The 72,089-nt window shown below is 35.4% G+C and overlaps 2 protein-coding genes across 4 annotated transcripts; one reads left to right on the top strand and one right to left on the bottom strand.

Moving 5' to 3' along the window:
* Positions 1-30,162: 30,162 nt before the first annotated feature.
* On the bottom strand, positions 30,163-36,282 carry LOC140894783 (protein DA1-like). 2 transcript variants are annotated; one of them, XM_073303407.1, is made up of 12 exons: positions 35,841-36,282; positions 34,601-34,718; positions 33,646-33,730; positions 33,272-33,455; positions 33,062-33,182; positions 32,463-32,546; positions 31,664-31,783; positions 31,355-31,567; positions 31,162-31,224; positions 30,943-31,061; positions 30,785-30,843; positions 30,163-30,688 (listed from the first exon to the last, which is right to left on the bottom strand). In XM_073303407.1, exons 2-12 carry the CDS (start codon positions 34,709-34,711, stop codon positions 30,396-30,398), a joined length of 1,452 nt encoding a protein of 483 aa, XP_073159508.1. In that variant the 5' UTR covers positions 34,712-34,718; positions 35,841-36,282; the 3' UTR covers positions 30,163-30,395. The 2 variants fall into 2 exon arrangements, with proteins under 2 accessions (XP_073159508.1, XP_073159507.1); XM_073303406.1 differs by having other exon boundaries at positions 35,752-36,282.
* Positions 36,283-48,313: 12,031 nt separating this feature from the next.
* LOC140863205 (BEL1-like homeodomain protein 2) lies at positions 48,314-55,148 on the top strand. Of its 2 annotated transcripts, none has more exons than XM_073266458.1 (6): positions 48,314-48,712; positions 48,834-49,242; positions 49,412-50,047; positions 50,998-51,386; positions 52,244-52,304; positions 54,566-55,148. In XM_073266458.1, exons 2-6 carry the CDS (start codon positions 48,982-48,984, stop codon positions 54,989-54,991), a joined length of 1,773 nt encoding a protein of 590 aa, XP_073122559.1. In that variant the 5' UTR covers positions 48,314-48,712; positions 48,834-48,981; the 3' UTR covers positions 54,992-55,148. The 2 variants fall into 2 exon arrangements, with proteins under 2 accessions (XP_073122559.1, XP_073122560.1); XM_073266459.1 differs by having other exon boundaries at positions 48,314-48,690.
* The last annotated feature ends 16,941 nt before the right edge of the window (positions 55,149-72,089 follow it).

Raw genomic sequence — 72,089 nt, forward strand, 5'->3', positions numbered from 1 at the left:
TAATTACTCATAAATCGTTAATTCTGGATACGGGTTACTACATTCTCTCCCATTTAAGATATTTCGTCCTCAAAATCCGATCTTAAGTACCGAATGTAAAACAACAATCCAAAACATTCTTTATTCAATCAAACGTTTACAGAGTTTACATCTGAATACAAATCGAAAATGATATCAAAATAACTCAGGATGTTCTGCACGCATCATGTCCTCAAGTTCCCAAGTAGCTTTCTCAGTGCCTCGGCGCTGCCACTGAACTAAAACCAAAGGAATGACTTTGTTTTGCAAGACATTATTCTTATGATCCAGGATACGAATAGGTCTTTCAAAATAGGTCAAATCCTTATCCACTTGAACTTCAAACCGCTCCAGAATATGAGACGGATCTGCCATATATCGTCGCAACAGAGATACGTGGAACACGTTGTGAATACTGGACAGATACGGTGGCAAAGCCAAATGATAAGCCAAATCTTCAATGCTCTCCAAGATCTCACACGGACCGATAAATCTGGGAGACAACTTGCCCTTAAGACCAAATCTGAGAATCCTGCGGAAAGGTGACACCCTCAGAAACACTTTCTCCCCAACATCAAACTGCAAAGGCCTACGCTTAGTGTTAGAATAGCTGGCCTGATGATCCTGTGCAGTCTTAATCCATTTCTTGATCTGATCAACAATATCTACTACCTGCTGGATAAACTCCGGTCCCTCAGCCTGTCTCTCCCCCACTTCTTCCCAGAAGAGTGGAGTAAGACAACGTCGCCCGTACAATGCCTCAAAAGGTGCCATCCCAATGCTAGTATGATAGCTGTTGTTGTACGCGAACTCGATCAATGGCAAATGATCCTGCCAGGCTGAACCAAAATCCATAACGCACGCTCGAAGCATATCCTCCAAAGTACAGATAGTGCGCTCTGACTAACCATCTGTCTCCGGATGATAGGTAGTACTCAGACTGAGAGTAGTACTCATCGCACGCTGAACACTCCCCCAGAACCTAGAAGTGAACCTGGGGTCTCGATCGCTGACAATACTCACAGGCACTCCATGAAGTCGAACGATCTCCTGAACATACAACTGTGCCATGCGATCCACAGAGTACTCTCGACTATAGGCAATGAAATGCGCAGACTTGGTGAGTCGGTCCACCACAACCCAGATAGCATCACAATTCCTCAAGGACATCGGCAAATGGGTCACAAAATCCATCGTGATAAACTCCCATTTCCACTCAGGAATAGGCAGACTGTGAAGCAAACCTCCAGGTCGTCGGTGTTCTGCCTTGACTTGTTGACACACCAAACATCTTGAAACATACTGATACATGCTGCGTTTCATCCCCTTCTACCAAAACCGAGTATGTAGATCCTTGTACATCTTGTTGCTTCCCGGATGAATACTCAACTTGGTGCGATGTGCCTGAGACAAGATCTCCTCTCGCAACTCTTCATCCTGCGGAATCACAAGTCTACCAGACAAACACAGAAAACCATCTGACTGATAGTGAAATCCAGACGAGCTACCCTCGTTAGCTAGGCGAGCTAAACGTTGGGTCTTTGAGTCAGACATCTGAGCATCTCGAATCCGCGAATACAAAGCTGGCTCAGATAATATCGCAAACATCTGGATACTCTGCATACCTTTCTTATGCTTGAAGGTATACCCCGAAGTAAAACAGTCACTGATCGCACTGGACATCGAATAAGTCTGCAGTGCGGATAGTCGCACCTTGCGACTCAAAGCATCAGCGGTGAGATTAGCAGCTCCCGGATGGTACTTAATCTCGCAATCATAGTCCTTAAGCAAATCCATCCAACGCCTCTGACTCATGTTCAATTCCGCCTGAGTGAACAAATATTTGAGACTCTTGTGGTCGGTGAAGATCTCAAATTTCTCGCCATACAGATAATGACGCCAGATCTTCAAAGAGAACACAATGGCTGCCAATTCCAAATCATGAACTGGATAGTTGTCCTCGTGAAGCTTCAGCTGTCTAGAAGCGTATGCAATCACATGCCCATTCTGAGTTAGGACACAACCTAACCCCTGAAGAAAAGCATCAGTGTATACCACATACCCTCCAGATCCTGATGGTAATGCCAACACCGGCGCAGAAGTCAACTGTCGTCGAAGCTCACAGAAATTCTCCTCACACTTGGAGGACCACTCGAATTCAACTCCCTTGAGGGTAAGCTGCGTCAACGGTCGAGCTAGCTGAGAGAAGTTTAGAATAAAGCGTCGATAATATCCTGCTAGACCCAGAAAACTACGGATCTCAGCAACCGTCGTTGGACGCGACCAATTCAGCACAACCTCAATCTTGCTCGGATCAACAGAAATCCCCTCCCTGGATATGATATGGCCAAGAAAGACCACTCGATCCATCCAGAACTCACACTTTCTCAGTTTGGCGTACAACTGCTCGTCCCGAAGAGTTTGCAGTACCACTCGTAAGTGAGAAACATGCTCTTCCGCATTATGCGAATACACCAAGATGTCGTCAATGAAGACCACGACAAACTTGTCTAAATACTCCCTGAAGACACGGTTCATCAGATCCATAAATATAGCCGGCGCATTAGTCAATCCAAATGGCATCACTAGAAACTCGTAAAGCCCATAGCGAGTACGGAATGCAGTCTTGGCTATATCCTGATCTCGGACTCTCAACTGATAATACCAAGATCTCAAGTCAATCTTGGAGTAAACCGAAGTACCCTGTAGCTAATCAAACAAGTCATCAATGCGAGGTAACGAATACTTGTTCTTCACAGTAACTCGATTCAGCTGCCGATAGTCAATGCACAACCGCATAGACTCATCCTTCTTCTTTACAAAAAGAACAGGGGCTCCCCAAGGAGATACACTAGGACTAATGTATACCTTGTCCAAAAGATCATGTAACTGATTCTTTAACTCATGCATCTCTGACGGAGCCAGACGATACGGTGCTCGAGAAATAGGCGAAGTACCCGGCATCAACTCTATGCCAAACTCGACTTCTCTAGCAGGAGGAAAACTCGGAATCTCATCTGAAAATACATCTGGGAATTCATCCACAACAGGAATACTCTCTAACCCAATACTCTCAGCGGACAAATCAACTGCATAGATAAGGTAGCCTTTCCCGCCAGACTCTAGAGCTCGACAGGCTCTCAAAGCTGATACCAAAGGCATTGGGGGTCGCGCTCCCTTACCATAGAAAAACCAGCCATCACTCCCATCCGGATGAAAGCGTACTAATCTCTGATAGCAGTCCACTGAAGCTCGATAGGTAGTCAATATGTCTATCCCCAGAATACAATCAAAGTCGTCCATCGCAAGGACCATGAGATTCGCTACCAGAATATTCCCTTCGAACTCTAAAGGGCAACCCATCACTAGACGCTTGGCCAAAGAAGATTGACCCGTCGGAGTAGAAACAGACACTACTACGTCTAGTGCAATGCATGGTAACTTATGTCTCTTAACAAAACGTGTAGAAATGAAGGAATGAGATGCAACAGTGTCAATAAGTACAATAGCAGGTATACCATAAAGTAGAAATGTACCTGCGATGACCTTCTCATTCTCCTCCACAGCCTGATCATGCCTCAAGGCAAACACCTGACCAGAAGCCCGCGGCCTCAAATGAGAACTCCCAGCAGGCTGTCCCTGCGACCTCTGCTAAACGGTGGCCTGAGAACCTGATCCTGAACCAGAACCGCCTCCCCCAGATAAAGGATAATCCCTCCGGATATGACCAACCTCTCCACATCGAAAACAAGCTCCAGAAGCTCTATGGCACTTGTCTGACTAATGGTTCTTCCCGCAATGGTCGCACTTGTCCTTCTTCCCAAAGCGAACAACACCTCCAGAACCAGAGGAAGAAGTAGATCCGGAATTCTTGAAAGATTGGGCACGGGGATCCAAAGAACTAGCAGGCCTCGACTGAGAGAAAGACTTGTTCCGTCGAATGATGTCCTCTGCCTGGTGACAACGGCTCACCAAACCCTTGTAGGACATTTCATCACCGACCGCCACACGGTCATGGATCTCAGGGTTAAGGCCCTGAAGGAACAGATTATACTTCATCTCAGAGCTGTCAGCAATCTCCGGGAAATAGGATAGCAGATCAAAGAACTTCTGCTGATACTCGTCAATAGACATGGCTCCCTGTCGAAGACTCAGTAGCTCGCCCGCCTTCGACTGGCGGAGTGCAGGAGGAAAATACAGCTTCTAAAAAGCTGTGCAGAACTCGGCCCAGGTGGCCACTCCTCTCACCGTAACAAAGGGTGCAGAAGTAAACCTCCACCACCTACGAGCTCGCCCATCCAGAAGATAGCCAAGGGTCTCCATCTTTTGCTCCTCTGTGCAGTGAAAAGTATGAAAAGTCGTTTCCATGCGGTCTAACCAGTTCTCCACATCCTCTGAAAACTCACCTCCAACTAAGGGCTTAGGACCCATCTGCAAGAATCGGCGCACGCTAAAACGGTCCTCATCACAATGACGATGATGACGGTCCCGACGACGCTCACGATCGTCATCTCCCCAGCGTCCACCTCCACTACCATGGCTACTCTGGTCATCGTAGTTCGCCATCTACAAAAGTACCTCACGGTTATCTTATGCAGAATCTAAATCCCAAGAATAATATGCATGCTCTGATACCATAAATGTAGTGACCCTTACCCGGATCACCTACTAAACAAAACTTAGGCATGCAATTAACTTAATTAAACAGAAATCAAAATTCAACTGCAAAAACCATAACATTTATAAAATCCCAAGAAAAGCAATCTGTAAATATCCAAAAATAATATACAACCAAATCGAATAGCTGTATAAACCCAAAACAATAGAATAAAAACCTAAACGAAGCTCTAGCTGATCAACCACTGCTTAGCCCCTCTTGGATCCACCCGCCTCGTCCAATCGCAAACCTGCCCCATGGAATAGGGTGTCCAGAAACACAGAGTACGAGACGTGAGCATAAAACGCTCAGCACGAGAGTATGAGTATACATGCATGCAAAGTGAACTCCCTATAAACTCGAGGTCAAGGATCAGATAACAAAGACAGACCGGGCCCTGGTATATAGCACGTTGTGCCATCGCTTTAGGAGGTGGCTCCCATACCAAAATACCAGTGGATATGCCCCAAATCGATGGAAGTCCAACCACTAATAGGATAGGGTAAAACCCTACTATAGATATCTCGAACGAGATAGCTCAATATGCAAATGCATGCAGCATAAATCAATGACATATAAATCATGCAGTCACATAATACATGCATACTCAGTCAGGATATCTCGAACAGTACTTTCGTACCTCAAATACTAGGCAAGTGCTATCAGCCCTAGGTCCACGCCTATAATCCGTGCTACACTGCCAAATGATACTACTATCATTATAGCATTCTAAAAGCCTTAACTAAACTAAAGCATACTCCTAAATATTTTTAGGAAGCAAAAGCTATACCTTCGTCCGTCGTTAGCCCTTTGCTGTCGATTGCCGCAAAACTAGGCCACAGCTCCGCTACGACGCCTGGACTGCTATGCCACTTCCGGATTCCCAACGGGACGCCTAGAATTCCCTAGATCTGAGTTAGAAGGCTAAGGAATCGAGAGAGAAGAGGGGAATTGGTGCACTCAAATGTGAGCTCGGCACCCCTTATTTATAGACAGAGTTCGGGCCCTCTGAACTGACTTCGGAGCCTCCGAACACGTTCAGATCGTCCGAACTGGACTTTGGATCGTCTGAACCTAATATTACGTCATTGCTTACGTCAGCATAATGACGTCATCCATGACGACTGTCGGCAGCACGTTCGGAGCGTCCGAACCACTCTTCGGATCGTCCGAACCCTGACTTCGGACCGTCCGAACTCACCAACGGAGCCTCCGAACCCGACGACCCTCTAACCATTTTCGAGCGTTCTGAATACATTTCCGAACTCTGTTAATCCATCTGGGACTCCCTTAATCATGTTTTATTACATCTAAACATGATCGTATTATTAATTACTCATAAATCGTTAATTCTGGATACGGGTTACTACATGTATGGTGTATGTGCCTATTGCACCACCTCAACGATAAAAAATGAGTCCTCAAAGAAAAATCGATATTTATATCGGTTATGATAACCCATCAATCATTCGATATCTTGAACGTCAAACAGGCGATGTGTTTACAGCATGCTTTGCTGATTGTCATTTTAATGAAGAAATCTTCCCAATGTTAGGGGGAGAAAAGAAACACATCGAAAAAGAAATCACATGGTATGTACCATCATTGTTACATTTGGATCCAAGGACCAAACAATGTGAGAAAGATGTACAGCAAATTGTGCACTTGCAAAAAATTGCAAATCAAATGCCAGATGCATTTGCAGACACAAAAGGGGTAACGAAATCATATATACATGTTGTAAATGCCCCTTCTCGAATTGAAATTCCAAAGAAACAAATTGAAGACACTCATGATGTCTAAAACGCTTGAAGCGTGGAAGGCCAGTCGGTTCCAAGGATAAAAATCCTCGGAAAAGAAAAGGCATAAAGAAGCACGATGATCATAAAATAGAAAATAGTGTTCCAGAAGAAACACCTGATGATGAAAATGTTCTGTCAGAACCACAAACTGACGAGAATCGTGAAATCTCTATCAATTATATTAATACTTGTTAGAACCTAATGAGGGGGATTTAGGTTATATTGGCAACTTTAGCAATTTAAAGCGATTATGCAAGTATGCAAGCGGAAGACTTAAGCAATCAAATAATAAGTGCGGTAAATAAATGCGTAATGTAAATAAAGCAGTAAAAGGGATAAGAGATGTTTATGGAAGTTCGACGATAAATCGTCTACGTCTCCCCTTCTTGGTTAAGTCGATTAACCAAGGATCCACTAGCACTTAGAACGTCTTGGCCTTGATGGCTCCAAGGATAGCCTTACAACTTGACACGATCACCGCGCCAATACAACTCAACACTCTTGGCCTTAAGGGCTCCAAGGATAGCCTCAATACTCGTAAAATACACTTGGCTTCACACACAAGTGTTTACAAAACCGAACAACCAACTCACAAACTAACAACCCTCGATTTTACAACCCCGTATACAACTCGATATGTGAATATATTTTGAACACTCAAAAGGGGCTACAAATTGCTCAACAAATGGCTTGAATAATTCTTGAGAGGATTGAGAGACTTGAAGATGTTGGGATGGATTGAATGGCCTCGGAATGCCTCCTTTTATAGCTGAAATTTTTGCATCGATCGGAACTTCCGATCCCTGCATCGGAGCTTCCAAAATTTGAATTCTGAGACACGCGGGTGTACTGGATCGGAACGTCCGATCCACTTCGGAGCTTCCGATCGGCGCAATAAATGTGGTGTCGGGCAAAAGTCTTCCGAACAAGATTATCAGGCGGCCGTTCAGGATCGGAACGTCCGATCACGTTCGATGCTTCCGATCTGCTTCACTTCGTTGCCTCTGATCTGCTTCCGAACAATATAATATTCCTTATAAAATGATCGGACCTTCCGATCATAGATCGGAACTTCCGATCTACCCTTAGCTTCCGAAGATGCTTCTGGTCATGATCGGAGGTTCCGATCTCCAATCAGAGCTTCCGATCCCGTAGCATTAAACTTCTTCGAATTTTGTTTCTGATCTTGAGTATGAATTTAGTCTTAATTCATCTTGAAAATTTTAACTCTGTAATAAGCTCAATGTAAATATTAGTAACATTTTAACCTAGTTTTGTTAATCATCAAAACATAGAGAAATAAGACTTGTTAATGCATTAAAAACATTAATCTCATAATTCGAGATTTATATGCGTTTAAGGCGTAACAATCTCCCCATTTTTGATGATCACAAAACTTGGTTAAAAACAGGAGATAAAATATACGATAATCATAAACAATTTTTATAAGCAACAGAGTTTAACGGATAAACAAATTTTTATCAGATAAACAAATTTTGTCCCAATTGATATTTTAACCATTAATTCTCCCCCTTTGTGATAAGCAAAAAGTAATGAAACATAGAATTAAAAATACGCAACAATTTCATTTACAATAATAAATTTTTTAATACAACGCAAGAAAAAAAATACAAATAAAAAATAAAATAAAAATCTAAGAGTCATCATCATGCTGCGGAGGAGGGTAGCGAGCGGCGAAGTCATCAAATCGAGTCTCCAGAGAGGCAACTCTAGCAGTCAACTCGGTAAAATGAGTGTGCATACTCGTCTCAATGCGATGAAGAGTCTCGAAGAGTTGGTCACTAGGAAATTGGTTTATTGGTGTAGGAGGAACCTCAAGAGCCTGGAAAGGAAGATCACCAATGGTAGACGCAAAGGCCTCAAAACTGGAAGAGGATGGAATATCAGTGTTGGGCGGACCAGTCGGAAAACCTTTGGTTTGGATAGAGTGAGGAAGAGAGGAAAAGTCTCGATGAAAATCAGAAATAGGAGAAAATCTAGAAAACGCTCGACTAGGATCATCAACCCATCGAGAATACACAGGATTCCAAGATAAATCCATCCTGATAATAGACTGATGGTTGATGATATGACTCGACTGGATTTCAAGAGAAGGGATCCCCTCAAAATCAATATCAAAGCGACTCAAAATCCGGTTAATAAACCGGGCAAAAGGAAAGGAAACCTTTTTAGCCGTCGTTGCCGTGTGATGCATAGTCTGCATAACAAGGCGCAGAAGGTTAAAAGGTCGAGAGGAGATGATATGAAAAAGAATATACAAATCCAGATATTTGCAAGTGGAGAGGTCTCCACTGCGGGGAACTATGGATGTGGTGATGAGTTTTTGAATGATTTGGAAATCAGGACAAAGACTCTTGAGATGGATTCGATCGTCAGCAGCAGTGGCTTGACGACCGAGAATAGTAGTAAGAAAGATATCACGATCAAAGTTTGGATCATTTTGTGGCCAAGTTTGGGAAAAGTATTCACTGGGTCCATTCCTGGGAAGATAAAACCAGGAGGACAGATCAGCAGAAGAAAAAATGATATGCCTACCTTGAACGATGGTGGCAATGGTGATATCACCATGCCCTAATTCGAGTTCAAGGTTTGCATAGAACTCGTGAATCAGTGGAGGAAAGATTCGGTCGGGGACAGATGGCTGAAAAAAGGATTCCCAATGTTGAGCATTGATTAAGTTCAACAGTAGGAGATGGGATTGGGCCAAGTAGGTAGTATCTAAGATACGACCCGGATGAATCTGACGATGCAAATAATCATCAGGAATGGGCCTAGAAACAGCTGGTTGGGTAGGATCACGGATAATAATAGGGAGACTAGAACTCGCCTGATCGTGACGGCGTTTGACATGAATTTTTATAGGTTGGAATCGGATGAAATAGAGAAAAGAGAAGAAATTTAGGTGCAAGAAATCGGACTGAGCGATCTGATATTTATAGGGGTTGGAACGATCGGAAGCTCCGATCTGGATCGGTCGTTCCGATCGTGCGGTCCACTGAGGTAAGGCCACGTGTCGATCGGAAGCTCCGAACAGGCTTCGGACGTTCCGATCCTGAGGCGGTAATTAAAGATAAGGCGATGAAAAGTAATTTGAAAAGTCGGATCAGATGGGGATCGGACGTTCCGATCGTGATCGGTGGTTCCGATCCGCATCTTGGAGGGAAAATTTACCGCGCAAGATGAAAAGTGGCGGGATACAGATCGGAAGTTCCGAACCGGATCGGTGGTTCCGGTCTGGATCGGTGGTTCCGATCTGCCTTAGGAAGAATGCATGATTTCGACTCTTTAAAATTTTATTTTATTTAACATTTAAGCAAATAATTCACATAAAAATGTGAGCTTCTTAATTTTGAATAAATACAATTGATTTGTATTATCCAAAATTAATTTGCTCGAATTTAATATTAAGCTCCCCCTTAATATGACATTAAATTTAATTTATGCCTACAAGTGATTACAACTCAATCATGCCAAGTTCACCACGCAAACGAATAAAAGTATTTTCATCTAGTGGTTTTGTAAAAATATCAGCGATTTGATTAGTCGTGTCAACATATTGAAGTTCAACTTCATTTCGTTCGATGTGGTCATGAATAAAATGATGACGAATGTCAATATGTTTGGTGCGCGAATGTTGAATCGGATTCTTTGTTAGACATATGGCACTAGTGTTGTCACAGAAAATAGGAATTTTTGAAAAAGAGACGCCATAGTCGAGCAATTGATGCTTCATCCAAAGAATTTGCGCACAACAACTATCGGCAGCCATATATTCGGCTTCGGTCGTTGATAACGCAACACAGTTTTGCTTTTTGGAAAACCAAGAAACTAAACAGTTTCCTAAAAAGAAACAAGTTCCACTAGTGCTTTTTCGGTCCACCTTATATCCACCAAAGTCGGCATCACAGTAAGCTTTTAAATCAAAGAAAGAATTTTTCGAATACCACAAGCCGAGATTTGGAGTATTTGAAAGATATTTGAAAATGCGTTTTAAGGCGAACAAGTGTGATTCCTTTGGACATGATTGAAATCGTGCACACAAACAAACACTAAACATAATGTCCGGCCTACTAGCAGTAGCATAAAGTAAGGAGCCAATCATACTACGAAAGGAAGATTGATCTACAGATTTACCATTTTCATCCTTGTCGAGTCTGATTGTTGTGCTCATCGGTGTGGATGATGATTTTGTGTTCTCCATCCCAAACTTCTTTAGAATCTCCTTGATGTATTTGCTTTGGTTCACAAAGAACCCATCTTTGCACTGCTTGATTTGCAATCCGAGGAAATAAATAAGTTCCCTCATCATGCTCATCTCGAAGTGTTCCTGCATCAACTTAGAGAATTCTTGACAAAGAGTTTCGTTAGTAGAACCAAAAATTATGTCATCAACATAAATTTGCACAATTAATAAATCATCTTTTTCATTCTTTGTAAACAAGGTAATATCAATTTTACCTCTACAAAAAACATGTGAAATAAGAAAAGTAGACAATTTATCATACCAAGCTCGATGAGCTTGTTTCAAACCATACAATGCTTTGTTTAGTCTAAACACATGATCAGGCAAAGAAAGATCAACAAAGCCATCAGGTTGCTCAATATAAACCTCTTCTTTCAATTCACCGTTAAGAAAGACACTTTTGACATCCATTTGAAATAACTTAAAATTTCTAGAGCAAGCAAAAGCAAGTAGCATGCGAATGGATTCTAGTCTAGCAACAGGCGCATAAGTTTCATCATAATCTATGCCTTCTTCTTGACTATATCCTTTAGCAACAAGCCTAGCTTTATTTCTAGTGATAGTGTCATGCTCATCAAGTTTATTCCTAAACACCCATTTAGTTCCAATGATAGATCTATCATGCGGCCTAGGAACAAGAATCCAAACATCATTGCGTTTAAACTCATTCAACTCATCTTGCATTGCAATTATCCATGCATCATCTAACAAAGCATCATCTATGCATTTAGGTTCAACATGCGAAACAAAGGCAAGATGATTACAAATATTATTAAGAGAAGAACGAGTGGCTACTCCCTTCGAAGGACTTCCGATGATAAGATCCATTGGGTGATCTTTGTGAAGCATCCAATCCTTCGGAAGTGGTGTTTCCTCAACGGAAACATCTATATCATTTAGGCTTGAGGAAGCCAACTCTTCTTCGAGTAATTCTACATCATCAATGTTAGTGCGAACAATAGTAGACATAGATTCATCAAAAATAACATGCATAGATTCTTCAACAAGTAAAGTGCGTTTATTAAAAACTCTAAAGGCCTTACTTGAGGTAGAATATCCGAGAAAGATACCTTTGTCGGATTTGGCATCAAATTTGCCAAGGTTGTCCTTACCATTGTTATGTATGTAGCATTTGGAACCGAAAGCTCGAAAGTAAGAAATGTTAGGCTTTCTCCCTCTCCATAATTCATATGGAGTTTTCTTGAGAATTGGCCTTATTGATACACAATTGATAATGTAACAGGCAGTGTTCATTGCTTCAGCCCAAAAATATTTTGGTAGAGAGTGCTCACATATCATGGTCCTCGCAATCTCCACAAGTGTCCTATTTTTCCTCTCAACGACCCCGTTTTGTTGAGGAGTCCTAGGACAAGAAAAATTATGACCGATGCCTTTCTCTTCACAAAAGTTTGAAAAACTCTCATTTTGAAATTCAGTTCCGTGGTCACTACGGATCTGCTTTATTGAAAGATTTTTCTCATTCTCAACTCGTTTGACAAATGTTTTAAAATAATCAAAGGCATCATTTTTGTGGGCTAAAAACAATGTCCACGTGTAACGTGAAAAATCATCCACAATGACAAATGCATAAAGCTTTTCTCCTAGGCTAGAGTTCCTCGATGGAACACATAGATCTAGGTGAAGAAGTTCAAGGGGCATAGAAGTAGATATAAAATTTTTGCTTTTAAAAAATTCCCTTGTATGTTTGCCAAGTTGACATGCATCACAAATAGAATCTAATTTTAAATTGAGTTTTGGCATAACAACAACTAAATCAAGTTTAAAAAGTTTTTTTATGGTACTAGGACCAACATGACCTAGTCGTCTATGCCAAAGAATGTTGTCATCAACATTCAAGGATACAAGGCTTTTAATATTTGATAAAGATAAATTGTTTAAAAAAACCTTGTAAACATTTTCACTTCTATATCCTTTGAATTTTATTGATTTGTCAGTCGTGAGTGATATAGTGCAGTGTTGGGGAGTGAATTTGACTTCATAACCTCTATCGCACAATTGACTTATGCTTAGTAGATTATGCTTAAGCCCTTTCACTAGGAGTACATCATCAATCAGGCAAGATTCGGATATACCTATTGAGCTGATTCCTTCAATGATTCCTTTGCTGTTGTCTCCAAAGGTTACAGTTCTCTTCTCCTTTGGTTTGACTGATTGAAGTAGCTCCTTGTTCCCCGTCATATGTCTAGAACATCCACTGTCTAGATACCATATGCTTGGGAGAACAGTTTTCCTAGTTCCATGAAAAGAATTGTTTTGGTACCCTTTAGTTCTTTTGGGTCCACAATGTTAGAAAAGAGAGATACAAAATAGACTTCTAAGAGTTCAGTCTCTCATAGCAACATCATCGCCACTTTCTAAGAGTGCTCCCAGTAGTAGGTAGGGCATATGGCCACTTTAAAAACCTATTTCCTTGGACAGAGCAACGTTCAACAGGGAGACCAGCCGCAAGTCAAGGCATTTTTAAGCCGGTCTATATTGAACTCCCTTAGATTGTGATCTCATAATGCCGACTAATGAGTTGTTAAGTACTCTTAGGCCTCCATTTCATATAGCTCTTTTGAACATATTGATATTTCAATGATCTGCATTTATGTCTAACATAACCAGATTTGCAACAATAAGAACAAGTAGGGGGTGATCTCATCTTAGCCTTAGCTATTAGACTAGCAAAGTTTATAGACTTCTTACCATAGCCTATTCCTCCCTTATCAAAGCTACATTTCTGCATGCTAAGTAGGTTGTTCAATTTATTGCTACTCACATTGAATTTATCGAATGATTTTTCTAAGTGATCTAGGTCATCCTTAAGTCTAAGATTATCATGCTCCTTAGTTTCTAATTCCTTTTTAAGATTTCTATTCTCTTTTCTAAGAACCTTATCCATATCAAACATATATTTATAAGCATGTAAGAGTTCATCGTAAGTAGGTACCTCGTCATCGTCGTCAGAGACGATGTCATCACTTTTAGCCATGAAGCAGAGGTTTGTTTCCTCGTCGTCGTCGTCGCTATCACTCCAGGTAGCTAGTAGGGCTTTATTCTTTCCTTTGTCCACTTTCTTCTTGAGTGGGCATTCATTGGCGTAGTGACCTTGTTGTTGACAGTTGTAGCAGGTCACTTCTCTCTCAGGTTTCTTGTCTTTCTTGAATTTGTTTCCTCGCATGAATTTCTTGAATTTTCTTGCGAGGAGAGCCATGTCATCATCGTCATTTTCTTCGACTTGTGTAGTCAAAGCTATCCCTTTGTGCTTGACATCTTCTTTCTTTGATTCTTTTCTCGTGGACACTTCTAACTCATGGGTTTTTAGGGTCCCATGTAGTTGATCAAGATCATAGGCGGCAGTGTCCCCTTTGTTGGATTCGATGATGGCGGTTCTCTTTGCATCCCATTCTTTTGGTAGGGCACGAAGAGCTCTCCTCCAAACTTGCTTGGTAGGATATTGTTCTCCCAATTGTGCTAACTCATTGATGATTTGAGTAAGCCTTCGGAACATGGTGTCAACATCTTCATTGGATTCCATCTCAAATGTTTCGTATTTGAGTTGGAGTAAGTCGATCTTTGTCTCTTTCACTTGGTTGGTGCCTTCGTGACATATCTCTAGCTTGTCCCATATCTCTTTAGCGGATGAGCACATCGATATCCGGTTGTACTCGTTCATATCTAAGGAACAATGCAAGATATTCATAGCTTTAGCATTTTGCGAAATTAATTTCATGTCCTCTTTTGAAAAGTCATCCATTTCCTTAGGAATTTCAACCCCATCAACTATTTTCATAGGTGTATAGGGACCTTTCACCGTCACTTTCCATAGGTCATAGTCTACGGATTGGATATATAGGGACATACGATTTTTTCAATACCCGTAGTTTATGCCATTAAAAAGAGGAGGACGATTAGTAGATTGCCCTTGAGCATAATCACTCGCTAGGTTTATCATAAAAAGGATTTGAAAAGTATTTTCAAATGGCTCTGATACCACTTGTTAGAACCTAATGGGGGGGATTTAGGTTCTATTGGCAACTTTAGCAATTTAAAGCGATTATGCAAGTACGCAAGCGGAAGACTTAAGCAATCAAATAATAAGTGCGGTAAATAAATGCGTAATGTAAATAAAGCAGTAAAAGGGATAAGAGATGTTTATGGAAGTTCGACGATAAATCGTCTACGTCTCCCCTTCTTAGTTAAGTCGATTAACCAAGGATCCACTAGCACTTCGAACGTCTTGGCCTTGATGGCTCCAAGGATAGCCTTACAACTTGACACGATCACCGCGCCGATACAACTCAACACTCTTGGCCTTAAGGGCTCCAAGGATAGCCTCAATACTCGTAAAATATACTTGGCTTCACACACAAGTGTTTACAAAATCGAGCAACCAACTCACAAACTAACAACCCTCGATTTTACAACCCCGTATACAACTCGATATGTGAATATATTTTGAACACTCAAAAGGGGCTACAAATTGCTCAACAAATGGCTTGAATAATGCTTGAGAGGATTGAGAGACTTGAAGATGTTGGGATGGATTGAATGGCCTCGGAATGCCTCCTTTTATAGCTGAAATTTTGGCATCGATCGGAACTTCCGATCCGTGCATCGGAGCTTCTGAAATTTGAATTCTGAGACACGCGGGTGTACTGGATCGGAACGTCCGATCCACTTCGGAGCTTCCGATCGGCGCAATAAATGTGGTGTCGGGCAAAAGTCTTCCGAACAAGATTATCAGGCGGCCGTTCAGGATCGGAACGTCCGATCACATTCGGTGCTTCCGATCTGCTTTACTTCGTTGCCTCCGATCTGCTTCCGAACAATATAATATTCCTTAGAAAATGATCGGACCTTCCGATCATAGATCGGAACTTCCGATCTACCCTTAGCTTCCGAAGATGCTTCTGATCATGATTGGAGGTTCCGATCTCCAATCGGAGCTTCCGATCCCGTAGCATTAAACTTCTTCGAATTTTGTTTCTGATCTTGAGTATGAATTTAGTCTTAATTCATCTTGAAAATTTTAACTCTGTAATAAGCTCAATGTAAATATTAGTAACATTTTAACCTAGTTTTGTTAATCATCAAAACATAGAGAAATAAGACTTGTTAATGCATTAAAAACATTAATCTCATAATTCGAGATTTATATGCGTTTAAGGCGTAACAATACTGGAAAAATATGGAATCGAAAAGACATAGAAGATATTGATGAGGTATTTTCTTATAATGTGGCTTGTGACATCATAAATGAAAATGAGAATCATGAACCAAAATCTTTTGGTGAATGTAAAACTCGTCATGATTGGACCAAATGGAAAGATGTCATCCAGGTTGAATTGGATTCGCTGAATAAACGTAATGTTTTTGGACCTATAGTCCTCACACCTGAAGGTGTAAAACCTGTTGGATACAAATGGGTTTTTATTCGAATGCGAAATGAGAAAAATGAAATAGTTAGATATAAAGCTAGACTTGTTGCACAAGGTTTTTCTCAAAGGCCTGGAATTGATTATGAAAAAACTTATTCTCTTGTTATGGATGCAATTACGTTTCGATATTTGATTAGTTTGGCAGTGTCTGAAAATTTGGAAATGTGTCTTATGGATGTTGTTACAGCTTACTTATACGGATCACTTGATAGTGATATATACATGAAAATCCCTGAAGGATTTAAGATGCCTGAAGCACAAAGTTCAAAACCCAGAGAATTTTATTCTGTAAAATTGCAAAGATCATTATATGGGTTAAAGAAATCCGACCGAATGTGGTATAATCGGCTAAGTGAGCACTTGATGAAAAAGGAATATGTAAATGATCCAATATGCCCTTGTGTTTTCATCAAGAAAACAACATTCGGATGTGTAATTATTGATGTATATGTTGATGATTTAAACATCATTGGAACGAATAAAGAAATTCAAGAAGTTATGATGTACTTGAAGGAAGAATTCGAAATGAAGGATCTTGGAAAAACCAAGTATTGTCTGGGTTTGCAAATCAAACAAAAAGAATGTGGAATTTTTGTTCACCAGACAAATTATACAGAAAAGATCCTTAAACGTTTTAATATGGATAAATCAAATCCATTAAGTACTCCAATGGTTGTAAGATCATTAAACATAGAAAATGATCCATTCCGTCCATGTGAAGATGATGAAGTTATTCTTGGTCCAGAAGTACCATATCTAAGTGTCATTGGTGCCCTTATGTATCTTGCAAATTGCACTAGACCTGATATATCTTTTGCTGTAAATTTATTGGCAAGATTCAGTTCATATCCAACAAAGAGGCACTGGAACGGAATTAAACATATATTCCGTTATCTACGAGAAACGACATATTTGAGACTTTTGTACTCAAAAGACACCAATCAAAGTATCATTGGTTATGCTGATGCTGGATATTTATCTGATCCACATAAGACACGTTCACAAACCGGATATGTATTTACTCGTGGAGGCACCGCAATTTCTTGGCGTTCACAGAAACAAACACTCGTAACAACTTTATCAAATCACGCCGAGATTATTGCATTACATGAAGCAAGCCGTGAATGTGTTTGGCTAAAATCAATGACACAACATATCCAATTTTTTTGTGGATTATCAGTAGACAAGAAGCATGTGACGTGTATGAAGATAATGCTGCATGTATTGCTCAAATGAAAGAATGATACATCAAAAGTGACAAAACCAAACATATCCCCCCAAAATTCTTTGTCTACACTCAAGAGCTTGAGAAGAATAAAGATATTGATATCTGTTACATTCAATCAAGTGAGAACTCATCAGATCTCTTCACAAAGGCACTTCCTACGTCAATATTCAGAAAGCATATATATAATATTTGAATGTGCAATCTACATAATATGTGAAGAATCACTCATGTTAACATGAGGGGGAGTTTACGTGGCTGCACTCTTTTTTTCTTACTATGGTTTTTATCCCACTGGGTTTTTTCTAGTAAGGTTTTTAACGAGGCAGTATAAAACACGTAATGAAGACAGTCATCATATCACGATCATCATCATAAGGGGGAGTGTTGAAAAATATATTATTATTATTATGTTGAATATTGAATATTGAATGTTGAATGTTGAATATTGAGTTGTAAAATGTGAAAAATTAGTGTGTGATGATGTAGATGATGATGTATTAATTTTTGAACTAATCTCAAATGTTGATCTATAAATAGGTCTTCATTTGTGATGAAAAATACAATTGAGTTGAGAGAAAAATATTATAAAGTGTAGAGTTTGATATATTTAGAGTTTTGGATTTTTTACTTTTTACCGTAAATTTTTATTTTTTCACAACATATATATATATATATATATATATATATATATATATATACATACTAGCAACGAAACACACGTATTTACGTGTGTAAAATAATAACTACAATATATATGAATTTTGATGATTAACAGGTTAGAATAATTATAAAAAAAAAATTGAAATTGACAAATAGTGTTATTAGAGATGTGGGGATAGTGAGTAAAAATATGGAGAAAATAAAAAATTGAAAAGAAGGGTATTTTGAGTATATTAAAAAATAGACCATTACACCAAGTTAGTTTAACTAATATGCCTACACTTAAGACATTGATATTTACTCTCCACTTTTTGTTAAATGAACCCCATATTTAATTCTTATAACATAAATTGTCAATATACCCTTGATTATTCTATTTCAAGTATATATATTAATATGATGGAATCATGGAAGTTCAAGTACAATATATATTTCTCGTTTAAAAATTAAAAAATTTCAATTACCATAATTTTCTATCATGTAACTTAAAAATATAAATAGATTTTTTAATAGTAAAAGATATATATATATATATATATATATATATTATCTCAAAAAAAACATATATATATATATATTTTAAAAAAAAACTAATGGGTCGTATAGGTCGGGTGGGTTTAGGGATGGCCGCATGAAACCCACCCCGACGGGACGGATCTAGACCTGCCAAAGCGGATCCACAAGCGGGTCCGGGGCGGTTCTCGGGTTTGGCCAAACCCGCCCGGACCCGCCCCGCTAAATATTTATATGTATTTATAAATATAAAATATAAATGTATATATATAAATATAAAATATATATGTAATATTAATAATATATAATTATATTTTTATACTAAATAATTAATATTTTATTCATAATTTGAGTATATAATATTATTGGATTGAAATGAATTTATTTTATCACGATAAATTTAGTATACAAATGTATCATTATAAATTTTTTTGCTTAATAATTATTAATTAATTATAAATTGATAAATTTTAACATGTGAGAATATTTTTTTTATCTTAAATATTATCGATATATATTTGAAATTAAATTTAATGATTTTTGTTAATTTTGAAACTTTTAAATTTTTTAATTTAATAAATTAAAATTATTTTATTTTTGGCGAGTCCAACAGGTTGAACCCGGATTGGATCCACCGGGTTCGCGGGACGGTTCCAAAGGGTGGCGGGGCGAGCCCCAGGTTTAGCCAAACCCGCCCCGTTTCCATTCCTAGGTGGGTTCGGGTTACTGGGTGACCTGATATTTTTTCGGGTCAACCCGAACCCACCTGAAAAAAAATTCGCGAGTTGGAATTTGGGTCTGACCCGTTTCAACCCGAACCCAAAAAGCACAAACCCAAACTTGATATTTTTTGTGTCGGGTTCATTTTTGACACTCATACTTACTATATATCTTAATGGGACAACCTCAAGATTTTGTGTATGAATTGTACTTAGGATTGACATTTGCCTCTGTTCCCTTCTCCGAATATTATTTGCCAATCTACTCTCTCTTCTAAACAAAAATATTTCCTTTTGTGAGAATTCATTATCTTGTTAATTTCTAAGACGTTTCTTTTCTACTTCGGGGAATTATAACCAATTTGAATGACCCTAACTTTAATATTTTCAGTTTAGTCTTGTTTAAGACTATAGAATAAAACACTATATAATACAGTACTAATTTTAATAGTTGAGTACTAATTAAACTTAAACAGAAAACTACAAGGTAAAACAGTGTCACCTGAATATTTTTAGGTTTAATTTTGTTCAAAATTACAAAAAAAAACATTGACACAAAACTATGCGTAACAGTTGAATACTTATCAAAGTTGGACAAAAAACTGACAGATGAAACATGTATATACAAAACAGCTAGAATTAATAAAATTGCAACAAAGAACCAAATCTATATTCGAAGAACTCAAAATTTTTTATTTATCACCCTTTGGTAAGTGTAGGACATATGATTTGATACAATAACACTCAAGTAGTCTTACGAAGAAACAAGTATAAATAATCAACAAAGTAAAAATCAATTTTTAGTTGTACTAATACTTTCAAAATCTAAGCAGACGTATTTAGATAGTGTTTGTAACCTCTAAAAATAAGTGATTATAGTGGAGGTTGCAAACACTACCTTAAAAATGAGTGGTATGTGGAAATTTTAAAAGAAAAAGTGAGATGGTAAATTCTTATATATGTTTTACTGCATTCACTCGTGATGTGCTTCTTGTTGATTTTCTTTCACCTACTACTGTCATCTAATGCTGAAAATTGTCGTATTTCTTGGGCTTGGTTTGGACGATGTGCTTCTACTATTTTTTACCTATGAATTTTTAAATTACTCCCTCTCGCACGGGAGCCTATGTAAAATATCATAAAAATTAAATAAAACAACAAACGAAACATCTACATTTTGGTAATTACATACGAAAGGATTAAAAAAATATAATATGTATTTATTCTGTTCTAATAGCCAACAAGACATTAATAATAAAATCTTGTGAAAGAGGTCAGATTACCACCATTTTTTAAATAATAAGATTTAATTACTCTTTGAATAAATAGAATAGAGTTTATCAAACAATGATAATGATAAACAATGTGATCAGCACAATTTGTATTATAAAACATAAGAATAAACAACAAAATAACACTTGTCATATTGATGATGACTAATCAGTTAATATTGAAATAGATAAAATCAATTGAACACTTGTTATAAACTCTCAATGACTCAGCGCATTTTAAAAAATATATACAAGCATACATTTGTCATATAGAATTTCAATTTAGACAAAATGTAGTCTGAAAAACAAATTACATGGAAAACAATTTTTATTGTACTTGTATCGTGGACAATGTTATTACAATTATCTTTTTCAGAAAGAAGTTGATGAAATGTTTCGAAGATTTCATTCCAATCGAGTGTGGACTGTTATCTTCCGAAAAATATTGCAGATGGAACCAAATCTTTTTCTCCTATCAAAGTATGATGGTATTCCAACAGAGCTAGATAGAAATGATATATATGAGAGTCATTGTATATACAATAAATGATTATTATAATAATAATCTTGTAATATAAGAAATACCATGTTGTGATATATATATATATATAGTCATTTTCAACTATATTTATTATAAACTTGGGTAAACACCTCAAATATTAAGATGTCTTTACCTAGTTATATATTAAGAAAAATATTTATGAATTTTATCACACACATCACGTTTGTATTTTACTACTAGTATATATAAAAGAAAGAGAGGACCCATTAGAATAATAAATCAAGAAAGAGTTTTCAAGCGCTAATTTTATCTGTTATTGTTGATTAATTTGTCCCAATCTTAGACCACGTCAAATTATGTTTTTTTAATGAAAATTGTAATCAAGTATAGCACAAAAGGTTTTATTTGTTTCATGTGCGTCTTTCTCTACTGTGAGCAATACAAAATATCAAGTGCATGTACAAGGATGCGATGAAGTTGGTGTGGTAAAATTGATAACTTAATCGCATGATGATGTCAGCATTGATAACTTTATTTTGTATGTTTCACAATGATGTGGTGATGTTGTAGTGGTGACGTTGAAATAATATTTTTTAATCAATTAAATAATGCTTTTAAAACATAATAAAAACACACAAATATACCAAATTAAAAATAAAAATAATTAAATTTAAAAATTACATTAAAAAATGCATATAAATATAAGAAATAAAAATAATATTTTTAAAACATAAAAAAAATAATTTCATAAGCATACATAATATTCCAAAATAAAAACAAACATGAAAAAAAGACATGAATTAAACTTTACACAAATAAATAAAAGTGGACGAGTTCTACTATTTAATGAAAATTACATTGATTTTGAAAAATATATTCGTTGAGCTTTTAAATATTTTTATTAATTATTCTTAAATTTGTTTGATCTTTTTTTACAATTTATTTAATTTATTTTATAATTTATTTTCTATATTATTTAATATATATTTAATTATCAAAATGTCATTTTATTTTTATCCAATGATAGTTATTAATTTACAAAAATAACACTTTTATAAAATTAATTTATTTATTTACAAAAAAAACACTTTTAAAATTATTCTCCACTTTATTTTGGTTTTTGGTTAAAAAACGAACTGAATATGCATGCAATGCGTGCACGCGAGTACTAATTAAAATAATAGTTGAGATCCGGTACATTTAAAAAAAATAAAAAATAAAAAAGAAAAACATAAGTATGATTAGATGAGGTTGGACTTGACCGTCCAACTTCATTGGCCCTGTACATGCTCTAAATATTTTATTTCTTACAAATTACGAATTCCCCACCAAATATGATTCCACCATGCAACCGGTTACTGAGGCAATGTTACATAAGAATTTTGTCTAAACATAGACTATTTTCTTCTTTGAATTCTTGATTCTTGTCCCTAAATTAATAAATTCTGTAAACCAAATCCATAATTTATTAATCCTTCCACGCGTTTATTCCTGTTACCACCGCAACTGTTTAAATTCAAGAGCCCTGGCAAATGAATCAAGCACGAAATAATTCCACCAAAACATAAAAATGAACTGGTTTCTCACTTCTTTAATATCTCTCACTTTCTTCACCCCAGGCATAAACACGCAGCAGACATATGTAGGAAATGCAGCATCGAAAAGCACCAGCAATGGAGAAACAAATGCAACTGAATCTTTTCTCTATGCATGTAATGGCGTATCCTCGTCTTGCCGAGCTTTTCTGATCTTCACAGCAAGATCTCCATTCAACACAGTTCTGACCATTGCAAATCTCAACCAAACAGAAATCATGAAAATCAATAATGTTTCACAGCATACGGTTTTCAAAACAGATCAGGAAGTTGTAGTTCCGGTGAATTGCACTTGTTCAGGTCGGTACCATCAAGCCATCACCACTTACCAGGTTCTAGGCGACCATGGAACATATCGTGCTATTTCAAATGACACGTTCCAGGGATTGTCAACCTGCAAATCACTCAAACTTTCAAATATTGACATGGCCACATGGGGTTTAATTTGGTACCTGGAAGCAAGTTGTGAGTTCCTCTGTGATATGCATGTCCAATGAGGGGGCAAGTTCTAACAGGACCTAAGTATTTGATGACATACTCTATCGGCGTGGGAGATACCCTTTATGTTTTGAGTAAAAGTGTTGGATCAAGTGTCAACCAAGTGGATTCTTTCTTGGGCTTATTATTGATTAATGAAATGGGCCAGAGCTTATTCTTGGATCTCGGTGGCCAAGGGAATCAAGTAAAAAGCAAAAGCCCGTTTATCAACATCAATCAAGAAAGCCCATCTACCATAAAGAATGTCGTTGGAACTTCTTGAGCTTCAGTTTTCTTATAAGGAGCTGAGAGGCAAATCTCAAGAAGAGATAGAACGGATTTGACTCTTGAGAGATTACAGTTCAATCTAGAGAATCGACAAAGGAAGAACAGGGAAGAAATCTGGAATCCCAAATCAACAGAAGTGAATCACATATAGCCGAAGGATTGTGAGGAATTGTTAAAGCTCTTTATTCCTTCTTCTCGTTAGTGATCAATTGTTATTAGGGATTGATTTTTCTGTAAACTTTGATCGAGGTTTTCCGTGGAATAATAAAGTGATTATCCTCCCCGTGGATGTAGGCTATGCAAATAGCTGAACCACGTAAATTTTGCGTATTGTTCTTATTTGATTTCTGGGTTGTGAATGATTGAATGCGCTGGTAGTGTTCTTGATTGAGTTCTACCAAGTTTTGGCTTTGGTTTTCAACTGCGAGCTGGTTATAATTCTATTCACAAGAAACAGGAACAAAGTGTTCAGATATAATTGAGTTGGTTCTTGAAGTTCAGTGATTCAAAGATTATAATCGTATTTGCTGTTGAATTTGATTGAATCTCATAACAGTGGCGCCGTCCGTGGGAAATATAGACACTATGGGATCAATGAAATTCGACATCGAAAAGTTTACAGGCAAGAATGATTTTGCTCTGTGGAGAATCAAGATGAGAGCTATCTTGGTACAGCAAGGATGGGTTGAGGCATTCAAGGCAAAAGAAGAAATGCCGAGTTCTTTGGATGATAAGCAGAAGGATGAAATCCAGGACAAAGCACAGTGTGCTATTATCCTATGCTTAGGAGATAAGCCCTTGAGGGAGGTGTGTAGAGAAAAATCAGCAGCTGCTATGTGGATGAAATTAGAAAGCATATACATGACTAAATCACTAGCCAATCGGTTGTACTTAAAGCAGAGATTGTATTCATTTAAGGTACAAGATGGTAAAAGTATTCAAGATCAGATTGATGACTTTATTAAGATCCTAGATGATCTGGAAAATGTGGAGGTAAAAGTTGAGGAAGAGGATAAAGCCCTTATACTGCTAAATGCAATGCCAAAATCATATGAAAACTTCAAGGATGCTATGCTCTATGGTAGAGAGCAAACAATTACTCTAGACGAAGTACAGTCAGCTATACAATCAAAAGAGCTGCAAAGAAAGCTGCAATCCAGTGGAGAAACTCTGGGAGAAGGACTAACAGCTAGGGGCAGGCCTGAGAAGAGAAGCCAATACTCTAGCAGAAACAAGTCAAGATCCAAGAGTAGAACTAGGCTCAAGTGTTTCTTATGCCATAAGGAAGGACATTTTAATAGAGATTGTCCTGATAATAAGAAGAAAAAACCCTATGACAGGAACAAAGAGCAAGCTGGAGAAGCTGCAATTGTCTCGGATGGGTATGAACATGCTGAAGCTCTGATGATGGCAGAAAGTTGTATAAAAGGTGAATGGATCCTAGACTCAGGGTGCACTTTTCACATGTGCCCAATAAAATCTTGGTTTCAAGGACTAACAGAATCTGATCAAGGTATAGTGATGCTAGGAAATGATAAATCATGTAGGGTAAAGGGAATAGGGAGTATCACTTTACAGATGCATGATGGAGTGGAAAGAATGCTAACAGATGTTAGGTATGTTCCTGAACTAAAAAGGAACCTAATATCATTAGGCACTCTTGAATCCAGTGGCTGTTCATTCAGATGTGAAAATGGTATGATGAAAGTCTCCAAGGGATCACTGGTGGTAATGAAAGGAAAAAGGTTAAACTCCTTATATATCTTACAAGCAAAAACAGTGATTGGAGGTACTGCACTCATAAAAGAAAAACAAGACAAGTCCAAACTTTGGCATATGAGGCTCGGGCATGTTGGACAAAGAGGGCTAGAAGAGCTATCAAAGCAAGGACTGTTATGTGGAGATAAAGTTAAAGGAGTTGAATTATGTGATTACTGTATTCTAGGAAAAGCCAAGAGGGTATCATTTGGTCCAGGACAACACTCATCAACAAAACCTCTTGAATACATACATGTTGATCTTTGGGGTCCTTCTAAAACTCATACTCATGGGGGCAGCCGGTATTTCTTGTCAATTATTGATGACTACTCAAGAATGGTATGGACACATCTGTTGAAAACAAAAGATGAGACCACTGAGAAATTTAAGGAGTGGTTGCAACTTACTGAAACCCAATCAGGAATGAAGGTGAAATAAAAGGACAGATAATGGGCTTGAGTTCCTCTCTACTGAATTCAAGAATATCTGTAAAGCTAGAGGTATAACCAGACACTTCACTGTGCCAAGGACACCACAACAGAATGGGATAGCAGAAAGGATGAATCGAACCCTATTAGAAAGGGTAAGGTGCTTAATACTAAATGCAGGACTTCCAAAAACATTCTGGGGTGAAGCTTTGGCAACATCAACCTTTCTTATAAACAGGTGCCCATCCAGTGCTTTGAACCTAAAGACTCCTATGGAGATATGGAACAAGAAACCAGTAGATTACTCAAGACTAAAAGTATTTGGTTGCTTGGCTTATGCTTACATAAAACAAGATAAGCTAGAACCAAAAGCATTGAAGTGTATGTTCATTGGATATCCAGAAGGAGTGAAAGGCTATAAGGTCTGGAATTTAGAAAACACAGGCCCTAGATGTTTCAATACAAGGGATGTAACATTTAATGAGTCAAAAATGGCCTATAACAACAATAATACTGATACACAAGGTATCCAGATGGATAATCAGGAGCTACAGGTTGAGGTGGAGCCTACTGGAATCAATAAAAACTCAGAATCTGAGCTAAGTACTGATCAACCTGAGGAGCAAGCTCAGGACAGGAACATTTCTACACAAACTGAAAATCTCAGTAACTATAAGCTGGCTAGGGATAGACAAAGAAGAGAAATAAGGCCTCCTCAAAGATAGGCTGAGGCAGAAATGATCTCCTATGCTCTAAATACAGCATAAAAGGTGGAGTATTCTGAGCCTACAAGGCAATGTCCAGCAAGGAGAAAAATAAGTGGCAAGACGCCATGAAAGAGGAATTAGAATCCCTTATGAAAAATAACACCTGGCAACTGGTTGAAAAGAAGAAGGATGACAGAATACTTGGATGCAAATGGTTGTTCAAAATTAAAGAGGACACCACATCGGAAAAGAAAGTAAAGTTTAAGGCCAGACTAGTAGCTAAGGGGTATTCTCAGATTGAGGGATTAGACTTCAATGAAATTTTCTCTCCAGTTGTCAAGCATTCATCTATAAGGCTGATTCTGGCATTAGTCACTCAGTTGGATATGGAACTCGAACAACTAGACGTCAAGACAGCCTTCTTACATGGGGATTTGGAAGAGAAAATTCTCATGGAACTTCCAAAGGGCTATCACCATAACAAAGCCAAGAATAAGGTGTGTTTATTTTAAAAGATCTCTATATGGTCTCAAGCAAAGTCCTCGGCAGTGGTATAGGAAATTTGATGAGTTTATGGAGAAGATAAACTACATCAGGAGTAGTTATGACAGCTGCGTGTACTTTGACTCAGAAAACAGTCCCAATAGGACATATCTTCTACTATATGTAGATGATATGCTAATTGCAAGTAGAGACAAAAGAGCAGTGACTGAACTAAAGGAGAAACTCAGCTCTGAATTTGACATGAAAGAATTGGGAGAGGCTAAAAAGATATTAGGAATGGAGATTGACAGAAACAGAGTTAAGGGATCTCTATGTCTGTATCAGGAAGCATATCTCAACAAAGTGCTAAGAAAATTCAATATGGATGAATCAAAGGCTACAACTACTCCTTTAGGATAGCACTTAAAGTTGTCTGCCCATCAATCTCCAAGTAGTGAACAAGAAAGGCAAGATATGATGGATATCCCTTATGCTAATGGAGTTGGAAGCATTATGTATGGTATGGTGTGTACTCGGCCAGACCTTGCACATGCCATTAGTGTGGTTTCAAGGTTTATGTCAAATCCTGGTAGAGCTCATTGGGAGGCATTAAAGTGGATCATGAGATACCTAAAAGGCACATCAAACATTGGACTTATGTTTAACAGGCAAGAAGATGAAACAATACCAATTGAAGGGTATGTTGACTCGGATTATGTAGGAAACATAGACTCAAGGAAGTCACTCACTGGGTTTATATTTACTGCTTATGGGACAGCAGTAAGTTGGAAGTCCATGCTTCAATCGGTGGTAGCATTATCTACTACAGAGGCTGAATATATAGCTGTGACAGAGGCTATAAAAGAAGCAATATGGCTGAAAGGATTTGTGAATGAACTTGGCATGAAGCAAGAGACAGTGACCGTTAACTGTGATAGCCAAAGTGCTATACATTTATCAAAGCATCAAGTATTCCATGAGAGGTCTAAACATATTGATGTAAAGCTTCATTTTTTCAGGGATGTCATTGCAAAAGAGGAGGTGAAACTCCTGAAAATAAAGACTGAAGAAAATCCAGCCGATGCTTTGACCAAAGCACTACCTCAACTGAAGTTCAAGCTTTGTCTTGACTTAGTTGGAGTGGTGGAAAGAACTTAATCTCATATTGAAGAATGGGAGGTAATCAACTTGTTGTCAAGGTGGAGATTGTTGGATCAAGTGTCAACCAAGTGGATTCTTTCTTGGGCTTATTATTGATTAATGAAATGGGCCAGAGTTTATTCTTGGATCTCGGTAGCCAAGGGAATCAAGTAAAAAGCAAAAGCCCGTTTATCAACATCAATCAAGAAAGCCCATCTACCATAAAGAATGCCGTTGGAACTTCTTGAGCTTCAGTTTTCTTATAAGGAGCTGAGAGGCAAATCTCAAGAAGAGATAGAACGGATTTGACTCTTGAGAGATTACAGTTCAATCTAGAGAATCGACAAAGGAAGAACAGGGAAGAAATCTGGAATCCCAAATCAACAGAAGTGAATCACATATAGCCGAAGGATTGTGAGGAATTGTTAAAGCTCTTTATTCCTTCTTCTCGTTAGTGATCAATTGTTATTAGGGATTGATTTTTTTGTAAACTTTGATCGAGGTTTTCCGTGGAATAATAAAGTGATTATCCTCCCCGTGGATGCAGGCTATGCAAATAGCTGAACCACGTAAATCTTGCGTATTGTTCTTATTTGATTTCTGGGTTGTGAATGATTGAATGCGCTGGTAGTGTTCTTGATTGAGTTTTACCAAGTTTTGGCTTTGGTTTTCAACTGCGAGCTGGTTATAATTCTATTCACAAGAAACAGGAACAAAGTGTTCAGATATAATTGAGTTGGTTCTTGAAGTTCAGTGATTCAAAGATTATAATCGTATTTGCTGTTGAATTTGATTGAATCTCATAACAAAAAGATTCAATGTAAGTTTAACGAGCATTACCAAAGCAAATCGTTTTCCTGATGAGCGTTTCATGATCTATCCTCTCACGACAATCTTAATTACAATGCCGAGGGAACCCTCCAGTTCAAACACTGAAACTCGTGGTAATAAAGTGAGGGCGTCACCTTTTCCTCCACGTGTTGCTCGAAAACACAGATAAAAAAAAAGTACTCTCAGCTGCTGGTATATCTGCAGGAGTCTTTTCTCTGGTACTGTTTCTTATTCTGCCAGTTATCTTCCAGTGCTGCAAGAATAGAACGCCAGTTCTAGAAAAGAGAAGAAATTAAAAGTATTCTCCGGAAGACTTGGTTCTTGAAATTGCAAAATTAGAGCATGTTCTCAAAGTGCTCAAATTCACTGAAGTAAAGAAGGCAACAAGGAATTTTCGAGAGAAAAGAAGGATAAAGGGGGGTGTTTACCGTGGAATTTTTGGAAGAGATGTTTTCGCCGTTAAAAAGATTGGTGGGGACTCACCAACTGAGGTGAAGATATTGTATCAGATCAACCACTTCAATATAGTGAAACTTCATGGATTCAGTGAACATAAAGATGACAAATACCTTATATACGATTACATGAAAAATGGCTCCCTCCAAGAATGGCTTGGCAGAAGAGGATCCGACAGGAAAAAAGGGTGGAACGAGAGGATTCAAATAGCACTTGATGTGGCCAATGGGCTTCTCTATCTTCATGACTTCATAAAACCAGCGTATATCCACAATGATATAAGAAGCAGCAATATTCTTCTCGACAGCAATCTACGAGCAAAGATGGCAAATTTTAGTCTGGCAAGAAAAGCGAACTCTGACGATGTAATAACGCGAATTGTGGGCGCTGAAGCATACATGGCACCTGAGTATATGGACATAGGTCCAATTACTCCCAGGGTTGACGAGTATGCATTTGGAGTAGTGCTATTGGAATTGTTCACAGGAAAATACGCAGTATTTGTGCAGGATGGCAAGGAAAAATTACTGTCAACAGAAGTAGGAGCTATAGTGGAAAGCGAAAATTCAGAAACTGAGCTAACCTGTTTCATTGAACCTTGTCTTGCCGAAAACGGAGGAATAGGATGGGCCATTCCCATTCAAGTGGTGAAGTTAAGTTTAAGCTGCTTGGTGCAAGATCCTGAAAATCGACCAAGTATGGTTGACATAGTTTCGGTTCTTCTGAAAGTGCAATTGCATCTGCACAAGTCAAGGGCAGTGGCACGAGCCACTTGATAAGATGTCGTTGGAAAATTAAGTCACTACCTTAGGCCCATCATACTTAGAGGTATTATATTTTCATGTTAGACACAAACTTATCAAGTATGCAGTATAATAATACACACTACTGACAAGTGTGCTAATCTCAAAACAAAAAAAATTCAATAATGAAGATGAATGTTATTATTTTTCAAGAAATATATTCAAGAATTTGAAAATACAAGGTACAAAAATGACGCCCTAAACCTATCCTGACAGCTTCTGTACTGACTCGTATTGTCCTATATAGATTGGCCATAGCCCATAGACGCTAATACATGAAAGACCGGGATATAATTTGGCAACAAAATATAAACTCAGAAGGGAAGAAGTTATCAAGTCTGCAACTGAATTTCAACGAGGAAAGTTTCTTGTCTCCCTCATGTGGTCCAGAGTCCTCCGTAAGCCAAACTTCTGCACCGCTTGGTTAGCAGCTCTAAAACCATTTCCATATATCTCAGATGTATCTGTTGCTATCTGGTTTTTAAAAAACATGCCAAGTTTTCTCTCAAAAGGAGACCTTGCCCCCCGTCTTGAGGTTGATGCTTTGTTACTATCAGAAGAGGACTGACTCTGAGATTCCAACCACATATTGGCCATGACTTGGCAGATACCTTCTTCAACATCTTGTCTCAGATTTCGATAACCTTTCAGAAGATAACAGAAAAAAATGTTGATCATTCACGCTCTTGATAAATGATAACTGACATATATATAATAAGGGGGAAGGTATGAGAAAAGACCATTTAGTCGTAACCAAGCATGCATCATCTCATGAGCTAATATTGATCCTGTCAGCAACCTGCATGAACACAACAAGAATCAGAAAATGAAACGAAAACTTAAAAAGGACTATTAAGAAGCGCAAAAGGAGAAATAATAACCAAAAATATATAAAGACCTTGGAAGACCGTATAAAATGAGAATTGCAGTCACTTCACAATGTCGTCTTAGTTTATAAGGCTCTGTTCTCATACCAAAGACTTGATTTCCAGCACCTAATCTTGGTCGCCGCAAAATCTGGTCATCCAAATGACAAATAAGAGCACATTTAAATCAAAGTAACTTTAAACGAGCCAAATTGGGTTATGAGGAAATGAAATTGTCGACAAACCCTTACAGTGCTGATGGTTTGTTCCTCGGAAAGACAGAGACCTCGAGTCTCAGGCACATGATGATGCCCCTGCAAGAAAAGACAAAATCAAATTAAAGGCCACCTGCCAGTATAAACAGCTGGTGCTACAAAAAAAAAAAAGCAACAAAGTTTTGAAAATGAAGTCAAGGTTTTTCTTTCGTGACGTGATGTTTCTTACATGCCTCTCTCCACCCATGGCTTCATTCAGGGCCTGCCTCTCAACCAAGAGTATAGGAATTTTCTGAGTCACTTTCATATTTAATGACGCGAAGAATTCTTGTATGTCATGTAAAAGGGGCTGACACTCATCGGTATCCATAATAGAAGAGTCCAAGCACTCCAAGCAGAGCTTTCGGCCATCATTAAGGGCAGCACATCTCGAGTCCCATGACTGAAACAAGACAAAAAATTAATCATTTGAACTCCATTAAGGTTTCATGCAAAAATTATTGAGTTTCAACTGATTTGAATGATTTGTTACACAAACCTCCATACGCTCGCAACTACAGCACCGAGGAGTTCCATCATGCTCATGACTAGGACAGTATTTCTGGGACCAAAAAGGATGTGCCCTATATTCAATAAGACCGGCTGCATTTGTTCGAATCTGTGGGAGGAGAAGAAGAGTTAAAACTTATTAACAGAGCAAAGTGAAAAAACACGTGTTTTAAATGAGAATAAGAACGTGAAATAGAGAAAACATTAAATGAGCTAGAAAATAATCTAGATTAACTGAAATAATTGCTCATACATAACATCTAATCAAGGATGCCCATTTTTTAACTAAGACAGTACTCAGCATCAAGAGTTGCAAATGAAAACTATAATTCCTCAATTGCATCCCAAAGATTCACCTGTTCTTTAACAAGCAGCGTTGTTTATTGTCACAATGTGTTATTATACTGTACAAATTATGTGCCTGGATTGTGTACCCTTTTACATACTAGTAACTCCTGAACTTAATCGAATACAAAACGCATCAAAGTCTTGAGTCTTGGAAATGGTTTCAAAGATATAACTAGGGGTTTTATAAAAATGTGACGGTGGTTTCATGTAGCTTATGTGCGCCAATGATACAGACATAGTCATTGTTAAACTTCCAAATGTTTGAAATTCTTAACATAATATTTGTCTATGAGCTGTCAAACACAAGAGCCACAAACATTAAATTAAATTCTGAAAACTATGAGAGATGCAAATTTTTGCGTCGTAATACATAGCAAGTATATAATGGCCTACAAAAATTCAGATCATGAGCATGATAATCCGTGGCATGAGAAACTTACGAAGTGCTGGCAGACATCACATTTCGGATGATAAGACTCCCTGTAGCAAGCTTTATGATATGGGTAGCTTCCAGACACAGAAAACTGCAGCAGAAAAATACTGATTGAGGTTTCTTGACATTTTAAAGGGATTGATGCTGCTCCAAATATGACTATTTTGACTCGAAATTGCTTCTGCATTTAAATTTCAAAATTGGGAGCATCTATAGTTTTTTATGAAAAAGCAACAAATATCACAGAATGTTAGAAAGCTTTCCATTTCAGTAAACCCGTAATACTGATTAAAGCACTATAATTTCTCCTATTCTAAACTTTTCAAGCTCATAAACCAAAGAAATCAGCTGGTTACAAAGTACAAAATATCATTTAACCTTATTTATGCACATGAATAAATTCAAGTACTTTGGTTTCTTAATTAGGCCCAGGTTATTTAGGACCAGTCGAGTCGTCGACCAGAGTTAAAAAAATCAATATTAGAACATCCATGCATGTAGTCTAAATTATATAAGCATATAAGATATGTACTGAGTTTTAGTATCAGCTCAAGATAAGGTAGCAATCTAGCAAGTGTTCATGGAACATGGAAACGTTGTTGTTACCTCATAATCTGATATTGGTTGCTTGCATCCATAACATCTAAAGCATTCTGGATGCCAAACAGCACCCATACAACTCAAAAATCGTCCATGGCCAATCTCTGTATTACAGCCAGCGCAAATCCTAGAAACACAAAACAATGCGATAATGAACTTAAAAGCACAAAACATCTTCTCTATTACTGTGTGTGAATGATATTACATTCTAATTACCTGAAGCTTGTCGAGTAGGGGAAAGTTATAGGTTGGTAAAGGCTATCATAACCATGTCCATATCCAAATCCAAAACTGCGTCCATATTCATTTTGGTGACCATTGTCATATGAAGACTCAGCATTCAGACTCTCTTGTAGAGCCCGAGCAAGTAGTTCATCTTCTTTCAATTGTGGTTGACTATCTGTCTCATTGAAAGATATTCACATATGTAATTTTCTGTAAACCCGTATGCATTAGAACAAATTTACAAAAATGTAGTAACAGAATCAAAAGTGACAAGCACTTTTTTTCCAAATTTTAAATATAAAGAAGCACTCGACAAAAGTACAAGTTCCAGATCCGTCGATTCTGAAAGTGAGTTGCCAACTCACCTATCACAGCTTTTCTTTTCTGATCTTCTTCTGCAAGAGACAGAGCAATAGCATGCTCTATATCTTCAGTCTCTGACCACGATTCCTACACCAATGTTCATCAATAAATAAACTTTTTATACAAAAAAAATATAATAATATGTGAAAAAAATAATTAATTCATCTGTCAAAAAGTGAACTCGTGCCAGGATGCGACCAAGGAAACATTTAGTATATAAGAGTGAAAACAACTACAAGGGAAAGGACGTCATCTTTGTCCCCTCAACATATCTATTTGACTTGAGACTATAATAAGACCTATCACCATACTATATAATAACGAGTTTAAAAATCCAGCTCTTCCAAGCTGACTTATGATACTTCATGTACAATATTCCTGTGATTTTGTTGCCTTCGTTGGCCAATTTTGGTTCTTTACAAAATCATTTAGCATATTAAATATAATATGCAAACAACAAACCTAAACTTAATACATCAATATCTTGGAGCACCAAAGCATAATAGTTACACATCAGGCAAACCAGACCAGTGAAGAACATAAATCGATGGCCTTAATTTAGCATATTTTCACAATCCATTATTAACATCAAATTTGAGAGAACATGTAGTTATGGTTAGTGCCATTATATACTAATTACTATATACAACTTTCCGTCCCAAATGGACTATTAGATCCACCAATTTAGTTATCTTTGATGTGGCTTGATTTGAACTGTCGCCAAAATATGAAGCTGCATTTTGCAACATGAACTTGGAGTAAAAATAAAATTATAAGAATTTCAAGAGTATCCAGTTCTATGTTTGTGGTAGAAAACAACACGTAGAATCAACTTTCAACATTCAGGAAAAAAATTGAAATTTGTAAAAAACAATTAATTAAATCAGCACTAAACCTCATGTAGGTTAGTCAACATGTTAGACTTGTGAGAAGAAGATAGAAAAGATAAGCACTTACCAATGAACTAGATGGACGATTAGCAACATTATCTTCTTCATTTCTCCAATTATGTCGCCCCTCCGAAAGTTTATGGTTTGAACCTTTGAAAATTTTGCTAAGCCAGCCCATTGGTTAACTGCAAATGGTACGGGCCAGTGGAGCATCATCATGCACCGAACTATAGATAAAGAAGTAGAAGCAGGACACACCATTTTGAGGGATAAAAATAGATGAATGAGGAAAAAATGAAGAGCCTCACGAACAGAGAGACACATATACAAACTAGACACTGCGCCGTTCATTTTCAGTTCTTCTCATCCCATTTGAAATAAAAAAATGATGTGAATGGAGTTTCACAACTATTGCAGAATTTGTTATTGAAGTAAAAAAAATTGCCAGGACAGCACAAATGCTCAAAAATGATCTGTCTGCACCCACATTCTCCTCTAAAATAAAAGTTGTTATAATGAAAAAACTTTTTGATCAATTTATTTGACAAAAAACCATAAATCAAATACTTGAAAATATCAGACTTATTGGCAAACAATAACAAAGTAACATTACCACATGAAAGCGTAGCAACACTCGCTAAAATGCGAAAAAACCACAATTCATTGATAAAACTTAAAAATACCTAAGGGTTCAATGAAGAGAAAAAACAAATGGTGCACGATATCACAAATGTAGTAAGATTCTATACATTTGAAAATTCGATCATCTTCAAAAAAGGCAGAGTAAAGAGCATCCCACAAAAAGAAGCAAATTGTATCAACAAACAAGGAAACAGTGAGTGCAATGCAGCATGACTAAGCACAAATCTGTTCATTGATCAACAAAATCAAATATAACTTCTTACAAATTTGGGGTGAAAAAAAAGAAAAAAAGAAAGAAAGAAAAATAGAAGGCTGCAAAAAGGCAACCAAGTAGAATACCGATTTTCCCAGCAATTATGGTTCTAATCACCCAAATGCTTAAATTTCAAACAACACATTATAGCTTATACAACACAACAAGGATCCTCAAATTGACGAGAAAAGTAGATATAATAAACACAAACTCAAAAGAATGATCGTTCCAGCTCAATGTATCTTATGAACTCAAAGATAATCAATCATCCTGTATTTTAACCAAACAAACACAAGATATCATAAGCTTTACAGTTGGCTGACCTGAAAATAAACCCCAGAATCCGCAAAAGTGGTGGGAGAAATTGATAAATTAATCAAAACGAACCAAACGAAACCGATTCTGCACGTACCCTTCAATGCTTTAATCCAAAAAACGAATCTTTGCACCAAAATGAGAACTTTTTCAAGAAAAGATCGATCACGCAGAATCTTTCTATCCTCAATCCCTTAGACAAATTTTAAAAGTCAAGGAATGAACTAAAACAAATGAATAAGAGTAGTTGTGCTAATAATCCACCAAGAAACCCAAAAAAATCTAGTGGGCAATGTTGATTCGTGTGAAAACGAAGAATAGCAAAATAACAACACGTATCCTACAATGGTTTCAAAGTCAATTGGGAAATATCAAATAAATGGTTAATTATCCAACCCAAAAAGCGTGAGCTGTTTGACTAAGAAAACATCAAACGCAGTTGGATTTTTGAAATTGTGATCTTGCTCGAGTAGTTGGATGAATAGGCATACGCCACGAGATTTCGTGAAGGGAAGACTGGACAGAATGAGAGAAAAATAAAACAATAAAGTAATTAATTATTAATGCTTTAAAATGTTGGAAAGATTGTGTTGCCTTTTAAGTTAATAATTAATATATTTTCATATTCATGTACCGCGTATCTATAATCTATTCTTCTTTAAAAAATATTAATTTATATTTTTATATTATATATATTAGTGTTTATATCACGAATTTACACACACTATATTAAAATTAAAAACTTTATAAATATATTTTGATAATGATATATATATTTATTAAAATAGCTTTTTATGATTTTTAATAAATAAAATAAAATATAACAGTTTTTGTAATTTAAGAAATAGATATTTATGGTTTATCGAAAACCACATCAAAACACCAAGGTAAAAAAAAATTCCTTCTCAAATTATAAAATATTTCATTTTTATTTAATAAACAATATCATACCATCTATTTTGATAAATTTCATATCTACTTTCCATATTTTTAAAATTATTAAAAATATTATTATTTATCTGTATTTATATTTTTTATTTTTAATCGATTATAACTTTCCTAACATAAAAAAATTATCACAAGAAAAAAAATAAAAAGATTGTTTTGACCTAAAAAATTTTACACGCAAAAAACACGTCAAAAGACTCAAAACACCGACGTGGTTATTATATGGTGCCAAAATTTTATTTTTTTTTTATTCATATATGGTACCAATTACTGCCAAACAAATATAGATATGAGTGGAAACCAATGGGGTCGGGGCCCAAATAAAAATCTATTTGGGCCAATGTAATTGGGCCAAGTGAAACAAAATTTTGAATGAGCTAGGCCTTGGTTTTTAGTGGGTGTCCATGATTTGGCCCGTTTACCACTAACCTCGAAGAAAAGGAGAAAATTCATCTGGAGCTGTTTAATAGCAGTGATACACTGCTACTCACGTTGCATGTGTAATTTATATTATTATACTTTGAAAAAAATACACCCGCCTTGTGTGTAAAAAAGAATTTTTTTTATGTTTATTTTTTTTAAATCAAAACATGAAGTGAGTGGAAAGTTTTTAGTGGGTAGTTGATATGAAAAAGTAATTACGAAATAAGTAATTTTGGTGTCCTTAAGGTAGTTACTATAGTAGGCTCATCTTTTATAGATAATATATACAGATATATATATGTATATATATAAAAGTGAGACTTCGTTCTTTTTTTAAAAATGATGAAATATTTTTTACAAAAATTAAATTTAAGCTATTAATTTTTTAAATTGAAATAATTGAGAAGAATCATTTAAAATGATGGTGTTTTAAGCCAATATAAAATTACACATGGTTTAAAATCATATGTGTGTATCAGATAGATGATATTTTAAGCCCATCTAAATTATATATGTGTGTGTATAGTTTGATAAGATAGATGGTATTTTAAGTCAGTCTAATCTAAAAATTATATATATATTGGAAATTCTTTATCATATATATATATCATTTGATGTAAAGTATGATATTTAGCAAATAACATCATTGTATTCATCACGTGTTTTGCATAAGTTTTACAATAATTAAAATAAAAAAAATGGTATTTTTATTAATTAAATTTATCATGTCTCGGTCAAATCATGCCAAAAAGTAAGGCATAAGTATAGTTCTTTTGTGACGACGATCTCACTGATCACATATGTAAGATATATCAATCATATTCATATTTATAATAATAGTAATATTTTTATATTAAAAATAATATTTTTTTCATAAGACCAAATAAAATATCCGGCTCATTAAATGATCACCGATTTTGGGTGCAATAATTGTCCCTGCTTGGTAGAGCGATCGAATCATTACGCTTGGGCTGCTGTGCAGTTTAAAAGATTTGAGTTGTACCATTACCACCAGCTATAACTTTTGGTAAAGCGGCAAACGCTCAGTCCTAAAATTGGTATCAGAGCCAAGGTCATGAGTTCGATTTTCATTGATTACAAGGAGTACAATTATTGAGAGAAAGATTGTTGGGTGCAATAATTATCCATGCTCGGTAGAGCGATTAAACCATTGCGCTTGGGTTGTTGTGTAGTTTAAGAGATTTGAGTTGCACCATTACGGCCACCTGCTATAACTTTTGATAAAGCGACAAGCGCTCGATCCTACAACCGAGATTGCCTCACATGAGTTTTTGTGATAAAATAAATATACTATGGATAATCTTACTGTATGAAGAAAAATCCACCTCTTTTGTTAACTAATTTACAATCAATTTGGTGAGACAATAATAAATTTTACAAACATACTCTCAAATCCTCGTTTTTTATTCTCACTCAAAATTTTCTCTAACAATATCCCTCACCTATCCATTATTATTATTAGAAAAAGTGGCACACGCAACCACGTAACAAAATATTTTCAATTACGATCACTTTTTTATTTTTATTTTTCTGAATTTTTTTTAACTTTTGATCAACATGTTATTAAAAAAATACATACAAAAAAAGTAGAAACTAAATGAACAATATGATGAAAATTGAAAAGCCGTGAGGATGATTGAAGTTATTGCTCAGTGGGGTAGTTAATTGATGTAAGTTTTTTGCCTTAAAAAAACGTGGAAGAGATAGTGGGTAAGGGTTAAGTGTAATGGGAAAAATAAAAAAATAAGGGGCAGTAGGAAAAGAAGTGAGAACGTGAGTCTTGGGATGAGAAGTTTGACTTAGAATGAGTCATATATATTATGATATTGTCATTCGATCCTTTTTATTGATCAATAAAATTGAGGTATTTTAGTTTATACACGTAAATTATCAAATCAGTTTCATATGGGGTTGAGGTTTTTTTTATTAAATGGTAAGATTTATAAGCCACCGAATATTTGGTCAACTCGTCCCAAAATTTGAATTTTCTAATATTTTATTTTGATCCAAATTTTTTATTTATTGATATTTTAACTAAATCAAAATTTTATGAAATAAAAATTATTACACTATTCGCAGTGTGCTAGATACTCATACAACAGTTAGTGGTGTTTATATTTTGAAAAAAATCGAAAAAACCAAAAATCCAAGTCAAAAAAATCAAAGATCGAACCGAACCGAAAATCGTATTTTTTAATTCGGATATAAATATTAAAACCAAAATTTATTTGGTTTGGTTTTGGATTATATATGTCAAAACCGAACCGACAAAAACCGAAATTGAATTAAATTAATAATTTTATTTATATTATATATGTTATGAGATGATATTTAGTGAATGAATAATCATTTTGAATAATTTTTAATTGATTGTTGTTTATTTAATTCATTGTTGTTGTTTATGTAATTTATAGTTGATTGTTGTTTATGTAATTTTTAGTTATTGTTGTTTTTGTAAGTCATCTAAACTTTATTTTTAAACTTTTTACTAAGAAATCATGTAAAAAAACATATAATATTTTAAAATATATTTATATTGTTAATTTTAATAATTGTATCAAAATCAGAATAACCGAATCAAAATTTAATTTGTTTTTTTTGAAAATATTAGAAGACTGTGGTTGAATGTTTGTCCTTGTATTGTTTGTTATTTTTTGTTTCTTTAATTTATATATGATTATAACTTTAATTTGTGTGTTCGGGTATTTAAATTACATGTTGGATGAAATTTATGTTTCTTTTATTGTGTTATGTATTATTAATGATCAAATCGATCAAACCGAACTGTATAAACCGGTCCATTATAGTACAAAAATCGAATCAAACCGAATTAAAACGGTTTGAATTTGGATTACAATTTTTATAAACCGAAAAATCAAACCGAAATTAGAAAAATTAAAACCGAACCGATCCATGAAAATGGTAAAAAAAAGAATTTGTGACTGAAACCAGAATTTTGCATACTAGTCACGACTTTACTAGTAATAAGTGTAGCCTATGATAATTTTACCAATGTTTATTAATTATTTTACATAGAAGTGGGTCCGAAGAGCAATAATTCGACATAATGGTGGGCCCTGAGCAAAAACAAGACAATTCAAGGTGATAGGTGACACTTGCAAATGAAAATATATGTGAATAGATTTGAGCATTATTATCCCTTCTGCGGTCCAATATTTCAAGTATGGAACTAAAATTTTGTCAATATCCAAATGTCTACAAATGATCATCTGGACCATTAATATGTGGGATCGGTTATAATTTCCTCATTTTTATGTGATATATAATGTAATATAGTATGGACTTTCGTAAATTTTTCGAAGAAAAACTTAATTATATGTATAAACTATATGTTAAAAAGTTGAGAATATCATATAAAAAAAATAATGGTAATTTTACAATTTTTCACTAAACCCTGGAGAATGATTTTAATAGGAATCGTCTCGACGATAAAATTTTGCAGTACTCGTATGCTTACAATATAAAATGTTTTGTGGAATCAAAAAAATTCCATTGCCGTGCGTGCTGCGTTGGATTAAAACGTGTTCAACATGGACAAAGTGATTATTCAAAATTAACATGCGATTTGGACTTAAGAATATTCCAATTTTCACCCACCATTTTCTTAATTACAAAAGCTCTAGCTTTGTCTTGAGTTAACATCAGGAAAAAACGCAACGTAAAGTAGTATAGTTTTTAAAGAATAAATCATATGTATATTGTGTGTTGCATGTGAATTTGTTCAACTTCGTGTCTTTGTCAACTGAAGGCTACCTATGTTTATAAGGTTCTCAGTCTGACCTAACTAGAAGTTTAGTCTCAAAAGATGCACTTTCATATATCAAATATTTTATATCAAATAATATATTATGGGATAATACTATTGATATATCTAATCTTTTAAATATGACAAATCTAAAATACTAAATACATAAAAGATCACAATAATATCCAACAACTCAAATTTCAAAACATAAGACAGGCATGCACATCGGTCTAATTAATTATGTTCTGATTCGAGTTATATATATCTCTGTTAATCATGTCGAATTTCAATATGAAGACTGTACTGTTCGACCAATTAAATTAAGTTTTGAACAATGGTTCCAGTTTTCTTTTCTTTCTTTTTTTTGACAGGAACAATGGTTCCAGTTTTCAAGTTTATTATAATTTGAAAATATTAACCAAAATAAATGTGGCCGTTTGAAATCATTTCCTTATGGTCAAGCGTTAAGACCAACATAAATTCAATAATATTAAATGCAAATAAAATTGTATTTACTAGTGGTCAAAAAAATACATATGCGTGCCGACTCAAGGTACGTGGATATATAATTAATTTGTACTGGTGCTGTAAATATGCATGGTGAGCATATTTATATGTGTTTGTGTTCCAATCATGGTTAAAAAATAAATAAAGAGCAATATGACCCACCACAATAAACACCTTTAATGAATCAAAATAGTTGGTTAGAAGTACTTGTTTTCCAATTTCCACTACTCAAAATGATTTGAACATCGTCAAACTACTTTCAAACCATACACTCATTAAGTGGATGTAATTAATATCGATCACATATTTAATTTTTAAAAGTATCATATATAGGTGATCAAATTTTACGTCATAAGTTATGGTAAAACTGCGCTCGTAGGATCTTATTTTAGTACTAAACTTTATTTAGAATTATGCAGTCTAATTATAGTTCACCATATTTAATTTCCAAGTAATATTACATCAACTTCTTGTTAAGAAAAAGATAATTTTCCTCACAGGTAAGTTGGCTACGATATAGCTTGAGGTAAATAAAGTCATCTATATATACTATTATATTAAGAATGTGAAAATCAACCCTATTTATTTTGATATATATCATTTGACCTATTCAATTCGAATTGCAGTTTAATTTGACCCCTAATTATTTGTGATAATTATGAAATTATCCCTATTTTAATATAAACCAAATTAATTAAAAAAAATTGTAGTTCCGTGGGTCGAAGTACTAATCTCATATTATGATTACGAGTTCAAGCATGTAAAGGATTGTTGGGAAACGATAATTTTTCCACTTCAATAGAAGTTGCTAGGTTTTATAAATTAAAATATACACAGTTTAGGTTACAGTACCGAAAATTATGATTTAAAAATATATATTGATCCTGAACCAAACTTTCGGTATACCGAGCACCAAAATTTTCGATACACATAAGTTACATAATTAGCATATATACCAATTACATATACCAAAATTTTGTGGTATATTGATATTTTGGTACGGTTTTGGTATATACCATTTTATACGAAAAAAACCTTATGTTTTTAAAAAAATATAAATTTATACTCGGTATAACAAAATTTTCGATACATATAACTAGCATACCAATTATATCAAATTTTTGCTATATACTGAGATTTTGGTACAATATCGGTATATACCATTTTATACCGAAAAAATATTATAATTTATTAATTTAGATATATTATGTCGGTATTTCGGTATATAGTGAAATTTCTTATTTTCATACCGTTATTCGGCATCATTTTAGTACCGAAATCTTCGATATACCGATCAACATAAATTTTTCAATACAGTAACCTCGATATATCGAAAATTTCGGTATTTTTTCTCACACTACACGGTTATTGTAACATGAATGCATCAATATGTCTTTGAAGGTTAATACGGTAATCTATATATAATAAATATAATAACAAATTAAGAAGATGGCCGTAATAAAAAAAAATAATAATAATCTCCTAAATATGTGCATGCTCACAAAAGTTGGGCAATATTTAAAAACGCGTAAACTTTATTGATTTATTTATTTTTGATGAAGATAATATTATAATGGTGGTTGTCGCCATCTAACTACAGCTTGCTGTTTGTAGTCCCCCCCACAGGGCTCTCAGTCTGGGCAAACAAACGGACTATTAATCTTTCATTTTATCAACAATATATATTGAAGTATTCCATTCCATGAATTCTGAGTCACACACACCATCTACATTTTTCCATGCTCGACAACACAACTGCATGTGGTCCCTTTAACATATATATATAATTAAATTCATCTTTATTCATGCTGTATTTATAATTCTAGACGTATCGAAACCAACCCGTTCCAACTATAATCGTACGCGCGCGTTATGTATATATATCGGGCAAGTTTTACTTTGGCTTCAAGTTAACCAAGACCAATTATATAAGTACACTTTAAATTTTTAATTTTGTGCTAAGTTTTAAACTAATGTAAGTATCATATAGTTAATAATGATCTTTAATTAAATTTGTATTCAAAAGAGCTTACTATTCATTTATTTGATCATTAAAAGAGAATTAATTGAACTCGTGCCCATCATTGGATTAGATGAAAATTCTGAACCCGACTGAAGCTCAAGAAACTAATGGCACTTTTGGTAACTATATATATATATATCCATTATCTATTATCTATTATCTATTATCTATTATTACTATTATAAATATATGAGTTTCAATTGTGAATTTTCTAATTTTTTTTCAATGTATTTTTTGGTTTTCCCTTTCATTTTCTAGATTAGTCTAGAGTAATTAATTTTTTTATTAATTGTTAACATTTAATTCATGTATTAAATTAAAAAAGTTATTAATTAATTAATTAATAATTAATTAATTAAAATTATAAATATATAAGTTCCAATTGTGAAATTTATAATATTATGTAAAAATAAGGGCAAATTAGAAAATTCACAATTGGAACTCATATATTTATAATTCATGTATTAAATTAAAAAAATTATTAATTAATTAATTATAATTATAAATATATAAGTTCCAATTGTGAAATTTATAATTTGCCCTTCTTTATCTTACATAATATTAATTAAATATTTTTGTCATTTCCAATGTATTTTTTGGTTTTCCCTTTCATTTTCTAGATTAGTCTAGAATAATTAATTTTTTTATTAATTGTTAACATTTAATTCATGTCTTCAATTAAAAAAAAGTTATTAATTAAAATGTATCTTAAATTTGTGTCTATTTACTTATTCAAAGTAAATTAATTGTTAAATTTAATTCATTTCTTAAACTAAAAAAATTATTATATTAATGGAAATATGTCTTAATTTATTTGTTATAATATATATCTATAAAAGTGACACTTTATTTATTATCACTTTTCATTTCATAATTAATACTTATGTGTAATATTTTTTAAAAATTTTAGAGATTACAAATATAATTAACAACATAAATATTTTCCTGTATAATTTAAAAAATATACTTATTTCTAGATTAGTTCCAATTGTCAATTTTCTAATTTGCCCTTCTTATTTTACATACTATTAATTAAAAAAAATAGATGTAGTTTAAATAAGTGAAACATAGAGATTATGATTATAATTAAGTTTTAAGTTGATATTTGTACTACAGTATAATAATTGGCTAATAGAATCAATTAATATAATAAAATAAAATAATTATACAAGTAATTAATAATATTAAGTTAATATGGATAAATTGTTAAAAGAGCAGGACATATGATATTCAATATGATAAATAGACTATATAATTAAGACAAGCCCACAGGGGCATAGACGAGTTGGCCGTAAGGTATGAGGTGAAAAGAGATTCTCCAGCGTTGCGGGTTCGATCCTCGTGTACTGAAATATTGTGGGGGTATGCTCTGGGGGTTGGTCATGTTGCTTTCTCATTCAGGTCTCTGCCGCTCGTGCACATCCCTCGATTTAACCTCCGCATGAGCCAATGGCTCTTTGACACATGTGGAATAGGGTATCATTCGGGGTCAACCTTTTTTTATATATATAATTGAGACAGATAAAAAATAAATGTATTTTAAATAAGTGAGATAAAAAGATCGAGTATGATTATGACTAAATTTCATGTGGATATTTGTATTACAATGTAACACTTGGCTAATAGAATTAATTAATGCTAATACTTATGAAATCGTAAAATATTGCATGACAAAACTTAAAAAATCACACTAAATTCAAATCGATTTTAAGTTAGACAAGTTATTCTTATATCTAAGTTACTTGAATGATTTATTATAAAAGTTTTTAACTTGTTTAAAATATGATTGTTCATTCTCTAAAAAAATATTTCTCTTCACATTTTTTAGTCTACTCAAATTTTTATTGCAAATAATATATTTAGCATACTATTCTTAAAAATTATAAATTAATTATCACACTCATATATAAATGTTTTTTATGGCATGTACAACAACATCTACTTTAAATGTATATAAAATTTAAAACAACTCAATTGGATTATTATTGAAAAAAATTAAGAATAAAAGCATATATTCTAGTCAAAAATTGAGATTGAACATTGTTGAATTTCAAATATAACGTCAGCAATTGAACTAACAACAGTTGAAAATTAAATGTTAGTGCACCAAAACCAAATTTGACAAATCAATTGACTAAAACTCAAGATAAGTTAATGAATCAAAAAATCACTTATCTGAAAAAGATTACTGTAGCAAGTTAATCTACAACAATTGTCTTATTATTAACATGGTTTATCAGATAAAAAATAATACGTGATTTTTATTTACTTTATCAATGAAAGATCAACTTTCATATCTAAATAAAAGCTTTTAAATAAAGAAAAAATAGTTTTTTTTGTTCACTAACTTATTTAATATTATGATTTGGTCCACTAAGTTTACAAAGTTTATATTTGTTACGCTAAATTTTAATTCGGTTATTTTAGGTCTAATTGGGTCAGAGGCCCATTGGAAAATACTGACTTATAATAAAAAAATACTGACATGACGTAAAAATGCTGAAGTGAGATCGAACATTGTTGAATTGTCAAATATCAAATCAACAATTGGACAAAAAATAATTGAAAATTAAATGTGAGTGCACCATAACTAAATTTGACAACTCAATAAACTAAAACTCAAATTTGGACAAGTTAATGAATCAAAAAATCATTTTTCTGAAAGAAATTACTGTTTTTTTCCTTAAAAATCAATATAAGTAAAATTATCATTTAACATAAATTGTTTAAGCTGGGATGCAATAATAGTCTCTAAAAGCAATCGAAACATGATGCTTGAGATTTTGTAATATTTAAGATATTTGAATCGTATTGTTACCATCAACTATAAATTTTGGTAAAGCGATACGTATTCGGTCATACAATTAATATTAGAGTCAAGACCATAATTTTGATTCACGTTGATTGAAAGCACAATTGTTGATAAGGTGATTGTTTGGGTGCAATAATTGTCCTCTTGGGTTGAACAACTGAAATATGTATTTGTTTGAACTGTGATACGATCTAAAAGATTTGCGTTATACAGTTACCACCAACTATAATTTTTAGTAAAACACAAATCTCTTGATCCTACCGTTTGTAACAATATAAATATTTTACGTTTTCAATAAATATATAACATATGTTATTGCTTTAAAGTTGTTAGCTTTAAAAAATAAAACTTAATGAATAAACATATAATATCACTAAAAAAACGTCTATCAGAAACCGATAAATATAACAAAAAAAAAAAAAGTTAAATAGGTCATATGATCACTTCAGTAGCTAATTAGATATTGAATCATAGTTACTGAAGTTTGAACTGGCACCGTAAAAAATATAACACTTGATTTTAATAAAACTAAACATTCAAAATTTGATAACTCCGGTCACAATCAAATAAAATTGTTATTACGTGCAACGCACGTATATTTTGCTAGTATATATATATATATATATATATATATATATATATATATATTGATACCAAACCCGACCCAAATTAAAGGGATCTAAAAATATATATATAAACCAAGTTGAAAATTTTTAAATAGCGCACATTTATTTTTCAAATATTTATTTATTTAATTTGCATTTAGATTTTGAGGCATCAACAACCAAGAGACAAAATATGTTATATTGATGAATATATATGGTAGCTTTCTGTAAAATTTTAAACAGCAAGAATTAATGTGTTAAAAATCTTTTTTTTTTTTTTTTTATCATTTATGACATGCGTTTATTGCTATTATATATGTCGGGCTAATATAAATGAGCTATTCATCTTACTTGAACGTTGCATACGACTTAGTGTTGGACCCCTCTACATATGATCGTGCGTTATATTTTTTTTGTTCAATTGAATAATATTAGACATCATGTTCATGTGGTTATGATTGGGACGAGAGGATTCAGTCACTTTAAAAGGTAAAATTTTATTTACATATATATATTTTTAAATACTTAAGCAAGGAACCTTTTTGAGCACTTAACTCAAATGCCATATGTGGTCGTTTAATTAATCTATTAAACAAATCTTAGGAAAAGACTGTATTTTTGCGATTTTAGTATTTTTGTAGTTTTGTAATTCTAGTTTTCTATATTGTCCATTACATTATCAGAATGCTATCTTTTTTTTTTTTTTTGTGTGTGTGGCAATTTTAGTCATTTTATTGACACGACGTTGACGCATATAGTGAACACATCACCACTCTCGGTGAAAAATGATCAACACTGAAATTAATTGTCAAATTAAAATAGAAAAAAAATATGATCAAGGCTGAAATTTGATAACATATAGACTAATATCTCAAATAAGCAAACATATATACCTGACCCATACTATAATATAATTTTCTCCCAAATTTTTAGTGTTTGATATAATGAGGTCGCCAGCCGAGAACAAAATATAGTTGTCGCAACAAAATTCTTCCAAGATTTTAATTAAAAAAAAATACAGACATATTTCATTTTTAGATAGACTTTCCTCAAATGAATTTGATCACTCGTCAAAGAATTGTTGTTTTATAAGTACTTACATGATTCCATGCTCTCCCCGATTCTTAAACCAAATACTAATTATTCATTAAAACTTTAAGCAACAAAATGCATAAATTATTAAACAAATTAGAGTGGCTTTTCATGCATTGAAACACTTATTTTTGACAAACCCTACCTTTGTAGAATCTAGTACACCATCCCTATATTAATAATGCTTTTAAATATACTTTAAAAATGTCAAAATCTTTGATACCCTTGAAGCTTTTGAGTCCACTAAGGCCAGTGGCCAAGAATTGTACTGTACATGTATATATTGTCCCATAGTACTCTCTCTACCTTAACTTTCTGTTTAACTTAATAGATTTAATATAAAAAAGATAGCGTGCGAATGGTAAGCTTTGTATTTATATTATATGGAAAGTTTGGTGAAAGTGAAGTGAGGGAGTGAAGAGCTAAGTCGAGTGTGACCCCTTTTTTCTCCTCTTCTTTCATTATCGCTTCTCTCTGGCTTTTCTCTTGTTTTCATTTGAGAGGGCAAAAAAAAAAAAAAAAAAAAAGAACAACTGTATGTTTCTTAAGATTTCATGGAGTAGATTCATAAGACCAAAACAATTTAAGGAGAGTTAAATTTAATTCTATATCATCATATGATTAATTCTGCAGAGAAAATGATGTTTCTGGGATTTGGTACCATGGTATCAGATCAATAGTGCTATCTTTGACCTGGAGTACTTCTTTCGGCATGGAAGTGAGAAGAAAGTGAAGGGAAAAGAGTCTTTTGTATGTAGTTCAAGAAAATTAGGTTCATTATTTTTCTTGATGAGTGGAAATATTCATCTTGATACAAATATCCTTTTTGACTCGTATATTGATGTTTGATTATGTTTATTTCTTGTTTCTTGTTTCATGGTGTAATTTTTCAGGTCCAAGAATAGGTTCGGAGTTCCTTAATTCTTGAAGAAGTGTGTATAAATAACCTAGCTAGCTAGCTAGAAACCCCCAAAAAGTACGTTTTGAATTCGAAGTCTTTTTTGATTGGCCTCAAGAGGTTTTGGTATTTCAAGAAAATTTATGTCCCAAAGTATCAACACCCTCTTTCCAAATGCATATGAAAGATCATCTATGACCTCAAAGAATCAAGGAGATAATAATTGGATGATAAGATTTCAAGGATTTGATCCTCTATCCTCCCAACTGGATAACTTATCCACTCCTCAGCCACCGGCGTACAACGGCAACGGAGGAGGGTCTATGCTGGCTGAAGTGATAAACTTTCCGTGGCGAAGAACCGCCTCCGGTTTATTGGATGATCAAATCCAATATGCAGATGAGGTAATTAATTAATTAATTAGTACATATATATACATATTCACTGAAACAAATTCAGAGAGTTAATAAAGGTAGGTAGTTTTATTGCTACCACACAACATGCCATCAACAAAATTCAAAGAATTTAAAGTTTTAAGCAATCTTGAATCCATTCCTTGTTTTGTTGTTGCAGATTTCACTTCAAAAATTCAATCCCAACACATCAGATAACTCTCATCTTCTTCAAGGGTTCCACTTGATGAGTAGTCCTGAGAGTACTAATCCATCTCAATTTACTTGGATTCCAAGCAGCGGCGGAGGCGGTGGATTGAACTCCGAAACCACGAGAATAGGAAGGATTAATGCTGAAGGCCAAGGCCTTTCTTTATCACTATCTTCATCTTTAAAAAACTTGGAAGCCACAAAAATGGCGGAGAAGCTAAGTATTGGACATGGTGAATTGTTCTTCCATGGAATGGGCACTTCAAGCCATCAATATGGCTCCAACACTTTCGGGACTAATCAGCAGTTCTTCCATGATCAGAACCAAATCTATCTCGGGTTCGCGGAGTCCACGAGAGTTACAAACGGATTAAGGAATTCGCGCTACTTAAGAGCTGCACAAGAACTGTTGGGGGAATTTTGTTGTGTTGGAAGAGGGCAATATTTGAAGAATCAGAAATTCAAGAAAGCTGAAAAAAACCCTAATTCGAGCTCCGATGCTGGTCGTGGGACGTCTTCCAGCTCTAAGGATCAACCGACTTTATCGCCTTCCGAAAGGACCGAATACCATAGAAGGAAAATCAAGCTACTGTCAATGCTTGATGAGGTATAATATATAATATATTGGTTCACAATTGTTTCTTTAATTATAACTTTGTTCAAATCTCATGCGAAATCACAAATACTCAAATTTAATTTTCCAGACCAGATTTAATTAGTAGCCAAAAAAAATCCATTGAAAACATAATTAGATTTCTAGGATGGCAGACCAAGATGAATATCTCACCAAACTTACCACTTGGTATAAAACGTTTAGTATAAAATTCCTAGGACATTCATCAGTTTATTATACCTACTGATCAGGTACTACTTTAGTTAAATTAAGCATCCGATTCAAAAAGTTTCTTAGGATGGCAGACCATTGTTGGGGGTACATGTCGATCTGATGATCAACACACCTCGGTCGATGTTGCTGGGAATCAACGATGTGGAATGATTTTTACATACTGCTCAAGGAAAAATATGGGCTTAATCTGTCTCCATTTGGGGACCATTAACTTTCGATTATTTTTTAATCATGTATTATAGTTATAAAATAATGCATAATGGAGAATTATTGGCAGGCTTTGATCGAAAGGAGAAAAGTTCCCCATAAACAAATAGAAGCCTAGAGAGTTTTTTAAGAATTCAAGATTCATGCTAGATTTTCTTTAATATGATAATATAGGAATATCATTTTATCTCTCTTTAGTTGCAATAATTGCATAGTATTAAAAACAATGGCTCAACTTTATTTCTACGTACATTCCATCTGCCGGGAAAAGGTTGACACATCAAATAGATTCCTGATGATACTCATGTTAAATGAAACACACATATCTGATTCACCTTTTTTTAATAAGCCTGGAATCAAACAGTACGAACGAGGTCTGGTCAGAAGAAATCAATGACAAAAAAAATAAATAAAAAAAATACAGTTTTACCAATGAATGAATTATATAATATTTAAATAATTATGTGTACCAGCTAACAAGCTGTAAATAATTATTTGATCAGGTGGATGCAAGATACACAAGATACTTTGAACAAATGCAAGCAATAGTGAACTCATTCGACTCGGTGCTAGGCCACGGTGCGTCGTCGACGTACACGGGGCTGGCGCAGAAGGCGATGTCGCGACACTTCCGGTGCATAAAGGACGCGATAACCTCGGAGCTGAGGGTGTGCTGTGAGGGTCTAGGGGAGAAAGATGTGACAGGAGGGAGTGGAATAACAAAAGGGGAGACACCAAAGCTGAAAATTCTTGAACAAAAGTATAGGCAGCAAAAGGCAGTGGAGCATATGGGAATGCTGGATGCAGCTGAATCTTGGAGGCCCCAAAGAGGATTGCCTGAGCGCTCTGTTAACATATTGAGATCCTGGCTTTTTGAGCATTTTCTACATCCGTAATATTATTATACTTCTCTCTCTTTCATATATCTCTCTAGCTAATTTCCTACTCACACACAAGAAACGTACAAATGCATGCTGACATTTTATATCAATGGCAAAAGGTCTATATATATAGATCTGCTCTTGGTACGGATCGGAGATTAGTAATAATATAATGTTAGGTGTTTGTGTGTGATCATGACATAATTCTTTAAAAAATCTCTTGATTATTATTATGCATATAAGATGATATTATTATTTCAATAAAATTAATTTATATGCTGGTACTTTAAAATTTTCAAGAATCTAGATAGGAGGTTGCAAATTTATTGAAGTATATATATATGTTTCATATGCATTGTCATGATTAATTAGGCGAGCTAGTCCCTTTCTGCTTAATTTTATAAAGATTTTTCTTGATATGAGATCATTATAGAAAAAAAAATGTGATAAATTTCATTTCCAAATAAAAAACAAAAAAGGTGGAACCCTTAAATCTCATTTTACTCCATATATCACTAACATAGAATAAACCTGCAGACACATATACTGAGCTACTTCAAAAGTTTTGCAGACAAATTAATTAGGTGACATCAGCGCTTAATTTCAGTGTCTTCATGATTTTTTGTGCTATATGTACTCTGTGTTAATGTGAGAATTCTTCATTAAAATATATATTAAATGGTTTACCCATTTGCTGCTGCTACACTGAACAGAATCCCATGCAATAAATTTTATTGGTGTAATGATTGATTGTTTGTGGAATAATAATAATATTGTATATTTAAATTAATGGAGAACACATGATATATAGATGGGGGGTGGGTGTGAAACAAAAGATAACATTTTTATTATTTAATTTGTCTCATAGGTACCCAAGTGAAGCAGACAAACATTTGCTGTCTCGACAGACTGGTTTATCAAAAAACCAGGTACGTACTCATTACATTTCTCTTTTGGTATCAAAATCGATGTGTCATTTTTCTCTGATAGGGATCTTTCATTTTACCCATTGGTTTTTGAATTGATTGTGTGCAGTTTCTTGTCATCCATCTTTCTGTCTCTAAGCAATTTCATCTTTCCTTTTCTTTTCTAATTTTGATATCAATTTGTTAATATATATATATTAGGGAATACAATCCCGCTTAACTTTATTTATTTTTAAATAAATATCTAAAGAACTCCGGGGAAAAAATAAGTGTCAAACAATGATTTTTAAAATTATTGCTAAAATTTTTGTGCTTCTTCTATGATGTGCATGCATCAGCACTTTTTATGCCTTATAATAATTAAATAACTCTTTTATTGACTCAAACACGCATTTTAATTTAATTTATTTCGATTATATATTTGTTTCTTCTTATTTATTATTAATTAGTTCAGATTCATTTATATATATATATATTAAAGAAAAAGTTTGATAGGCGGTCACAAGTAAATACATGATACTTGTCACGTAAAAACAAATGATTTGTGTTCACTTGACATTAAAATCTCAAGTTTGAAATAAAATTTTGGTTTTAAGACTCAATTATAACAATCTTTTTCCTCAATTAAAAAAAAGGGCATAAACCTTCTATATATGTGTGTGTATTTTAAGTCATTAGTGGGGAATATATTTTAAAAGATCACAAAATAAGCGAAAAAGATAGCATAGACATAACACTTCACACAAAAAGAATCTACGTACAGGCATCAATAGATTAGTCTAAAATCTAAAATAGTAGAATATTAAGGTACGTACCTACTTTTGGCAACAATAAGGTACCTATTGTATAGTTACCTTATGTAGGAATGACCTGTTTGATCGTAAATTTTTTAGCCCAAACACGGCATGCCATTAATAAGAATATTGAATTCGAAGTTGTAGCAAGAGTCGTGATATATATAAACGTCGAATCCAGCTAAAGAAAATTTTAATATTTGAATTAAATATATTCGATTTAATACTTCTAGCTAAATGGTTTTCCATACTTTTAGACTAATAAGTTGCACACTACCTAAACATGGTTAATATTTCTCTTGTGAATGCATGTAGTTTTAACTTGACATGCCCTCTAGTTGAGTACACCAGTACTCATATATAATTTTTAATCAATCTATTATTAATTTATATATATATATATATATATATATATAAATAATTGTCTGACAAAAAAAATTTATTTATATTAAGAGACTTAGCTTTAGTCCTGTGGTAGATAGCAACATACAATTTTCTAGTTATGCTCATAGCTAGGGTTTCCCGTTTGTGATGTTAATGAGAGGCTAGTAGTCGATCGGCAGCAATACTTTTCCTTTAGCTACCTAAAAATAATATAAGGTGGCTCGAAGGTATTTGATCTTTTAAAACATTAAATAAGATAGTAAATTAATCGTAGTATTTGGGATTGCTTTTAGGAAACTTTGTGAAGGAAAAGCTCAAAAAATTTGTGAAGGAAAAGCTCAAAAACACTGCCAAAAACAAATCCCAAACACTACCTATAAACACCAAAAAAATTGTTTAGGAAACATTAAAATAAGATAATAAATTAATCTAAGTTAAGATTACCTTTTTTTAGGTATTATATATGTTCATGGAGTAGCTACCCTATATATGATTTGTTTCCTAAACAATTTTTTTTATATGTAGTGTTTAGGATTGTTTATAGGCAGTGCTTTTGAGCTTTCCTTCACAAAGCCTCCTAGAAGCAATCCCAAATACTACTATATAAGCTCTCGAACAATATATAAGCACCTTTAGATGGCATAGACTTATAAGTGCGAGGTTCAAACGAGGAAAGCCTAAATGTGTAGCTCAGTCAATCAAATTCTAATTATATTTGTTGTGACATATAAGGATCGCCGGCCCTTGTCTGATGTATGCTTTTGTATGCTGCATTTTCCTTTTTAATTCTCAATCATTTGAGTTATGATATACATACTTTAGGCTGTGTCTTGTTTTTTACTTTTTTTAACCCCTAGATATAAGGCTGATTTTTTTAAAAAAAATAATAAAAAAAAAAAAACTCGTTCTCACACATATAATAGGACAAGGTACATATGGCCCGTATTGATTTGCATGAATTGGTTTATGTTCATTAAATATTAGCTACCGAATGAACTGAATTCAATGCTGCAACAAATTCATCAGTACTATAGCTACCAATCACTGAACACAAACACTCATAAATTCAGTAAATTAATTTTCCAGGTAGCAAATTGGTTCATAAATGCTAGGGTTCGCCTGTGGAAGCCCATGGTGGAAGAAATGTACCAGAAAGAGTTCCAAGATGAGGTACAACATGGAGCAGCAGCAGCACAATCTCCAATGCACAACTCTCCTCCAGGAGGCAAAATATTGGAAGTCAATGGACCAGAAAATGACCCTACTAAACAAACCAATAATTACATCAATGGGTTGTCACCAGTAGGCGCCACCACCTCTGCCGCCGCGTCGGGTGGTTTTCCGCCTCCCGGGTATCGGCCGGAGGCCAATTTCGGTGGTGGTGGAAGTGTGGTAATTAGGGGAGGAAGCCAGGCGGCCGCCGGGGATGTGTCGCTCACTTTGGGGCTTAGGCATTCGGAAAATATGCCAAGAATGAGCCAACTCTCCATTAGAAATCTTGGAGCATATTAATTAATTAAGATATCATACAATTATTATAGGGTCATTAGTGTAAGTAATGTGTGAGATTCTTGTTTGAATATATATAGTGAGTGCAATTTGTATGTAGCGGAGAGAATATATATATGTTATAATTGTGGTGGGATAAGGATTTTTTTTTTTTTTATTTTACAAAATTGTAAAATATTTGATTGTGGATAGATATGAAAATTGATACTCGGCGGAGTAATTAAATACTAGTGTTGATTTATACAAAACATCACTTATATTTTCTAGTCAATTTGAATGCAGTTTGCTCCATTTGGAACTTAACAAAATATTAGTCAATTCTTGAAAATTTAACTTCAAATTTTCAATCTAACTTAATTATATTTTCAGATTTCTTATTGATAAGACAATGATTTTTTCAAAAAATAATGAATATATATTCTCTTCCAATTCATAATTTCATTTTAATATATGCTACATCAATTAATCAAAATTATTCTATAAATATATTTTTTTGGGTAAAATAATTAATTTGTTTTATTCATATTGTGCGATGTTTGGTGTCAAATGGATGGGTCCATCAGTTTACTCTAGTGGATGACCCGAAAACCTGAACAAGGAGCATTGGACTAGAGAAATTAATAGCTGTATGGAGCCCATGTAAATTGGGTTGGTCATGCTTCTGATTTGGATAACAATGTTGGGCCGAGTATTTTTTTAGCATTTTTGGGCCGAATTTTGATGTTTAACATTAGTAAACTTAAACTTATGGTTTGTTATTTTATTAAAGTCTCATTAAATGAGATAATTTCATAAATCTATATCTATGACATGAATCATGTTTTATAATTGTAATGAAAACTAGTATTTTTGACATAAAAATAATACATTTACATGAGTTGAGTCGAATAAGTTATTTATCTCACAAAATTTTGTGAGACCGTCTAATAAAAGTTTTTGGGTTTCGTCTTGCATTCTTGATAAGCTATTGTATGTTACCATATCAACAGGAGTCAGGCCTCGAGGTATGTACGTACTACGTAGTACAATATATATAATCAATTGCTGTCAATATTAATTATATACCTTTTTTTTTTACTTCTTTGAACTTGTAGTGGCCGCGTATAACTAGTACGACTCCTATGTTATAAAATCCAAAACATCTCAAGCTTGAAATAATGGGCTTGTACCGTAAAGTCGATAAAATTTCATGCCTCAATATGTATTGGTGATGTCCTCAGTTGCATAAATTTGAGATAAAGGTAATCATCATCTAGTAATTACGTTGATTCTATAAATTAATTAGGGAGTGTTTGCAATCACAAAAAAATGATTGTTAGCTTTTGGCTTAAAAAAAATCATTTTTGTGTGTTTCTTAAACCTATATTATGTGTTAGCTTATGCTTAACTTAATTGAAATCCAAAAGCTAGTCATGTGATGATTATGATTCTCCAAAAGTGATTCTAATAAAAAAGTCATTGTTAAAATAACTCTAATCACTTATTTATCAAATACTACCAAACTTTTATTTTTAGATTTTCACATTTGTTTCCAAACACTATCAACTTTTGATTTTTCTTAACTTTTTTATAATTTATAAATTAATCACTTCTACAAAAACACAATCTATTGCAAACACTCCCTTAAATTGCTAGCAGCTTAATAATACAATATTGTTCATTTACTAACAAGGCTCGCGCCTGCAGGATGCACTATATCATTTATTCATGAACATTATTCTTTCCCTTCTCTTAATTATTTTGCAATGTTTTCTAGTCAATTACAATATTGCAGTTAATTTGCTCCACTTGGAACTTCTAGTCAATTGTGAAAATTTAACTTCTAAAATTTATTTTATTTTTATAAACATGACTTCATATTTTCAATCTAACTTATATTTTTGGATTTCTTGGAACATCCTGATGGATATTGAGTTGTCATATCATTAATATTCCCGATATCCACTGTTGTGGAGCTTTGGAAAGTACGTTAAATTTGTATCGGGTTACAAAATTGTAACTAGATACTGCAAATTTTGGTTTTTTTTATATAAAAAAACATACTCACACTATAACAAATGTGTGTGGTGGGCTAGTAGTGGAACCCACCCCAACCCATTGAACATTTTTCTTTAACGCATGAGCAAAGACATGATCTCCGTGAGATATTAGAGCATGTAAAAGGATGTGAGGAAGTTGGTGTGGTCAAGTTGGTAACTTGATCGCATGATGATGTCAGCGTTGATAACTTCATTGTATGTTTCTACAATGGTGTGGTGATGTTGTAGTGGTGATGTTGAAATATTATTTTTTTAATCTATTTAAATAATGTTTTTAAAACATAATAAAAATACAATTAACAAATTAAAAATATACATAATTAAATTTAATAATTACATAATAAAAATGAACATAAATATAAAAAATTAAATATTATTATATTATTATATTTAATATTTTTAAACATAATAAAATTGAACATAAATATAATAAATTTAAAATACACATAATTAAAATTTAAAACTTACTTGAAATATAAAATCACTCGAAATAAAGATTACACGCAATAACAAAATACAAGAAATAAAAAAAAGACAATAAATTTAAAAGAATTACAACCGAATAAAATATAATGAGATAGTACTGAAATAAATTACTAATTGAATCTTTTTCGAAGAATTTGTTCTTGCATCTTCCATGGCACCGTTTGATAGCATGTATGGTATAATGAAGGAAATTTAGTAATAAAGATAAGTAAAGTTGGAGTAGTGGATAAATTTTGTATAACGATAGCATATACTGTGTTTGGTTTGCATTTTAAGTGGGATGAAAAAATGATTAATAATATATTGAATACCCAAAAAGCCCTTGGCTTTTATTTAAGTTTATTATATTTGTCTTTGTTGAATCCGACATTTTGGTGATAACAAACAACAACTCATTGTATAGGAATGTGCTGCCAATCTTTTGTATTTCAGGAATCTACTACAACTCCTACCGCAACCGTCTAAACCCTTCAAGTTATCTACCGGAAGCTTGTCAACCGCCTTTGTCTCTCGACCGGTTGCAGTCACAAGCCTATCGACTGGTTATTCAAACCAGCAGAGGATAAATCTATCTACCGGTAGAATGCCAACTGCTTATCAAGATATCTCAAGACAAATACTTGAGACAAGACGTTAATTGCAAGATCTTTCATCAAAAGCAGAACCGACGTATCAGAAGATCTGTTGACTCTTGCATCGAGACAACAGGTTGCACTAAAATGACAAAAACGCAGAATGGCTACAGATAAAGCATTCGACCGTTTATACCAGTTTTGGACCCTGAAAGTTGTCTGCATTTAAAGAAGTGTACGATCTTCATGCAGAATCATCAATGCATTTATGAAGCATTAAATGTGCATTCAATGCAGCATCAGAACGTTCAAAATAAAGACGTTGATGATTGACCTATATAAAGGGAAGATTGCTCAAGAAGTGACAAGAAGACAAGCAACACGAAAAATCTCAATCAACTCAATCACTTGAATACTATCAGAAGTCCTCATCTTATATACTGAAGCAATACTTGAGCACACTTACAAGATCATTCACTTGCTGCTCAAATAAACCCTCGCCTACAGTTTACATATCTGATCTTCAAGGATCATCCTAGGGTTTCCAAGCCTCTCGACCGCTCTGCAGTTTGAGAAGCTCAACCGGACTGTACTTATTATTGAAGAGACTTGAAGCTACTCTGAAAGCTTCCATCAGTCTGATAAGAACTGAGAATCTTATCTGTGTAAATCTAGGAGTTTCGGATTAGGCATTGGATAAGTCCTAAGTCTGAAGTGGGTGTATTGCAAGACGTTGTAATAACCAAAGTCTTCTAGTGAATTCCTTCCTAAGTGGAAGAAGGGGAGACGTAGAAGGATTAAGCCTTCGAACTTCCATAAATCGTGCTTTAGTCTTTACTGCTATTTATCTTACATATTGCTCATACATCGTGTTATAAACTTTGCATCACTAAAACCTCTGAACTATTTCCGCACTATTTAAGTTGTTCAAACCATTTTAGAAGTTGAGAAAACAGATTAAGTGAACTAAACTTCACTTGATCATTTTGAAAAGAAAGAAGAAAAGTTTCAGAGTGTATTCACCCCCTTTCTACCCTCTGAACCGATCCCAACAAGTGGTATCAGAGCGGGTTCCTTTCTCAACTGCTGATCTAAAGTTTTAAAATCATGACTTCTTTCAACAAAATTCCTATGTTTTCTAAAGAAGATTATGATGACTGGAAAATTCGCATGCAGGCACATCTTGCAGCACAGGACGATGACATGCTATATGTCATAACAGACGGTCCTATCAAAATCATGAAGGTCAACCCAGCTCTAACCGATGGTGCAGGACAAATGATTGAGAAACCAAGAGCTGAGTGGACTACTGAGGACAAAAAGAAGGCCAATCTTGACAATGTGGCCCGGGACATCCTATACAAAACACTGGACAAGAACATGTTCAGCAAAATCAAGTCATGCTCCACAGCAAAGGAGATTTGGGAGAAGCTCACTCAGCTGTGTGAAGGAAATGACCAGACCAAGGAAAACAAGCTCACCATGGCCATTCAAAAATATGACAATGCCAAAATGAAGCCAGGGGAAACCATGGCTGAATTTGATGAACGGTTCAGTAGTATCATTTATGATCTTATTGCTTTAGGAAAAACTTATACTAACCGTGAAATTGCTGTGAAGGTTATGAGAGCTTTGCCCAAAGAATGGGAGATCAAGACAGTGGCCATGAGGGAGTCAAAAGACTTAAGCAAGGTTGAACTGCATGATCTCTTTGCAGATCTCAAAGCCTACGAGTTCGAGCTCAACATGAGGACAGAAGATGAATCATCTACCTCTCAACCAACCAAGGCCTTAACCTCAACGGTGATGCGTCCACCGGTCGAGGAAGCTCCAAAGAGATCAGCTGAGCAAATCAGCAACGAAGCCATGACACTTTTTGTCAAGAAATTTGGTAGATTTATGCGTAAAAACAATTCTAAATTTAAAAATTATCATAAATCGGACCATACAGACGATGGTCCTACTTGTTTTAACTGTGGCAAGCCAGGTCACTTCATTGCAGATTGCACCAAGCCTAAGAGCAATGATCAGAAGCAAGTTTTCGAAAGAAGAAGGGGCAAGGAGGACAAGAGGACGTTTAGAAAAGGAAGAAACCAAAGGGTTCTAGTAGCAGACGAAAGCAAAAGCAAGTGGGCTGAGTCTGACTCTGACAACCCCAATACCGGAAGCTCTTCAGATGACAGCGATGATGAAAAGGTGGAATGCCTTATGGCTGACATCGAAGAAGAAGCTGAGGAGGTATTTGACTTTGGTTCACCTGAATTTACTCACAGTGATCTAGTTACTGCTTTACATGAAATGGCTAATGAATACAAAGCATTATCCAAGGAATTCGAGGAGGTAAAGGCAGAAAGAGCTGACCTAAAAAATAAGTCAAGCGAGTCAAGCTGCATGCAGCGAAAAGAGCTTGATGGTCTTAAGGTCAAGCTAAGTCTGCTGGCTACTGAGAATGACACCTTGAAAAGAGTGTTCCAAGCAACCTTGACTGAGAACAAAAAACTACTTGAAACAATTAAGGCTTGGAATAAATCTTCTGTAACCATTGACAAGATTCAAGAAATCCAAAGACCGGCACATGACAAAACCGGTCTAGGGTTTGGAACAAATGAACAGTCTATGGAATCTTGTATTCAGTCAAGCCTGGACAAAGGCAATCTTAACAACATAAGATTTGTCAGGTCCAGCACGATATATGAACATGATGAGTGCAGCTTTGACAAAAATCAGAAAGTATCTAACGAACAAAGCTCTAAGCATAGAGGGCTGGGATATGTGGATCCACAGATCTCTAATCAAAGAGGAACTTGGGTCAAACCAAAACCTAATGAAAGAAGAAAGGGAAACCAATCTAATTTCAAAAGGCCATGGAATGAGTCTAACTACTCTAAGAGAAGATGGTCAAAGGAGAAGCCTTACCAGTACTTTAATTGCAGGCCAGTTCAAAAGAGGTACAGGCTAACTGATAAAGATCAAAAAGGCAAGCAGCACACAGCAACCTCACAAGCACACACAGTTACTGCTTATCGACCGCACAGATTTCTGGACACACACACGGGCAAACCTCTAAGGGTGTTCTAGGTGTGGGTCCCGAAAGGGCTAATCCGACCTGGACCCTACTAGATATGGGTACCAAAAGTTCTTCACTTTTTGCAGGTACTAAAAGTCCAAACGGGCGAGAAGACCTCTTCTATCAAGGACACTACCTGGTACTTAGATAGTGGTTGCTCACGGCACATGACAGAGAATCCAGAACTTCTAACAGAAGTTGTGCTGTGCAAAGGACCAAAGATCAGCTTTGGAGACAACTTCAAAGGTAAAACCGTGGGTAAGGGTAAGATTATCCATGGTAACATCATTATTAAAGATGTATTGCTTGTTGACAAACTGTGCTATAATTTGATAAGTATTAGTCAACTATGTGACAATGATCATTCGGTCGAGTTTCACAAACACACTTGCATCATCAAAAATGACAAAGGTGAGACTCTTATGACCGGTGTAAGAGACCTAAACACCTACAAGGTAAACTGGTCTTGCTCACATATTTCTTCACCTACTTGTCTTACTGCTCATCATGATAAACATTGGTTGTGGCATAAGCGGTTAAATCATCTAAATTTTAAGTCCATCTCTAACTTGAGGAAACATGATTTGGTTTCTGGTCTACCTGAAGGAGATTTTATAAAAGACAAAGTTTGTCCTGCTTGTCAACTAGGAAAGCAGGTGAGAGCAACCTTTAAAAATAAAGGGTGTATGTCTTCTTCCAAATGCTTAGATTTACTTCACATGGACCTATTTGGTCCTATACCAGTAAGAAGCATAGGGGGAATGAGATATGCTCTTGTTGTTATAGATGAATTTTCTCGATTTACTTGGGTCATCTTTCTCTCTTCAAAAGATCAAACTGCACCTCACCTGATTAAGCTTTTTAAACGCTTGCAAAATGAACAATCTACTGTGATAGATAGAATCAGGAGTGATAGAGGGACTGAGTTTTTAAACACCACTCTTATGACTTATCTAGATGATCAGGGAATCAAGCATGAGCTGTCAGCTGCTAGATCCCCACAGCAAAATGGGGTGGCTGAAAGAAGGAACCGTACTTTAAAAGAAGCAGCCAGAACTATGATTGCTGATTCAAATGTTTTTCAAAGGCTTTGGGCAGAAGCAGTTAACACAGCTTGTTATACTCAAAACAGATCTATGATTAATAAACGATTTAACAAAACTCCATATGAGATCTGGAATGACACAAAACCTGATATTTCTTACTTCAAAATTTTTGGGTGCAAATGCTTTATCCACAACAATGGCAAAAATCATTTGACAGCTTTTGATGCCAAAGCAGACGAAGGAACTTTTATTGGTTACTCAGCCGTTAGCAGAGCTTATCGAGTGTTCAATCAAAGATCACTAACGGTCGAGGAAACCATTCATGTTGTTTTTGATGAATCTACTCTCTGTACAGAACAAACTCAAGGGAGCATAAATGATCTGAGTCATAGACTGGAAAACACAAATCTACAGGAAGAGAGTGACAGTGATCCATATCCTCCAAAGAAGGATGATCCAGTTCCCTCTACTGTGTGTGATCAAACAAGGCCAGAAGAGGATCCACCGGTTGATAACGATCCTCCTGCCAATGATGATCCAGTAAACGAGGACGTTTGTCAACCAATTGATGACAACCCGTTAGGGAATTATTTTAGGTGGAACAAAGATCATCCACCTGGGTTGGTCATAGGTGACCCTTCTGCTCCTCGAAAAACACGTGGTCAAATGATTAATGAATTCGTGCATGCAGCTTTCATATCTCAGGTAGAGCCCAAGAAGATAGATGAAGCTCTATCAGATGCCAGCTGGATTGAAGCTATGCAAGAAGAGTTGAATCAATTCACCCGCAACAATGTTTGGCATCTAGTTCCTCGACCGGAAAATCAAAATGTGATTGGAACTAGATGGGTGTTTCGTAACAAGCTCGATGAACATGGCACTGTTGTGCGTAACAAAGCTCGACTTGTTGCACAAGGATTCAGACAAGAAGAAGGCATAGACTTTGAGGAATCCTTCGCGCCAGTTGCAAGACTAGAAGCAATCCGCATCTTTCTTGCCTATGCAGCTTTCAAGGACTTTAAAGTTTATCAAATGGATGTCAAGTCTGCATTCCTCAATGGTCTACTTCAAGAAGAGGTGTACGTTGAACAACCACCAGGTTTTGTCAATCCTACTCATCCTCAATATATCTATAAACTTGACAAAGCCCTCTATGGATTAAAACAAGCACCGCGTGCATGGTATGATACACTACTAAAATTTTTACTGGAACATGATTTCCAAATTGGAACGGTCGATAAGACCTTGTTTAAATTTGTAAAAGGTGATCATGTGTTACTAGTACAAATTTATGTTGATGACATTATATTTGGGTCAACTAACCCCAAGTTGTTCTCAAAGTTCTCTAAGATGATGCAGGAGAAATTTGAAATGAGCATGATGGGCGAGCTAAATTTCTTTCTTGGATTGCAAGTGAAGCAACTTGAAACTGGAATATTTATCAATCAATCCAAGTATGCCAAGGAATTGGTAAAGAAGTTTGGAATGGAACCGTGCTCAACTGTATCTACCCCCATGAGTACATCAATCAAGCTTGATAAAGATGAAGGAGGAATCTCGGTCGAGGTAACAATGTATCGAGGCCTTATTGGCTCATTTCTTTATTTGACTGCCAGTCGACCGGATATCATGTATTCAGTTTGTTTATGTACTAGATTTCAAGCAGCACCTAAGCAATCTCATTTCATTGCCGCCAAACGAATAATTAAATATATTAAAGGAACTACTAATGTGGGTCTTTGGTATCCCAAAGATTCAAATCTTAATCTTATTGGCTATTCAGATGCAGATTATGCAGGTTGTAGAATTGATCGCAAAAGTACAAGTGACACATGTCAATTCCTTGGAGATAGACTAATTTCGTGGTCAAGTAAGAAGCAGACATCAATTGCTACCTCGACCGCCGAAGCAGAATACCTTGCTGCTGGCAGCTGTTGTGCTCAAATACTCTGGATTCAACAGCAGCTTAATGATTATGGAATCCGGTCGAGTGAAGCTCCAATCTACTGTGACAATACAAGTGTCATAGCCATCACTCACAATCCAGTGATGCACTCTAGGACAAAGCACATTGATGTCAGACATCACTTTATCCGAGATCATGTCTTAAAGAAGGAAATCAGGCTGGAATACATCTCTACCGATCAGCAAGCAGCAGACATATTCACCAAGCCTTTACCGGACGCTAAGTTTTCATATTTTCGAAATATTCTTGGCTTAGTAGATCTAAGTTAGTATGCATGTTTTTAGGGGGAATGATTGCTAGTATGACGTTAATAGCTTAGCTGTTACATTGCCATAAATGTTGGCATATCATCCGCCTTTAGCTAGTCTCTGACAGGCTCCGTACTAGCAGCTTTGTGCTTTGAACCAAATGACATTAATTGGGCGCGGTGATTATACTCTTCAAAACTTTTTTAATTTCAAAAATACTTTTCATGACGTCACCCTATGGCCCATAGGTTCCTATATATACTTCTTTACACTCGTATATCAACCTTTCATCGTTGCTAAAGCTTTCATATTGCATTAAAAGTTCTATCGTATTACTATCAAGCTTTTGCTTACTCTCTGCTCGAGTTCTTATCTACAGCTATCATGTCGATTCAGAAGACTTGCCTTGCAATCAACTTTGATTCCGTTATTGAGGCAAACAATGCAGGAATCACTGAGGTCTTCACCATGCTTGAAGCCTCTGGACTGAAGAAGTTTTTGGGAAGCAGCGACATTTGCGATCTGCCTGTCTTGAAGGAGTTCTTTGCAACCGCTCAAATCGAGCATGGGACTGTCAAATGCTTGATCCGGACAGAGTCCTACTCCTTCAATCAAAAGTTCTTCGCCAGCACATTTGATCTACCCTCCAGGGGTTTGACAAAATGCGCGGATCTTCCCGATGGTAACTACTCATACTGGTTGAAGGAATTCTCAACCACTGATGCTCCGATCAAACTGCCGGCTCAGAAGACATCTCTTAAAGCTCCATTCAGGCTATTGACCAACATCGTGACCAAGAATCTTCTTGCCAAGGCTGGATCGTACGACAAGGTGACGATGGAGAAATTCCAATACATGGCTTGTATCGCCTCCAAAATCAACATCAACTGGTCAGACATATTGTTCACTACTTTATGTGAAATGATCAGGGGAAAAGTGCAATCCGAGGGATTTGCTCTGCAAATTTGCCACATCTTGAGTGTCCTTGGAGTAGACTTCTCCAAGACTGAGCCTCTGCATCCCACCAAATGGCTCAACAAGTCTACAATCTTCAAGTTTCTGAACAAGAAAGAGGTTGCGGTCGACACTCTGCCTTCAACCGCAAGTGTTGTTGCTGTCACTCAACCGCTTTCAACAGTTCCGGTAGCGGCCAAACCAGCCCATACCAAGAAATCTGCCAAGCGTCAACTTATCATAGAGTCTGACTCTGAAGACGAATCACGTGAGAACGTTCCACTGATTCAAGCCTTCAGCAAGTCATCTCCTTCTGTCTCCAAAGCAGCTGTGCCATCCACGCCTGCAGGCGAGAAGAAGAGGCAGCACAAGAAGTTAAAGTCCCTTTCTGGACTTGCTCCTACCGTTCCAACACCAATTCTGCCAACGGTCGAGACTACTACCACTACTGCTACTACTGCTCCACGTCCTACCAAGGGTGTGATAATCAGGGAAGGTGCCTCATCAACTCCAAAGGTCACTCTCGCTGATCCCAAGGACAAAGGGAAAGGTGTGATGATCTACTCACCTAAGGCTCAACCAGCAGCTACTGTAGAGCTCAACTTGATCATCTCTCACGTTCTCCGCACTGTCAAGCGTCACCTACAGCGCTTTGATAGATGGCATCATTCCCGTACTCACCTGACGCTTGCTCAAATATTTCCTAAGTGGAAAGCTCTGAACGTTATTGAGCAAAAGATGCTTCTTTTTGCTGACACTGAAGACATCGTGGAGGCTCTGGGAAGAAGAAAGCTCATCGACTTGAAGCTTCGAGGAAGCCTGTTATCTCTGCTGATTAATGAGCGTGTCAAGAACTTCAAATCCAAGAGTCCTACCGCCGCCGATGACTTCGTGATTTTGACTGGACTACAGAATAGTCTACGTCAAATCACTCAACTACTTCAGCACTTCCAAGCTCTTAACAACGTAAAGACGACAGCTTCAGCAGCTTGTTTACAGGCTTATGGACTGGAAGCACAGGTGATGATGAAGACTTTTCTTACCCAAGATCAGGGTGAAGAAGACGTCTCTGCTATTACTCTTTCAGATGGGATTCTGACCGGTCTCATCACTGCTGACCTGTTTCAGTCATCCGCTCTAGGATCGATTGTGGGAGCATCTTCATCGGTCGACCCCGCCTCAACCGCAGTCCAAGCAGTAATTCAACCGGAAGCAGCTGTGACTGCTCACTCATCTCCAGCGGCGACCGCTCACACCTCTCCCAGTCGTCCACAAGATTATTTCGAAGTGATTGAACAAGAAATTTCTGTCACCTCTGTGACAGAGGCTCCTTGCAGCAGTGAAGCAGTAGTGCCCCCAACAGAGATACCAAGCACTATTGTATCACTTGCACCTCCAGAACAGCCAGTGACTGATGCTGACCCAGCACTTCAACCGTCTCCATCTACTGAAAAGTTTGTGGAAGATCTCCGAATGGATGAATCGAGTGCTGATCCTGCTACTCCACCAACCATCTTGGCTGCAGTCGAGACCCCTACATCTCCAACTGTACCACTATTGGAAGGTCCATCAGCTAGCTCACCAGCCAGATCACCAGCACCACATCATCTTGAGTCTGGCCCGGTTTCACCAAGGAATGACACACAACGTCAAATGCTTCAGACTGATGACTCATTAATTGAAGCCATGGCAGCAGCTCTGGATCACACTTTGATAAATAGGCTTCATGAGCTCATGCAAACAGTTCGATCCTTTTCACAAGACATCACAAACTCATCCTTATCGATTGACAATTCACGTCAGACGATGATTCGGCATTTTGAAACCGTGTCTCGAGACCTTGCTCATGTGTCCAAAGAGATCACTGCCCATCATCGCACTCAAATCAAAACGCTCTCTACCGTCTCCGAACAAGTTGTCAGATCCGAAAACTGCCTTCATAGGCAGTTGAATGATCGGATGGACACAATGCAAGCTACTCTACTTGCTCAACTAGATGCAAAAATTGATACTATGCAAGCCTGCCTTGGCACTCAACTCACTGAGATCATCCTTTGACTCAACCAAGGTGATGCCAAAAAGAGGGAAGAAGAGCAACGAAGAGCAGCAGAGGCAAGAAGACGTGAGGAAGAAGCCGACAGAAGAAGAAGAGAAAGCGATAGGTCAGGAGGAGCCAGTTGGTTCAAAAGATGAACAACTTGTCTCTTCTTTACTTATCGCAGCTGTATCTCATTTTGTTTTTCTTCAGTAGGTGTAATAAGAATGCCTATTGTAATTAATGAAATTCATTCTCTCAATGAAGTTCATTTTAATGCTTTCATATTGTTTTCGGAGCACTTAAGTTTTGTCATCACCAAAAAGGGGAAAATTGTTGAATCCGACATTTTGGTGATAACAAACAACAACTCATTGTATAGGAATGTGCTGCCAATTTTTTGTATTTCAGGAATCTACTACAACTCCTACCGCAACCGTCTAAACCCTTCAAGTTATCTACCGGAAGCTTTTCAACCGCCTTTGTCTCTCGACCGGTTGCAGTCACAAGCCTATCGACTGGTTATTCAAACCAGCAGAGGATAAATCTATCTACCGGTAGAATGCCAACTGCTTATCAAGATATCTCAAGACAAATACTTGAGACAAGACGTTCATTGCAAGATCTTTCATCAAAAGCAGAACCGACGTATCAGAAGATCTGTTGACTCTTGCATCGAGACAACAGGTTGCACTAAAATGGCAAAAACGCAGAATGGCTACAGATAAAGCATTCGACCGTTTATACCAGTTTTGGACCCTGAAAGTTGTCTGCATTTAAAGAAGTGTACGATCTTCATGCAGAACCATCAATGCATTTATGAAGCATTAAATGTGCATTCAATGCAGCATCAGAACGTTCAAAATAAAGACGTTGATGATTGACCTATATAAAGGGAAGATTGCTCAAGAAGTGACAAGAAGACAAGCAACACGAAAAATCTCAATCAACTCAATCACTTGAATACTATCAGAAGTCCTCATCTTATATACTGAAGCAATACTTGAGCACACTTACAAGATCATTCACTTGCTGCTCAAATAAACCCTCGCCTACAGTTTACATATCTGATCTTCAAGGATCATCCTAGGGTTTCCAAGCCTCTTGACCGCTCTGCAGTTTGAGAAGCTCAACCGGACTGTACTTATTATTGAAGAGACTTGAAGCTACTCTGAAAGCTTCCATCAGTCTGATAAGAACTGAGAATCTTATCTGTGTAAATCTAGGAGTTTCGGATTAGGCATTGGATAAGTCCTAAGTCTGAAGTGGGTGTATTGCAAGACGTTGTAATAACCAAAGTCTTCTAGTGAATTCCTTCCTAAGTGGAAGAAGGGGAAACGTAGAAGGATTAAGCCTTCGAACTTCCATAAATCGTGCTTTAGTCTTTACTGCTATTTATCTTACATATTGCTCATACATCGTGTTATAAACTTTGCATCACTAAAACCTCTGAACTATTTCCGCACTATTTAAGTTGTTCAAACCATTTTAGAAGTTGAGAAAACAGATTAAGTGAACTAAACTTCACTTGATCATTTTGAAAAGAAAGAAGAAAAGTTTCAGAGTGTATTCACCCCCCCTCTACCCTCTGAACCGATTCCAACAGTCTTCTTATCGCCCGAAATCGTTTCTCCCTCCCTACTTCTACACACAACTAGGGCACAAACAGGTTCATCTTCACGCGGGTGGAGGACAAGATTTTCTCTACAAGGCCAGCATTCCGTCGCTTCAAAACGGTTAGTGAAATCTAATAAATTAGAACTCTTCTATGTATTTCGATCGCTCCTATAGTATTTCGATTCCACACTTTTACACATCTCCGTGGAATATTTTGTTGCACATTATTGATATCTTCAATGTAACTCTATGATGGAGTTGATTCATGTCTGAATTTGGAGTTTTGTATTTATGGAAAAACTGGGTTAACGTTAAGATTTCTTGGACACAACCTGGTTTTATTTTATTTTGTTTATTTATTTGTTTAATCTATTAATTTTTTTTAAATATATATATATATATATGTGTGTGTAACCATTGGAATTAATGAAACGTTATGTGATATTGCAATTGGGAGGAGTTGGAATTCGGGGGTGAATGACACAGTAAAATAAAGATTTCAATTCATGAATTTAGCATAGCAACATGATGCTTGTATATAACGAATTAAGTTTATTTAATTTAGTTATTTTATTTTATATTATATATTAAATGGTAAATACTTGCTCCAATTGTAGTTTTTATGGAGAGAAAGCCAACACCTGAATGCCAATGTGGCAATGGGTTAATGCTCTTGCGGAAAGCTGGTGATCGATCCACTCGTCCTGGGAAGTTATACTACATATGCCCGAATTCACTTAACCATCGCAACAAATTTTATTGGTATGACGAGTATCAAGGCAATAATATGATACATGAAAATAGAATTTCAATGGAATATCCAGCAGTGCTACGAATCAAACGTGTATCAATCGAAAAGTTATGCAAGCCACCCCTCCGACACATGAGCATTCATTCACTCCAGATTGTGATCCAATCAAGAAAGTACCAAACTCTCCCACCAAAAATTCTGTTGCACTTGCTGATGATGTCAACGAAGCAATTGGAGACACTGATAAAGTGGTCCCAAAGCCAAAGTCCATTTCAACCGAAGATATTTGCTGTTGTTTCGGGTGTACTTGCTGTTTTATAAGTGTGTTCCTCTTCTTCTTACTATTGTGTGTTCTTATGTCCAAGTAAGGTGTCCAGAAATATTTGTAAGATCTTATGTTGTCGTAAATGTATGTCGTAAATCTCATTTTGATGCGGAATGATGCAGCGGTGCAAGTGTGATGTATATTCATTTTGTTGTGGAATAATGTAGTGTTGTTTTTTAACTTTTCATTTGAAGGTTATGTAATCAAATCAATTAATTCAATGACTTTGTACTGATATTTGTGTTATTTGCTTTCTCATTAAAATGATCATTTAATCTACCGACACATCATTACCATTATTCAACAAGAATTGATTTATTAAATCACATGTAATCTAATATATATGGGGTTGTTGTGCATTGCTATTTTGGAGAAAGTCTTAGTTGATTTTCCATACAAATGTGTTGTTGTTGTGTATTAAATTCTCATCAACTTCCGAGGACAGCTGAAGCCAGCATTAATTTAAAGTGGCCTATATCATGAATAGTTATATTGGTGAGGAAAAGATGTAGATTTGACATCGCAATATTTGTGGTAGGTGTGAACTCATAAATACATATTAGACTTCTATTTAATCCATCATCTTATTTGCTACTCATACATATTAGCACCACACTTCTAAATATCACAAACGTAGTTGAAGGTTAAATGTCTAAAAATTTGAAGTTCTCATCTGAGCCGTCAGTGAATAGCCATTATGGAGGTGTGTTACCAAATGTTATTGATCTTACATCAAGTGGCGAAGAAGACGGCATCGATGTCGTTATAATTCCTTCGGATGATGAGAGTCATGTGAAAAGTGATACAAATATCATATTAGACTTCCCAACAACTATGCCTCCAACATCACAGAAAGTGGATGAAAGTGTTCCATTTCATGCTGTCACTGGCTTACTCCCTAGAAATATTAATGGATTTTCATCAGCACCAGTGAGCAAGGGTAAGAAGCCTAAGATGGGTAATGATCATGGGGAACATAAAGTTATTACGGGTGCAAAATCTGGTTCACTCACAAACCAGCACCTTCTCACTGATTTCTTCGTCCGAGATTCGATCGAAGTCATATGCTCTGAATCATATAAATGTGACTCAAACTCCTCCGAATCATCTAAATGTGACTCAAATTCCGTTGCATAAAGATCGTATCCAACCAAAGCTAAGTAGTTCTGGAACCCACCCTTTTTTTTTGTTGGTTTTCACCATTTTGTCTTGGGTACCTATATATGTAGCGGTGTTGCGCATATAGGCAACACTAATTTTGTTTTGTCTACAAAACAAGTATATTTGCAACGCACCCAAGTTAATGATAATGGTTCCAAAACTGTAAAATATTGTGCGCAAAATTTTTTCAATGTCAACAATCGGAAACAAAGTAAGGTATACTGAAAGTGAGATATCATCATATTTCCACTAAATACAAATACAAAGTCGTACAATGCCAAAGTAGTTCAATTTACAAAAGATGCCAAAGGTTTCTGAAAGAGATGATCAAAGCAAGTAAATACACCATTCAAAACACAAAATACTTGCAGATCAATATTGTACTGGTTAGTAGACCACTCTCATGAGCAAAACAAAAAAATTTATGCTAATTTAAGAACCTTGGGCACGTGGATTGTACGAAATGCATCTTAAAATATGTTCTGTCATCCTTCATTAAGGAGCCTACGAACCAACTTCAGCCTTGCATGGTGAGGTGCCTTAAACAACAGATTCTGCTGCTTTGGATTTTCTACTAGTAATGCAGCCGCAAGAACAATGTCATCCGCACTTAGTTCGGGGATGGCTTCTAACACATCGAACAAATCCTTTGTTGCATTTATTGCATCATACTCAACACCAATTCTCTTAACAAATTCAGTCATAGTAGATCTTGACATCTCAGTAAAATTGTTAATAACATCAATGAATAGCTCCTCACCTTCCGAGTTATTCTTCCTTTTCTTCGTGCCCTTCGATTTACTACCAGTAGCATTCATGGATGGAGCATTTTGA

This window comes from Henckelia pumila, chromosome 4, assembly GCF_033568475.1.
Source record: "Henckelia pumila isolate YLH828 chromosome 4, ASM3356847v2, whole genome shotgun sequence".
Classification (NCBI taxonomy): domain Eukaryota; kingdom Viridiplantae; phylum Streptophyta; class Magnoliopsida; order Lamiales; family Gesneriaceae; genus Henckelia; species Henckelia pumila.

Coding starts and splice junctions, on each gene's coding strand:
- LOC140894783 (XM_073303407.1), bottom strand. CDS start 34,711: ATGGGCTGGCTTAGCAAAATTTTCAAAGGTTCAAACCATAAACTTTCG. Junction 31,784..32,462: donor GTGATGTCTGCCAGCACTTC/GTAAGTTTCTCA, acceptor CTCCTCCCACAG/ATTCGAACAAATGCAGCCGG. Junction 30,689..30,784: donor TGCTTGGTTACGACTAAATG/GTCTTTTCTCAT, acceptor ATCTTCTGAAAG/GTTATCGAAATCTGAGACAA.
- LOC140863205 (XM_073266458.1), top strand. CDS start 48,982: ATGTCCCAAAGTATCAACACCCTCTTTCCAAATGCATATGAAAGATCA. Junction 49,243..49,411: donor AAATCCAATATGCAGATGAG/GTAATTAATTAA, acceptor TTGTTGTTGCAG/ATTTCACTTCAAAAATTCAA. Junction 50,048..50,997: donor TACTGTCAATGCTTGATGAG/GTATAATATATA, acceptor TTATTTGATCAG/GTGGATGCAAGATACACAAG.